Source organism: Pelodiscus sinensis, unplaced genomic scaffold (genome assembly GCF_049634645.1).
Source record: "Pelodiscus sinensis isolate JC-2024 unplaced genomic scaffold, ASM4963464v1 ctg34, whole genome shotgun sequence".
In the NCBI taxonomy this organism is placed as follows: domain Eukaryota; kingdom Metazoa; phylum Chordata; order Testudines; family Trionychidae; genus Pelodiscus; species Pelodiscus sinensis.
Window position 1 is genome coordinate 6067186 of NW_027465849.1, and position 65513 is coordinate 6132698.

The 65513-nt window shown below is 52.8% G+C and overlaps 1 long non-coding RNA gene across 1 annotated transcript; it reads right to left on the minus strand.

Annotated features, from left to right (window-relative positions):
* Positions 1-28095: 28095 nt before the first annotated feature.
* On the minus strand, positions 28096-43021 carry LOC106732325 (uncharacterized). The gene is made up of 5 exons (XR_001368608.3): positions 42045-43021; positions 33404-34608; positions 32762-32887; positions 29984-30897; positions 28096-29858 (listed from the first exon to the last, which is right to left on the minus strand). It is a non-coding gene; the product is annotated as an uncharacterized LOC106732325 (long non-coding RNA).
* Positions 43022-65513: the final 22492 nt, after the last annotated feature.

The following is a 65513-nucleotide window of genomic DNA, read 5'->3' on the forward strand; positions in this document are numbered from 1 at the left end:
AGAGATTTGCAATGTAAACGCTACCTCAGGCCATTTACTGAAATAGTTTATTAAAGTGATGGCATAACAACAGTCACTTGGAGCAGTATCAAAGGGTCCTACGATGTCAATCACAACTTTTTCCCATGCAGAATTAGGAAGAGGAACAGGCTGTAATGGTGGGGTACATGTCACTGCTGTCTTATCATGCATTTCGCAAGTGACACAGGATTTTATGATTGCTTCAGTTTGGGAGTCCATCCCTGGCCACTAATACAGATCTCGTAGTTGTTGTTTGGTTCTGACAATACCTTGATGCGTATCGTGTGCCAGGTGTATGAGTTTGGGCTATAATTCTTCTGGCACAAGTAGCCGGTGTGTACTTCGTAGCACACAGCCATCAAGCAAAGAAAGTTCATCCTGAATTCTAAAATAAGGCAGAAAAACTGGGTCAAGGTTTTTAGGGTTCCTGGGCCGTCTCTTTGTCAGAAATTCCCGTAGCTTTTGTTGAATTGGACATGTTGAACAAGCAGCTTGGAATTGCTCTCTTGTTACTGCAGTAAGAGCACTTGTAATAAGCGCTACTACTTCATCTTCATCCTCCAGTGGACCACCTGGTGAAGACAAAGGCAGGCAAGAAAGGCAATCAGCTATCACATTTTGGTTTCCAGGCTTATATTCCAGGTCATAATTGAAAGAGAGTAGTCTTGCAGCCCATCTAGCAATACGATTCCCTGCTCTTCCCAGTCCTTTTGTGGTTTGCAGTGTTGTCAAAGGGCTGTGGTCTGTGCACAACTTGCAGCCCCACAAGTAAGTGCTCCACTTTTCAGTAGCCCACACACAATCTAGTGCTTCTTTTTCAACTGTAGAATATTTTCTCTCAGCATCACTCAGTGTCCTGGAAGCAAATGCAACCTTCCTCCCTACATTGTCCTCATGAAGTTGTGTGAGGACAGCCCCAAGTCCATAATTAGAAGATCAGTAGTCACAATTGTGGGCAATGCAGGACTGAATAGTGCAAGTACTGGACTATGTACAATCAAGTCTTTCACAGTTTCCAAACTAGCTTGTGCATCCGTTGTCCCCACCAAGGTTGAACTTCTCTGTAGTAATTCTCGTAACGGTTCAATAACAGAAGCATAACTGGGAATGAATTTTGCATATCAGGAGGTTAGACCCAAGAAGGAAAGTAAGGTTTGCAAATCTGATGGAGGAGGAGAATTGGGTGAAATCTGAAGCGATTAGCTACTACTTTAACTTTTGGCACAAAAAAGTTCTTTAATACAATGAGTGCAGTCTCATATCTATCATCTGCAAGGGGAAAAGTGTCAAATATACGCTGCCCTTCTGCTCCAAGGCAGTGGATTAGCAGAGCGTGCTTTCTTACTTCAGGAGTCTCTGTAGCACTGATTGCAAGCAGATAAGTCTCAAACATATGGATCCAGGCAGTAAAAGCAATAGGAGGCTCACCTGGGCTTTGCAGAAAGGGTGCAGCTGGGTTCAGAGGCAAAAGATTCATCCTCGTCGCCAAAACGTTGTATCATGCAAGCAAGGTACTAACAAACTTCAACAGGACTTTATTTACCAAAAGTGAAACCTCTTTACAAAGCTGCTGCTGCTCCCCTCTGTAGCTCTCACTCAGCCCTGGCTCATCTCCTCCCCCTTCCTTCCTGTTTCCTGGGCTTCCAGATTCCCAACAGCCTGTGCTCCCAGTTCTAATCATTACAAGCAGCATCTAAAACACCACCCAGCCTCGCCCCAACCTACCCCAATCAGTTTTCAGCCACCGTATGCAGAGCTCTTAGACGTGATTCAACCTCAGGCCCATACATGGGGGGGTGCGAAGGGCACAAAAGCAACTCTCCATCGTCCCCCAAGGAAGCGTGCTCCAGCTGGTCAGGGGAAGGCAGAAGCAGCACTGCCCAAGCCTCCTCCGCACCTTGCTCTGGCCGGCTGGGGGAAGGCTGAGGATGATTTCCCAGCTTACCTGGGGGACCATGGGGAGCGCATTCACACCCTTGCGGTCCACATCTGCCAAAAAAGCACGCACATACACACACACACACAGAAATCCCTGCATACAGGCCTGAACCTTTCCCCTTGCTTTTAGAATTCTCAATCCACATTTCTCAGAGGTCTCAAGTATGCACCGGACACAGCCGGAACCCTTTCCCCATCATCAAACATAACATGGGACTGAAATATCAGTGCCGAGGGGTACAGCTTGCTCAGGAAGGACAAGCAGGGACAAAAGGGAGGAAGCGTTGCTTCGTGCATTAAACATGTATACACTTGGTCTGTGGTTGAGATGGAAATAGGAGACAGACTTGGTGAAAGTCTCTGGATAAGGATAAACGGGGTAAAAAACCAGGGGGATAACATAATAGGAATTTACAACAAAAGCATCTAAACAGGAAGAAGAGGAGGCGGAGGCTTTCTTTGAACAGCTGCCAATTTTTTAGTTCAGAAAGTAGAGAGAAAGCTACAAGGGGTGTGGTGTTTCTAGATCTGATTTTGACAAATCAGGAGGAGCTAGCTGAGCATTTGAAAGTGAAAGGCAGCTTGGGTGAAAGTGATCATGAAATGATACAGAGTTTTCCTCTTACACTTGTTTCCCATAATGTCTAGCCAACCAACTCCTTGAGTTTGCCAGTCTGCCTTCCTGAACTCCAGCATCTTTGTTTTTCCTCCTACCATTTCTTAGAACCACAAACTCTATCATTTTATGAGGAGGAAGACCAAGGACAAGATAGGCCCATTACTCAATGGAGAGGGAGAAACAATAACTGAAAGTGGAAATAGTGGAGGTGCTTAATGATCTCTTTGTTTTGGTTTTCACCTAGGACGTTGATGGTGCTTGGACGCCCAGCGAATACCAGTGAAAATGAGGTAGGTTCAGAAGCTGAATTAGGAAAAGAACAAATTAAAAATTACTTAGATAAGTTATAGGTCTTCTTTGGGGATAGCTCAGTGGTTTGAGCATTGGCCTGCTAAACCCAGAGTTGTGAGTTCAATCCTGCAGGGGGACATTTAGGGATCTGGGGTAAATCTGTCAAGGGTGGTGCTTGCTCCTGCTGTGAGGGGAGGCAGCTGGACTTGATGACCTCTGAAGGTCCCTTCTAGCTCCATGAGATAGGTATATCTCTGTATTATAAATCACCAGGGCCTGATGAAATGTATCTTATACCACTCAAGGAGCTGGTAGCGGAGGTATCTGAGCCTTTAGCTCTCAACTTTGAAAAGTCACAGAAGACAGGAGAGATTCCAGAAGACTGGAAAAGGGCAAATCTAGTACCTGTCTATAAACAGGGAAATAAAGGCACCCCAGGGAATTACAGACCAGTTATCTTAACTTCTGTTCCAGGAAAGATAAGGGAGCAAATAATTAAGGAATCCATTTGCAAACATCTGGAAGATAGTAAGGTGATCAATAACAATCCATATGGATTTGTCAAGAACAAATCTTGTCAAACCAACCTGATAGACAGAGCTAGAAGAGTATCCAGACATGAACTACTTCAAGACAGGCCAAGAAGAGAAAACAACAGAATTCCACTTGTTATCATCTATAGCCCACAACTTCAACCCTTCAACCCATTATCAACAATCTACAACCTATCCTGGAAAATGACCCCTCGCTCTCCAGGCCTTGGGGGAAAGGCCAATCCTCGCCTACAGACAGCCCCCTAACCTCTAACAAATTCTTTCCAGTAACTAAGCAACACACCTAGAACATAATCATCCAGGAACTTACCCCTGCGATCAGCCCCGGTGCCAACTCTGTCCACACACCTACGCAAGCGATTTCCTCAGTGGACCCAACCACATCAGCCACTACATCAGCGGCTCATTTAACTGCACATCCACTAATGTGATCTATGCCATCAAATGCCAGCAGTGCCCCTCTGCCATGGATATTGGCCAAACTGGACAGTCTCTACCGGAAAGAATTACTGGACACAAATCAGATCTCTGAAAAGGCAACACACAGAAAACTGTTGGAGACACTTTAACCTGCCTGGACACTCATTAATGGATCGCCAAGTCACCCTGTTGTTTCAAGCCAATTCCACAAGCCAAATCCACAGGGAAGGGTTGGAACTTAACTACATTTACAAGTTTGATTCTTATCAGAGAATAATGAATGAAGATATTGGTTGGCGAGCACACTACCTTCCCCATCCTAATGACTTAACCAACCAACCAATGGGTGCTTATAGAGGTGCAAATTATTCTCATCAGCCTCTTTTAATGTGAACAATCCAATTCACTATTTTTTTCTTTTTTTTCTCCCCTCTCCCATTCCCTCGCCCTCCCTCCCCCCGCCTTCCCTTATTTATTCTTAGATCTAGACTTCTAATACTCCAGTCATCTGAAGAAGTGGGTTGTACCCTCGAAAGCTCATGATACCATCTACATGTTTTGTTAGTCTTTAAGGTGCTGCTAGACTATTCCTTGTTTTTTAAGTTTTTCCAATATTGTCATCAATGATTTAGCTATTGCCATAGAGAGTATGCTTATAAAATTTGCAGATGATACCTAGCTGGGAGGGGTTGCAAGTGCTTTGGAGGGCAGGATTACAATTCAAAATGAACTGAACAAACTGGAAAATGGTCTGAGGTAAAGAGGATGAAATTCAATAAGGACAAATGCTAAGTACTCCACTTAGGAAGAAACAATCCATTACAAACATACAGAATGGGAAGTGACTGTCTAGGAAGGAGTACTGCAGAAAGGAATCAATGGTCATAGTTGACCACAACTATGACACAAAATATGAGTCAGAAGCCTGACACTTGCAAAAAAAAGCAAACATCCATCTGGGATGCATTAACAGGAGTGTTGTGAGTAACACATCAGGGATATGTCTAGGCTACATGGCTCTATCGATGGAGCCATGTAAAATAGTTTATTCAGAATAGGCAAAGAAGTGGGGATTTAAGTAATCCCCGCTTCATTAAAATAAAAATAGCCACCGTGCTGTGCCGACGGCAGTCTAGACGTGCTGCAGTCAACAAGGGAAGCCTTTGTCGACCGCTCCGGTATGCCTCATGAAACGGAGCCATGTAGTCTAGACACAGCCGAGAAGTCGTTCTTCTGCTCTATTCTGTGCTGATTAGGCCGCAGTTGGATTATTGTGTCACATTCTCGGTGCCACATTTCAGGAAAGATGTGGAAAAATTGGAGAAGATCCGAAGAAAAGCAACAAAAATGATTAAAGGTCTAGAAAACATGAGCTATGAGGGAAGAATGAAAGAACTGGGTTTGTATAGTCTGAAAAAGAGAAGACTGAGAAAAGGTATAACTGCTTTCAAGTATCTAAAAGGGTGTGATGAGAAGGGGAAAATATTTTCCTTAACCCCTGACAATAGGACAAGAAGCAATGGGTTTACATTGCAGTGGTGGGGAGCAGGGGGTTAGGTTGGATAATAGGAAAAACTTCTTACCTGTCAGAGTGGTGAAGCACTGAAATAAATTGCAGCAAGGGAGGTTTAGGCTGGACATTGGAACAAACTCCCTACCTGTCAGGGTGGTTAAACACTGGAATACATTGCCTAGGGAAGTTGTGGAATCTTCATCATTGGAGATATTTAAAAGCAGGTTGGACAGACGCCTGTCAGGGATGATCTAGATGGTGCTTGGTCCTGTCATGAGGGCAGGATGCTGGACTTGATGTCTTTTCAAGGTCTCTTCCAGTTCTATGATTCTATCTCTGTGACTGTCTTCGGTTAAAGATCTGCTCAGCATCAATGAAAAAAGATATCCAAATATTTCCCAGGTTCTGGCAGAGTTTTATAGCAATGCAAAATGTTGCTAATTACTGCTTCCAGCTTGTGTGTTCTGAAGGCCTTATCAACGCTGGAGGCCTCTGGGGGGCAGTGAAGGACGGCGTGTTGCTAAGAATCTCAAGCTTTGTTTCTTTGTTCCTTCTGTTTGTAACTTTGTTGCTGTTGGCCTTCGGCTTCTGCTCTTCCCTTGCACTGGTTTACTTTTGACACCATGTCATGTGCTGTTTGTACTCAGTAGGCTGCAGGGCTGCGGCTAGCTGATCAGGCTTCTGTACCCAATATGGACTGGCTACTCCAGAGCTTCCTTCCCAGAGAGATACACTAGATGTGTGTTCCCTATCACACCCTTTAATTCACTGCCCAGATATGGCTGATCTGCTTACCACCCATGAGCGGCAGGTGTAATAGACTAAGGAAGGACTTGCCAAACACCACCCCCACACACCACTCCCACATCCCACCCACACACCACCCCCACATCCCACCCTTGCTCCCACACTCCCTCTAAGCTGGTGGGGGCTCGGCTCAGGCTAGCAGCTAGTAGCTTGGGCTCGCTGGTGGCCAGGGGCAGCTCAGCTAGTTGCCAGCCAGGTGTGGCTGGAATTTAGGAGTAGCTCAGGCTAGCCAGCCTTCAGGGGCAGCGGGTGGCCTGCCTCTCTGAAAAGAAGGTTCATGCACTACCCATGTTACTACAGGTGGCTGAACAGTAGTGTACAGCTAAGCATTTCTTACACTTATCTAGGAGTTAAATTTTAGTTCCTGGGGCTTCCATTACAATGTGTCACTTCCAACCCAGACAGAGCCAGCCGCTCTATCTCTGGAACACCTGATTGTTCACCTCCCAGGGAGGAAATCAATTCTTCCCCTCCCCTGAGGGACAGAGATGCCTAGGGATTAGGTACAGTCAGCCAGATCATTCATAAAAAACATTCCCCTTTGTGGCAGGCTGCTGTCTCATTAGCCTGGCCCCAGCCTGTCTCCCAGCTTTGATACAAGAGCTCTCACATGCTGATCTCAGGGCCCTGCTGCGGTGAGTCTTGTGTGTAACAGACGCGTGTGGTGGGATGGGTTGACCGGACCCTGCTGCCAGGGGTCCAGGTGCTCTCCCCAGTGGGAGAAGTTAGTCCAACCTGAGCTCTCAGGGAGATCACACCCATAATGAGAGACAATCCCTGTGTCCAAAGGGTTTCCAGTCTCAACAGTGTGAGGGGAAACTGAGGCACATAGGGGTCATGATCACTCAACAGAGCTGGGAATAGACCCGCTGTCTCCCAAATTTCAGTCCAGCCACCTGCCTTCTAGCCATCTCAGAAGTGAACCAGTGCCATATTGAGGGCTCAACGAAGGCACCCTAGAACCGAATGCTGGCCTCTCTCCAGCTTGTAAACGCCCTAGCTACGTCTGTAATAGACTCCTATGTAGTAATGGAATGCTAAATTTTATACTGCAGGAGCCCTGCTAAAATGCTCTCAAGTGTATCATTATGTCATGTGAGATAATCTCCAGCATCCCTCTTGTGTGTGACCTCACCAGCAGATAAAGCACCCACGTTCGAAACCTAGTAAACATCTTGCCCATCAGTTGTATCTAACGGAGATATTGTGCAACAGCAGTGAGGCGGCATCATACAGTTTTAACAAACACTTCTTGTATCCATGGCATCATAACAATATTTGCCCCTTGGGCATGTATCGATTTCAAAATGTATTCTCATCAAGTTTTCAATTTTACTCGTTATCAGTGGGAAGGAAGCGGGGATTTTGATTTACAGACTCTTTTAAACTAGAGCCATTGTCTTAAAGTGAAAGGTCTCAGAGGGTATCCAGGTTAGCCTGTATATGCAGAAACAATGAAGAGCCCTGTGGCACCTTAAAAGATTAAGGGTATTTCTACACTAGCCACCCTAGTTCGAACTAGGGAGGCTAATATAAGCATTCGAACTTGCAAAGGAAGCCCGGGATTAAAATATCCCGGGCTTTATTTGCATGTTCCCAGGCGCTGCCATTTTTAAATGCCCGATAGTTCGGACTCCGTGCCCGTGGCTACATGCGGCATGGGCTAGGTAGTTTGAACTAAAGCCCCTAATTCGGACTACCGTTACTCCTCATTGCGGCGCCTGGGAACATGCAAATAAAGTTCGAATGCCTACATTAGCTATCCTAATAGATTTAATTGGGCATAAGCTTTTGTGGGTCAATAACACTTAGTCATATGTCCCGACAAAGTATTTTTTACCCATGAACGCTTATCCCCAATTAAATTTGTTAGTCTTCAAGGTGCCACAGGACTCCGCGTTGTTTTTTAAAGTGAAATATTATCCTAGCCATTCAATGAAACTATTTTGCCATCCATTATTTATTTACAGTGACACAGTGGTCTCCATTAAAGAGTAAATATTTGCCAACAGAAATCAGACATGTAGTATCTGAAATAGAGATCATATCGAATTATCAAAGCACTTTCAAAATACTCTTTGTAGCTCGGAATAGTGAATTGTTCAGAATAGTGACTTCTTCATGGACTAGGGAATAAATGTGATACTTAAACGGTCTTGAATGATGAATATTAGAGAGTATTGATTTTTTTAAATGGAATCCATTGTACATGTATTCAATAGCTTGATGACAATAATATCAATAGAATCAGTCGACAAAACTTCTGTCAACAAAAGCCTGTAGTCTAGATGTACCCAGGAGGTTTACCGCCATCGACAAAACTGCCGCGTTCTGTTGACTTACTGTCCACAAAACATGGCAGTAGTGTAGACACAGGTACAGTTTTGTCAACAAATGTCCACTCTTGGGCTGTGTCTAGACTACATGGCTCCATCGATGGAGCCATGTAGATGAGGGTTGTAGGCAAAGGGAAATGAAGCTGCGATTTAAATAATCGCGGCTTCATTTAAATTTACATGGCTGCTGCGCTGAGCCGACAAACAGCTGATCAGCTGTTTGCCGGCTCAGCGCGCTAGTCTGGACGCTCCTGCGCCGACCTGAAAGCCCTTTATCGACATCCCCGTTATGTCTCGTAGGATGAGGTTTACCGGGGATGTCGATAAAAGGCTTTTATTTCGACAGGGGAGCGTCCAGACTAGCGCGCTGAGCCAGCAACAGCTGATCAGCTGTTTGTCGGCTCAGCGCGGCAGCCATGTAAATTTAAATGAAGCCACGATTATTTAAAACACGGCTTCATTTCCCTTTGCCAAAAAAACAAATCTACATGGCTCCGTCGACGGAGCCATGTAGTTTAGACGTACCCTTGTTGACAAAACCCTGTAGTTTAGACACACCCCCAGTGCTTCACCCCTCTTGTAGGGAAATAGTTTTTTCCCCCTAATATCTAGCTTAGACTCCAACTTTTTCCTCCAGATGTGTTTGCAGGTATTGAGTTAGGGCAAGTCTACACTAGCCCCTAGTTCAAACTAGGGAGGCTAATGTAGGAATTCAAAATTGCAAATGAAGCCCGGGATTTAAATATCCCGGGCTTTATTTGCATGTTCCCGTCCGGTCGCCATTTTGAAATTCCACTAGCCCGAAGTAACAGCCCGCGGTTGCATGTGACAGTGAAACTGTAGTTCGAACTAACTTCTTAGTTTGAATTAACTGTTACTCCTCCAGGAATGAGGAATTCCTTTTCTTTGGTCTCAAGATGAGCTCTGTACCGTGGGACAGTCTACAATTCCCGGGGAAAGGAATTCTCCTGGTGGGAACTTATAATGACCTGCTACGGGCTGGAGAGGTCTGCTCTTCTCCACTTCCATCTTGAACTCTTCTTCAGTGCCGCTAGCATCAGCACAGCAGCAGCTTTTGGAGGACAATGTGAAACCCCTGCCCCGTACCAGGCTCCCCACGCCTGGGGGGCTGGGTACAGGCTACAGCTCGCTGGGAGTAGCCGCCTTTCACCAGCTTCTTGTTGGTGAATCAGCAAGGCAGTCACTTAAATCTAAGGAATAAACTGTTCATTCCCATGCTGAAAGGATCGTTGGCTGTCGAAAATAGACCTGGTAACATTACTGAAGCATTGTTTGGAACTGCAGCTGCTGCAAGGTCAGACCACAAACCGGAGAACCTGGGGGACTCTGATGTAGCTAGTAAGAAGGTTAAACAAGCACAGTAACATCTCTGTTGGGATTTCCGAATAAAAACACTGACTGCCGTTCACTTTGGGCCTTCCCAGCCATCTCTATATTATGGAGGAATGTGGCTGTAAAAAAGTTTGGTGGTCTGTAATTTTTTTTCTGTACTGGCCATAAGAATCATTTTCTGCTGCTGGCAACTCTGGTCTGCCCCCAGGGTGCATATGCCTCCTCTGAGAAGTCTCTTGGATAGTGGGGGGGGGGGGGTTTCTGGATAGGTGTTGAGGAACTGCCTGGCCACTCCGCTGTTGTACCAGAAAGGTCGGTTGATTCCAACCTCACAATGTGTTTCGGTAACACGTACCGCAATACAAATACATATATCAAGACACATTGGAGGACAGGGCCAAAATAAATCTGATGAGGTTCAGCAAGAACCTAGGGAGGGGGTGGAATCTCCATCCCTGGAAGTTTTTAAGTCCTGGCTTGACAAAGCCCTGGCTGGGTTGATTGAGTTGGGGTTGGTCCCTGCTTTCAGCAAGGAGTTGAACTCAACGACCTCCCGAGGTCTCTTCCAACCCTATGGCTGTGTCTAGACTACATGGCTCCATCGACGTAGCCATGTAGATTAGGGCTATAGGCAAAGGGAAACGAAGCGGCGATTTAAATAATCGCCGCTTCATTTAAATTTAAATGGCTGCCTCGCTGAGCCGACAAACAGCTGATCAGCTGTTTGTCGGCTCAGCGCGCTAGTCTGGACGCTCTGCGGTCAACATCAAAGCCCTTTGACAACCACCCCGTTATTCCTCGTGGGATGAGGTTTACTGGGACAGTAGACAAAGTGCTTTGATGTCGACCGCGGAGCATCCGGACTAGCGCGCTGAGCCAACAAACAGCTGATCAGCTGTTTGTCGGCTCAGCGTGGCAGCCATTTACATTTAAATGAAGCGGCGATTATTTAAATCACCTTTTCATTTCCCTTTGCCCAATAAACAAATCTACATGGCTCTGTCGACGGAGCCATGGAGTGTAGACATACCCTATGATTCTATGAAGGACAAGTGCAGAGTCCAGCCCTTGGGACAGAAGAATCCCAAACATTGTTACAGGCTGGGGGCCAACTGACTAAGCAGCAGTTCTGCAGAAAAGGGCCTGGGGATTCCAGTGGATGAGAAGCTGGAGATGAGTCAACAGAACGCCCTTGTAGCCAAGAAGGCTAATGGCATATTAGGGTGCATTAGGAGGAGCGTTGCCAGCAGATCCAGAGAAGTGTTTATTCCCCTTTATTCGGCTCTGGAGGCCACATCTGGAGTATTGTGTCCAGTTCTGGGCACCCCAACTACAAAAAGGATATAAACAAATTGGAGAAGATCCAGCGGAGGGCAACCAAAATGATTCAGGGGCTGGAGCACATGACTTATGAGGAGAGGCTGAGGGATTTGGACTTGTTTAGTCTGCAGAAGAGCAGAGTGAGAGGGGATTTCATAGAAGCCTTTAACTACCTCGCATGATATTCTTATTGATAAACTAGGCAAATACAACTTAGATAGGGCCACGATAAGGTGGGTGCATAATTGGCTGGATAACCGTAGTCAAAGAGTGGTTGTTAACGGTGCTAAATCCTGCTGGAAAAGGGATAACAAGTGGAGTTCCGCAAGGGTCTGTTTTGGGACCCGTACTGTTCAATATCTTCATCAATGATGTAGATATTGGGATAGAGAGTACGCTTATTAAGTTTGCAGATGATACCAAACTGGGTGGGGTTGCAACTTCTTTGGAGGATAGAGACATAATTCAAAATGACTTTAGCAAGTTAGAGAAATGGTCAGAGGTAAACAGGATGAGGTTTAATAAAGAGAAATGCAAAGTGCTCCACTTAGGAAGGAACAATCAGTTCCATACATACAAGATGGGAAGCGACTGTCTAGGAAGGAGCATGGCGGAAAGGGATCTAGGGGTCATAGTGGACCACAAGTTAAATATGAGTCAGCAGTGTGATGCTGTTGCAAAAAAAGCAAATATGATTCTAGGTTGTATCAACAGGTGTGTTGTAAGCAAAACTCGTGAAGTCATTCTGCCGCTCTACTCTGCACTAGTTAGGCCTCAGCTGGAGTACTGTGTCCAGTTCTGGGCGCCACATTTCAAGAAAGATGTGGAGAAATTGGAAAGGGTACAGAGAAGAGTGACAAGAATGATTAAAGGTTTAGAGAACATGACCTATGAAGCCAGGCTTCATGAACTGGGCTTGTTTAGTTTGGAAAAAAGAAGTTTAAGGGGGGACATGATAGCGGTTTTCAAATATCTAAAAGGGTGTCACAAGGAGGAAGGAGAAAATTTGTTCCTCTTGGTTACTGAGGACAGGACAAGGAGTAATGGGCTTAAAGTGCAGCAAGGGAGGTTTAGATTGGACATTAGGAAAAAATTCCTGTCAGGGTGGTCAAATATTGGAATAAATTGCCAAGGGAGGTGGTGGAATCTCCCTCTCTGGAGATATTTAAGAACAGGTTAGATAGACATCTGTCAGGGATGGTGTAGACGGAGCTTGGTCCTGCCTTGAGGGCGGGGGGCTGGACTTGATGACCTCTCGAGGTCCCTTCCAGTCCTATTAATCTATGATTCTATGATATGATTCTATGATACCTGAGTGGGCTTTCAAAGGGGCTGGAGAGAGGCTGTTCTCAGTGGTGACAGATGCAGAACGAGGAGCAATGGTCTCAAGTTACAGTAGGGGAGGTCTAGGTTGAATATTAGGAAAAACTATTTCCCTAGGAGGGTGGGGAAGCACCAGGATAGGTTCCCTAGGGAGGTGGGGGACTCTCTAAAGGTTTTTAAGTCCCAGCTTGACGAAGCCATGGCTGGGGTCCTGCTCTGGGCAGGGGGCTGGACTCGATGACCTCCTGAGGTCTCTTAGGTTATGTCTAAACTACATGCCTCTGGTGACAGAGGCATGTAGATTAGACTACCCGGCGTAGGGAAATGAAACGGCGATTTAAATGATCGCCGCTTCATTTGAATTTAAATGGCTGCCGCACTCTGCTGATCAGCTGTTGAACAGCTGTTGGTCGGCACATCGAGGCAGTCTAAACACGCCGCGGTCGACAAGGAAGCCTTTGTCAACCTGCGCAGGTAAACCTGGTTTCACAAGGCATACCTGTGCCGGTTGACAAAGGCTTCCTTGTCAACCGCGGCGTGTTTAGACTGCCCCAGTGTGCCAACAAACAGCTGTTCAAAAGCTGATCGGCAGAGCGAAGCAGCCATTTAAATTTAAATGAAGCGGCGATCATTTAAATCGCCGCTTCATTTCCCTATGCCGAGTAGCCTAATCTACATGCCTCTGTAGCCAGACACATGTAGTTTAGACATAACCTTACAGCCCCAGGAGTCTATGAATACTTCATAACCTCACATATAATGCTAGCACCCACCGGATATCCCCCACAAGCAGTGGGGCTGACAGACTCGCCGGACCCCTGGACAAGTGTCATGAACACGGGGAGTGCTGACCAGCACCCGGTGACTTAGGGGTTAACTCAGGCACCTAAAAAAGGTGTGGGCCAGGAAAGCCAGTCAAGATACAAGGTTGACATTTGAATTGGATATACGTTCCCGGCTTGCTTTCTTTGTGTGGGAGAGAGAAAGCAGGAATTGCGAGACACAGAATGATTTAAACCCAGACAGGACTGCCATGCCTTCATGGAATTCAGGGCATGGGAGTGGTCTAAACAAAGAGAAAATTGGAAGTAAAGAAAAGTGAATTCAGTCGCGTTCAGGGTAATTTTTATTTTGTGGTTTGGTTTGAACAGCTGTGTGTGAAGCTATGCCTCTTATTTCCATTTACTATCATCTAAGCTTTGTGCCAAGCCTTTTCTGTTTTTTAATTTGTTTTCCTTGGTTGCTCTGTGACATCTAGCAACCAAATCTGCTTTACCATGTTTATCTTTTGTTTTGCAATAAAAATCACTTTTGTTCAGGTGACAATTTGATTCTCGTGTCCTGGAAGATCTGTCTGTAGCTACATCTAGACTGTAAGCCTCTTTCAAAAGAGGCTTTTTCGAAAGATACTTTTGAAAAAGCCTCTTTCGAAAAAGAGCATCTAGACTACAACCAGTACTTTCGATAAAGCAAGCTGCTTTTTCGAAAGAGAGCACCCAGGCAGTCTGGATGCTCCCTTTGGAAAAAGCACAGTTTGCATTACATAGCGCCTTTTTTTTCGAAAGAGCGCTTTCAAAAAAAGGCGTTATTCCATGTAAAACGAGGTTTTCCGCAGTCGAAAAAACTGCCGCATTCTTTCAATTTACTGTCAAAAGAACGCAGCAGCAGTCTAGATGCAGGGGAAGTTTTTTAGAAAAAAACCCTGTAGTCTAGACACACTCTGTGGCTATGTCTAGACTGGCATGATTTTCCGCAATTGCTTTTAACGGAAAAGTTTTTCCGTTAAAAGCATTTTCGGAACAGAGCGTCTAGATTGGCACGGACACTTTTCCACAAAAGTGGAAAAGCGGAAAAGCGTCCGTGCCAATCTAGACGTGGTTTTGCACAAGAAAGCCCCCATCGCCATTTTCGCCATCGGGGCTTTTTTGCGCAAAACAATACCGCGTTGTCTACACTGGCCCTCTGCGCAAAAGCATTTGCGCAAGAGGGCTTTTGCCCGAACGGGAGCAGTATAGCATTTCCTCAAGAACACTGACAATCTTACATGACAGCGTCAGTGTTCTTGCGGAAATTCAAGCGGCCAGTGTAGACAGCTGGCAAGTTTTTCCGCAAAAACAGCTGCTTTTGCGGAAAAACTTGCCAGTGTAGACGCAGCCTGTGTGTATCTGCATGCCTCTGTATGTCTACGTTGTGACGGACCGGGCCGGGTCTGGGCACAGCTGAGGGTGTCCACTCAGAGCAAATTGCTCAAACTCAGAGTTCCTTATAGCACCAGACTGGAGACCTTTCCAAATAGACCACAAACTAGTCACACCTAGAAAATCCCTCAGACACCACAGCTCTCCCTCTGCCACTATCAGCCCCGGGCCTGCACACAGATGGGGGGTTTTAGAACCCAATCTCACCTACCTCAAATGGGTTCTTCCAGTCCCAAGAAACCAGCCATTGTTCCCCAGTCAATTTACACTCTATATCTTACCCACAAGACCACACTGGACCAGTCCTTTAGAATCTAAAATCGAAAGCTTTATTAATAAAGGAAAGAAAAGCATGAGAGTAAGATTGTTAAGGAGAATACATGACATGCATTGAATCACCCAGTTCTCGATGCAGGCTCTTAGCAGAGATGTTATAAAATGCTATTTTAAAAGTCTCTGGTGTACATCCTATGTCAGGATGGGTCCACAGTTCTTTCCGGCTCGCTGTTCTTCGCAAGGCTGCACCTGGAATCAGTAGCTGAACTGACGACAAAATGGAGATTGCCGCATTGCATTTTATATCCATTCCTGGTCTCTTCCAAGCTGGAGCAAGTCACATGACCCGGTGACCTATCCTTGGATAGGTCTAGACTACATGCCTCTGCCGGCAGAGGCATGTAAATTAGACTACCCGACATAGTCAATGAAGTGGGGATTTAAATATCCCTCGCTTCATTAAAATAAAAATGGCCGCCACCTTGTGCCGGCTCAGCTGATTGTCGGCACAACGTGGCAGTCAAGACACGGATCGGTCGACAAGGAAAGCCTTTGCCAACCAATCCCTTATTCCTCGTGAAACAAGGTTTACAGGATCAGTCAGCGAAGGCTTTTCTTGCCGACCTATCCGCGTCTTGACTGTCGTGTTGTGCCGACGATCAGCTAAGCCGGCACAGCGTGGCGGCCATTTTTATTTTAATGAAGCGAGGGATGTTTAAATTCCTGCTTCATTGACTATGTCGGGTAGTCTAATTTACATGCCTCTGCCAGCAAAGGCATGTAGTCTAGACATATCCCTTGTGTCCCAAACCAGCAATCATTCTGGCTGGTCTGCATGTATCCAGATTCTCAGATGCATTCCTTAGGTGTGTCTTTGGCACTTAGAGAGCTATTGTCCCTGGAGCCTTACTAATTAACGTAGACATTGAACAAACAGTCTTTGCTCATTGCTCTGTCTCAGACAGAGAATTTTCCAGCATCAGCACAGAGTACATATTTATAATTCCACATACCAACATCACACCAGTACATGAGTAGCATATGCAGAATCAGTAGAACTTAAGCTTTCATGTGACACCTCGCATGGCCCCGTTTGTACAGACTTCGGGGCAAATACCACCCCCGCCAAGGGTGCAACAGTGATCTTTAAAATCCAATAACGTGACACGCACTACAGAGTTTTGTCGAGAAAACGGCCATTTTGCTGACGAACCTTGAGGAACGGCCACACTGCAATGGCATTCTTCTGCAAGAAAGTCAAAAGAACAGAGGGGTTTTTCCAACATTGGTAATCCTCATTCTGTGAGAGGAGCCTTTTTGCAAAAAAAGCTCTTTTGGAAAAAGGCGTGTGTGGTCAGGGAAGAGTTCTTTTGGAAGAAGAGGGAAGAGAAAAAAGCACACGCTCTTTCGGAAGCCCTGTGCTTTTTCTAATAGGCTCTTTTTGTACAAGAACCCCCTGTTGTCCTTCCACACCTGCCTTTTTGCTCAACAGCTATAGCACAAAAAGGCCTCCTCCAAAAGAGGAGGCTTTTCCGAAATTTGGCCCAATGAAGATGGGCCAAATTTTGGAAGTCTCTTCCGACAAAACTATCAGAAAAGGTATGCAAATGGCAGTGCGCCATTTGTGTTCCTTTTTCTGATCAAACCCCGTAATCTAGACAGAGCTGAAGAAGTGAGAAACTTGGAAACGTCCAGGCAACAGCCATTGTGTCTGATGTTAAATGAATGAGCAGAATTGACAAACCTTGGATACACGAGGACACCCCCAAGGGTGAAATAAATCTTAGTCTAGAAAGTACCACAGGATTCCTCATCCCAATCATTGTTACAGGCTGGGGACCAACCAGCTAAGTAGTAGTTCTACAGAAAAGGACCTGGGGATTCCAGTGGATGAGAAGCTGGAGATGAGTCAACAATGTGCCCTTTTAGTCAAGAAGGCTAATGGCATATTAGGTTGCACTAGGAGGAGCATTGCCAGCAGATCCAGAGAAGTGATTATTCCCCTTTATTCGGCTCTGGTGAGGCACATCTGGAGTATTATGTCCAGTTCTGGGCCCCCCGCTACAAAAAGGATGCGGACGCATTGGAGAGGGTCCAGCGGAGGGCAACCAAAATGACTTGGGGGCTGGAGCATATGACCTATGAGGAGAGGCTGAGGGATCTGGGTTTGTTTAGTCTTCAGAAGCGAAGAGTAAGGGGGGATTTGATAGCAGCCTTCAACTTCCTGAAGGGAGGTTCCAGAGAGGATGGAGAGAGGCTGTTCTCAGTAGTGACAGATGGCAGAACAAGGAGCAATGGTCTCAAGTTGCGGTGGGAGAGGTCCAGGTTGGGTATTAGGAAAAACTATTTCACTAGGAAGTTGGTGAAGCACTGGAATGGAAGTAGTGGAGTCTCCATCCTTAGAGGTGTTTAAGTCTCGGCTTGACAGAGCCCTGGCTGGGTTGATTTAGTTGGAATTGGTCCTGCCTAGGGCAGGGGGCTGGACTAGATGCCCTTCTGAGGTCTCTTCCAGCTCTATGGTTCTATGATTGCTTTTGAGGATTCAGATTAACATGGCTACCCCTCTGATACCCAACGGTGAGATACACATAAGAAACGAGAAGCCTGACGAAAGCCATCAAAGGATAACTGCGGAAAACGTCAAGCGGGACACCGTTTAAGGATTAGTGACTGCAGCATGACATGGCAAAATCCACAGACTCAAATGGGAATGTACGAGTATCAAAACGGAGAGGTTTGTCGTGGCTCCCTGGGTTTAGTCCGGCAGAGCATCAGATCATGACCGACAGAGTCCAGATCTTCATTCATATTTAATCTAACTGGCCACTGGACTGACTTCAGCTGTGGTGAAGACGAGGACTTTAACAGGGTGCAAAAAAGAGCAAGATAGATTCATGGAGGTTAGGTCCATCCAGGGCTGTTAGCCAGGCTGGGTAGGGATGGGGTCCCGAAGTTCTGTTTGTCTGGGAATAGATGACAAGAGAGGGATCGTGTGATGATTCTTTGTTCTGTTCCCTCCCTCTGGAGCATCTGCCACTGACCACTGTCAGCAGACAGGATATTGGGCTGGATGGACCTTTGGTCTGACCCAGTGTGGCCGTTCTGATGTTCTTATGTTCACAGACAATCCATCTGCTGGGCCCACATGTGGGCGTGAATGCTTTTCATGTTGGGTCTTCAAACCCAGTTTCAACAAACGCCAGTCGCTGCCAACTTCCAAAGCCTTGGGGTGGTTCCAACCTTTCCCCCCGCCTGCCTCTCGTCGGTGGGCCTGCCCACTGGACGAAACATGCCGTAATTATGCAATCAGTGGTGACTACAGCGGAACAAGGGTGCATCTCGGAGGGACAGAAGGCCACAGTGAGGTTTCCTTTCAGTCAAATGGAAAGCTCTAGGGATGGCCCATCCAATTTTCAAAGGCTTTGGCTTGTTGAGAAATGTTGAAATGAGCCACTAGACCATTAAAAAAACCTGGATAACCCACCCACACCGAGAGAGCAGACGGATGTTTGCCGGAAGGGATGTCTGTGATCTTAGCTGAGGGCTGCAGAGGGCTTAATTAAGATGCAAGGGACATAATAATACTGAAAATGATCAAAGTGTTCCATTTCATTAGCAGTATTGGCAAGTAAGAGCAGGGCCCCATGAAACACAAGGGGGCTGTGCTATTTGACTTTCATCCCCGTCCAAATACAAACTGCCTAGCTCTATAACCTCTTCCTGCACAGAGGAGCCCTGGTTTAAACAGAGACCTTGCTTCTCTTGCTTGCGGAAAGTCGCAGGCCCGGAGGCTGAAATTCATTATCCATGCAGCAAATCAGCCAAGCAGACACTAACCCTTCATCATCCCACTGCTTCTGGGATATGTTTTAGAAATGGCCCTAAAAGACGACTCCTCATCTTGTTTCTATCTTGTATCTGTTTCTTTTAGAGTTGCCAGATGGTTTCAACAAAAGTACCGGACACACTTGACATGACATCACAATCCACATTCCATCTTATTGAGAAAATACATTTCTATTTTCTCATTTCTATTTTCTCAATTTGTTTCCCGAACAGAGAGCTCAAATACTGGACTGTCTGGTTCAAAACTGGACACCTGGCAACCCTAGTTTCTTTTGCTTGGCCTGTCTGGTTTTGTTGGTTTGTTTTCAATGCTTGAAAAGTGCCACAGCTAATTAAGGAAGAGACAGTAAAATATGGCAAAATCGACCATGTGCTATAAGACGTTTCACCCTCCGTTATGTTTATTCATGTTGTATTTGGCTTGTAATGACAAGCACCGCAGGGTTACCTGGGAAAGGCTCCCTGTTTATAATGGAGACTGTTGTTTTAGGCGCCAAAAAATAACAAGAAATCCGTGTTGGTGGCTTTTCTTACTGGCCTTTCATACTCTACCTCCCCCGAGGTAGAAAAGTCTAGAAGGGCCTGGAACATTCCTGCCCAAGAGACTATATAAGGGCGTGGTGCCCAGTAAGCACCGTGTCCTAGGGAAGGTGGGAGGGTGTCTCTGGGCCCACAGGAGTGGTGGGGGCTTGGGTAGAAGGGTAGAAGCCCTTCATGGCCACTTCTACCGTGGCGGCTTAACCCCGAGAGAGAGTGGATCCCCTGACCGGGGCTGTCGCACTGAAGGGGGCTCCCCCCGGCCCCACACGGGCCAAGTATGGGCAGGACCCGTGAGTTTGTTGCACTGCTGCTCTGAGGGAGTCTACCAAAGCTGTGTTACTCAGGCTAGACGACAGCGCCTACTCTTTCCTGCGGTGTTCCTTCGAGGGAGCGCACCTTGCAGTTACGCAGCGGCAGTATTTTGGACATCAGTGGAGGATTTATTACGAGACTCGGTCTGATAATGAGCGGGTACGTGAAGGCGTGGGTTCGTTAGCATCTGGAGAGGAGATTTCCCATCATGCTTTCCTGCTCCCAGAGTTCAAGGCAGGTTTTGCCTTGGAATCTCCGTTCTCCATTCTGTATGCTAACGAAGGGGCTTCCCTGTCCCATCCTTGATGCTAATGAGGCGAGGGGTGTTTTCTTAACCCAGTCACCCCTGGGGGAGGGGTTTAGGGATGACTTTCCCCTGCCTTTTCATTGCTGTTGGTAAGGGAGTATCTACACTGCCGAGTTACTGCGCCGTAACGTTCTCTCTCAGGGGTGTGAAAAAACACACCCCGGGCATGACAGGTTACAGGTTGTTAAGCACCAGTGTAAACAGGCCAATGGAGGATATTTACCTACCGTGATGGGAGTAGGGTTGCCAGATGGCTTAACCAAAAATACAGAACACCCTCCCTCCCCCCACAAAAAAACACTGGCCCCGACAGTTATTAAACAAAACAAACAAAAAACCAGCATGGCCCCTTTAAGGCCTTTGGGACTTATTTTTTGCTGGTGGCCATCTTGTTTTTTTACTCTGTGCGGGAAGAGAGCTCCCCTGCAGAACCAGGTAAGTGGGGAGGAAGGTGGGCTAAGAGGGGGATCCGGGAGGGGTCTGGGGACTGGGGCGGGGCAGGGGGGCTGGGCCCAGTTGCTGAGTGTGTGTAGGGTTGCCAGGCAGAAGCACACAGCTTACTGGGAATGTTGGTCTCCACCATTTCCTGGATAAACTTCTTATCAAGGATGGTCAAGTTGCTGGCTACTTTCCGGAGCTGTTTTGTCAGTCCAGACTAGGAGATTTGTGGCCGGATATTCCAGTCTGTCTGCAACTGCTGCATGAACAAAGATTGTATCTCTGATAAAACATCTTCCTCAGCCAAGTCCAGATTTTCAGTTGAAAAGTCCCGAGTTCCTCTTTTAGGTCTTGCATATATTCCCCTGTGGCCAACAGTGATTTCTGAGAGCACGGCTGTTATTGGTGTCATCTTAGCGCAATAGAAACACCAACTCACAATTTCTGCCCTTGATCACAGAATGCCTGTGTTTCTGCTTTTTGATGGCAGTGACTAGGCATAATTCATGTTGTTTCCACTAAGTGGAGAAATTGATGATGGAGTAAATGGTTTCTTCAGAGAAATCCCGTTTCTCCAAACACAGGAGAAAACAAACAACAAGAGAGAATTTATTGAGTCAGAGCCCCACGCTTCTTTTCAGCCAGAACTTTGCCCTATGAGCGGTCTCTGGCTACGTCTACACTACAAGTTTTCTCGGCAAAAAATATGCTAATGATGGATTAATTTGAGGGACGTGTGCGAGCAAGGAAATGTTCTCCTTGACCCCTAATGATAGGACAAGAAGCAATGGGCTTCAACTGCAGCAAGGAAAGTTTAGGTTGGACATCAGAAAAAGTTTCCTACCTGTCAGGGTGGTGAAACACTGGAATAAGTTGCCTCGGGAGGTAGTGGAATCTCCATCTCTGGAGATATTTAAGAGCAGGTTAGCTAGACATCTATCAGGCATGGTCTAGGCAGTACTGGGTCCTGCCATGAGGGCAGGGGATTGGACTCAACATCTCGAGGTCCCTTCCAGTCCTAGTGCTCTATGATTCTATGAAAAGATGCAGCAGCAGAAGTCCCATTAAATAAAGTCTGTAGTACAACGTTTCATTTCTGCTATTAATCATTATGTCAATTACCAATGCAACTAAGTTGTATATTTTCAGTCATGCAAATGGGCTTTTTATGTCTTTGTCGACCACTTGTTCCAAATTTGGATGTAATTCGTCTCTTTGTTTTGAAAAGGTTGCCAATCCCTGCTCATCAGCTAAATCGTCGATGAAGATTTTGAACAGAACCGGTCCCAAAACAGACCCCTGCAGAACCCCACTTGTTATGCCTTTCCAGCAGGATTGTGAACCGTTAATAACTACTCTCTGAGAACAGTCGTCCAGTCAGTTATGCACCCCCGTACAGTAGCCATCTTCACAAAGCAGTGTGGGTGAGTGTGACGGGTCGTCCTCAGCCCGCACTCCGGATGGCCGGGGGAGGCGGGGAGCGAGCGGAGCCGCGGGGGAAGCGCCCCAGCGGCAAGGCGCCGACACGGCAGTGCAGCGAGGCCGGAATCTGCCTCCGCACCTGTGCGGCTGGGGAAACACCACCCCTGCCCTGGCCGTGCCACCAAGAGGAGCGGAGAGTGACTGCCCGGACGCGGCAGGGGAGCGCCCCACGTCACCGGATGGGCAGGCCCTCTGGATGACGTCACGGCCGGTGAGCCATTTTAAAATGGCTCGCCATCGGCATGGGGGTGGGGGAGCCACCACAGCGCCGGATGGTGGACCAGGGTCTAGAGGCCACCAGGAACGACCCCCCACAACCGACAGATGGCGAGCCCTCGCCGAAAGCGGCCCCTCGCCGGAGGCAAGCGGCGCGTCCCGGACTCCAAGCAGCCCAGGATAGCCTCCGCGGAACGCAACGGGAGTGACGGACAACCAAGAGGTCCCCCAGACACCAACCATCAGAACCACGGTAGGCGCAGGGGCACTAGGGGGCGGGCCCAGGGCGCCCCTAGAGGGGAGGAAGCAGCCCGGGGCAGGGCCTTGGTGGCGCCCGTGGGCAGACGTGTTGAGGGCATAAAAAACCCCTCCTGGGACCCGGTGGAGAGGGTGGGCCCGGGTCCCCCTCCCCCTTCTTACCCACAGCCACACGCCTTGCTATACGACAGTGCGCGTTGTTGCTGGCAAGCCAGACAGGCAAGGTCGGAGGGACTAGCCCCGAGGAGGGGTCTAAGACTAACTCTGGGTCCTGGGCCCACTGGCCGCGGAAGTAGGATGGACAGCGGGTTCGCTGAATCCCCCTGGCTCGTCAGAGAGGGGGTGATCACACCCAACCCACTGGCCCCCTGGCCCGGGGAATCCGGCCCCGGGGGGGTCGACTAGCTGGATTGAGGGGGTCCACTGAACCCCACTGCCCTGCTGGCAGGGGATGATCTCACCCCAAAGCCTGCACACATTGAGCATCCCACAGTGCAGTGTTATGGGAAGGCAGAGCTGATCCCTGCATTCTTGGGATTCTCTTGTAGCTCTGAGATTTCCATGCAGTACAACAGTCTCCCTCCCTCCCTCCCTCCTGCTGTAGTCACAGCTGCTGTATTTCTAGTGCAGGGAAGGACAGAAGCACTCCAATGATTTGTTCTTTGTTCCCCAAAGGGAGTCGCTCACTCAGCTGCCAGATACTGCATGGAGCTGTGAAAGGCGAGAGGCCAATGCCTGCAGGGCAGCAGAGATCACAGAACACTGAGCACAGCCATCAGGCATAGTGGGATACTGGAGGAAACCATTTCTCTGGACAAAACGAAGTCCCCACTGGCTCTTTGTCGACAATAAAGGGAAGGGAAAAAGACAAAAGCCTCTTGCAGAGGGGGAAGTTTTTTGTCACCAAAGCTGGCTGTTTTTCCCAACAAAAGTCACATTGTGTGTAGGGGCTCTCTCTATTGTTGACAAAAGGCAGGTTTTGGCGACAGGGGATCACAAAGTTATGTTAGCAGGGTCCCGGTATTGCTGCCCTTACTTCTGCCGTCAGAACTGGGCGGATGGAGAGCGGTGGCTGGAATGTGTGTCGGGCGCCCAGCTCTGAAAGCAACGCCTGCCAGCAGCCGGGCAGAAATAAGGGTGGTAACACCGTGCCTGGCCGTCCTTCCTTCTGCACAGCTGCTGCTGCCATGTCCACTCTCCTTTGACGAGCTAATTAACGAGCTGGCATTGTCCGAGGCTTGAGTAGTGCAAGACGGTACATCCCTGGGGTGCAAAGCTTGGGGGGGGGGGTTGGCCGGAGTCTCTCTGTATAATCCACAAATGGTTTAGAGAGCTCATGCAACTCAGCTGGGTGTGTGTTGGTGGGAGGGGGACATGTTGATCGCCAAGCAACCGCGGCACCTGGAGGGGTTTGCGGCTTGTCGCTAGCATAGAATTGTGAGGCTGAAGAGTTTAAGGCAGTGGTCCCCAACGCAGCACCCGCCGGGCCATTTCTGTGCTCCCGCCGAGTGATCAGGGCCAGCCTCGCTCCCAGGCACACAGTTCATGAGCTGTGCCAGCCCCAGGCACGTGGCGTATGGGTGTCCCCACCCCTGGGCACGCAGCGCAGGAGCGGCGCCGTCCCCAGGCGCGCAGCGCATGGGTGATGCTGGCTCCTGGGCATGCGGCACAGGAGCGGCGCTGACCCCGGGAGTGCAGTGCATGGGTGGCACCGGCACTGGGCACGCAGTGTATGGGTGGCCCTGGCCCTGCCCCTGGGTGCCTGGCAGCCCCAAAACGTTGGGGACCACTGGTTTAAGGGAACCCAGCGGTCACAGAGTCCAGAACATAAGAACGGCCAAACTGGGTCAGACCAAAGGTCCATCTAGCCCAGTAGCCTGTCTGCCGACAGTGGCCAGCACCAAGTGCCCCGGAGGGGATGGACTGAAGACAACGATCAAGCGATTTGTCTCCTGCCATCCATCTCCAGCCTCTGACAAACAGAGGCCAGGGACACCATTTTTTCCCCTGGTTAATAGCCTTTTTTGGACCTAATCTCCATGAATGTATCTAGCTTCTCTTTAAACTGTGTTATAGTTCTAGCCTTCACAGCCTCCTCTGGCAAGGAGTTCCACAGGTTGACTATACCCTGAGGGGTGTCACCCTGGCCTTACATTCCTCTCCCCTCCCATCACATTGTACCTGTTACACGCCAGTTTTTCTACTGCGGATGCGGAGAGATCTGAAAGGCAAAGGTCGTCATTCCAGAGAGTAATGTAATTAAAAGGAACCAGCTTAAAATTATGCCAGGATTAAGAACTCTTTAAGGTTCAGACAACGTGAGAACAAAGTGGAAGTTTGTTTAAAACAAAGTTAGCATCTGATCACCAGCCAATGGGAGTTGCCTGTTTGCAGGCCAGGGGTGCACGAAGTATCCCTACCCCTCCGGGCCCGCAGCGTTCAGAGCAGCACATGGCCCCCACCGTGGCTTTGAGCGGTGTGCAGGGGGGTGGAAGGCAGGGAGCCTGGCCAAGAATCCTGCTGGGAGATGTTCAGGTAAACGCCTCCCAGACAGACCCTGCTTCTGGCACCCCAGCCCCGCTCTTCCCCCAACCCTCTGTCCCCCTCCTGCACCCTTACCCAGGTCTCTTGCACCCAGACCCTGCACCCCAATCCCCTCCTGCACTCCTGCTGCAGGCCATGACTCCCCTCCCGGGCCCTGCACCCACTCCTATACCCCTCCTCCAGGCCACACGCTCCTCCCAGACCCCGCACCCTAATCGCCGGAACCCCCTTCTGCATCCCTCCCCTAGGTCACAATCCCCTCCCAGACCTTGCTCCCCAATCCCATGCAGAACCCAGATCCCTGCACTCCCTTCTGTACCTCTGCCCCAGGTCACAACCTCCTCCTGCACCCATACCCCCTCCCAGACCCTGCACTCCCTTCTGTACCTCTGCCCCAGGTCACAACCTCCTCCTGCACCCATACCCCCTCCCAGACCCTGCACTCCCTTCTGTACCTCTGCCCCAGGTCACAACCTCCTCCTGTACCCATACCCCCTCCCAGACCCTGCACTCCCTTCTGCACCCCTGCCCCAGGTCACAACCTCCTCCTGTACCCATACCCCCTCCCGGACCCTGCACTGCCCTTCTGCACCCCTGCCCCAAGTCACAACCCCCTCCTGCACCCATACCCCCTCCCAGACCCTGCACTCCCTTCTGCACCCCTGCCCCAGGTCACAACCTCCTCCTGCACCCATACCCCCTCCCAGACCCTGCACTCCCTTCTGCACCCCTGCCCCAGGTCACAACCCCCTCCTGCACCCATACCCCCTCCTGGACCCTGCACTGCCCTTCTGCACCCCTGCCCCAGGTCACAGCTCCCTCCTGCACCCATACCCCCTCCCAGACCCTGCACTGCCCTTCTGCACCCCTGCCCCAGGTCACAGCTCCCTCCTGCACCCATACCCCCTCCCAGACCCTGCACTGCCCTTCTGCACCCCTGCCCCAGGTCACAACCTCCTCCTGCACCCATACCCCCTCCCGGACCCTGCACTGCCCTTCTGCACCCCTGCCCCAGGTCACAACCTCCTCCTGCACCCATACCCCCTCCCAGACCCTGCACTCCCTTCTGCACCCCTGCCCCAGGTCACAACCTCCTCCTGCACCCATACCCCCTCCCAGACCCTGCACTCTCTTCTGCACCAGTCTCCTGCCCGGGTCACAACCCCCTCCTGCACCCAAACCCCCTCCAGATCCCACAATCTCTCCTGCACCCCAATCCCTGACCCCAAGCTCCCTTCTGTATCCAACCTCCATTAATATCAGGGAAAAGTGCAGCCCTTGACCACTTACTGAATTCTGGAGGTGGCCCCTCCCCATTAAAATTCTCTCCCCCCCCAGGCTAAACCATCCTGTTCTACTGGGGCGATGGTAGCTCCCTAGAAGTGGGAGCTTCTTGCTGCCTCTTCCCTCAAGTTCCTGCCTTCAAACTGCCCCTTCCCCCCACGTCCATTCTACCCCGGAGGTCCCACCTGTGCACCTCCCCTTCCCCCAGAAACTCTACCCCTGCATCCCCCGATCCCAGAAGCCCCATCCCCGGCCTCCTCTGTTCCAGCATCCCTGCTGCCCCAGCATCCTGCGATTTGATCCCCAACCTGGCTGTGGGCCCATGTGCATCCAGCCCCCTGCATCCAGCTGGCGCCTGCCCTGTCCCGTACACAGCTGGCTCGAGGTCCCATCTCTGGACCGTGCCCCAGCCGCCTGCCGGCTCAGAGCGGTTCCCTCACTGCTGGAGCCTCGCCAGTGTCCCACGCTTCACGCTGCTTCTTCCCAGAGCTTCCGCCCGAGGACGGGCTAGCGGCCTCAGCAGAGACGTGCTCCGTGTGGGTGGAGAGAAGTTTCCGTACACAGCCTCCGGCTCGACGGTGTGAAAACGGGCTGCACAGGCAGCGACAGGTAAGGATCACGTCATGCTGCAGCAAGCGGGGGGGAGGTGGAGGAACACGAAAGTCAGCGAGCGAGATGGGACAGCGGTGAAGCCCAGCGGGCAATTCCCGGGGTGCATGCACGACGGAAGGAAAAGCAGAAATGCAGGGGAAAGGCAGCACAACGCCGGGCACAGGCTGCAGAAAAACTGACCCTCTAGGCTGCTGCTGCTTCCAGTCTCATAGAAACTGGAGTGAGAACACGTTCGCTACCCCACAGCAGTGCTCCCTGTAAGCTGAGGACTTAGGCGGCCACCCAGGAGACAGTCCAATGCTGATTAGTAAAGTGCCCACCGCTTCCCACAGCCGGCAGCATGCGTTGCTACTGGTGGTGCACATCCGCACATGCCTCTGTGCACAGAACAAAATTTATTCCACACACCGGTGGGGGGAAAAATGACACCCGCTGTTGCACAGACCCTGGTACAACACAAAATGAACTTGTCAGAAGCACTGGCTTACGTGAGGAGCAATGCAACCTGTAGGACCCTGCAAGGGCGTTGTGGTTCGGAACATGGACGTGGCCTTTTAAAGGGGCTACATCAGGGGTGGGCAATCATTTTTGGAAGGGGGCCACTTCACACATTTCTGAAGTGGCCCTGGAAGGGGCGGGGCCTCGTGCAGAAGGGGCGGGGCCAGGAGACTGCTCCTGATTGGCCTGGGGGTGAAGGAGCACATAAAGTCTTTCCCTCCCCGCCCCGGTGCCTAGAGAGAATCACCAGCTGTTTTAAAATAGCCAGTGGGTCCCTCTAGACACCGCAGCGGGAGGAGACCTTGTACACGCTCCCTTCCCCCAGGCCAATCAGGGCCGGCGGGAAGGGGAATACGCAAAGTATATCGCCTCCTGCTGGTAGTTCCCCTCTGATGCTGTGCACCCGATCAGGGGGCGGAGACTTCAGCAACTTCCCCGTCCCGAAGTCTCGATTGGCCTGGGGGCGGGGCCGCTGCAGGGCAGCCGTGGGCCGGATCTACCGGCTTGGTGGGTCGAATTCGGCCCATGGAGGCTCCTTTGCCCACGCCAGGCTACATGCTTTATGGCCGAGCCAATTGCTTTGGGCAGATTGCATTTTTACCCAAGCAGGAGCAACCCCGCTTGTTCAGAGATGACTTCAGTTTGAATCCTAAGCGATGTTACCAACAGACGTATCATAGAATACTAGGACTGGAAGGGACCTCGAGAGGTCGAGTCCAGTCCCCTGGCCTCATGGCAGGACCAAATACTGTCCAGACCATCCCTGATAGACATTTATCCAACCTACTCTTAAATATCTCCAGAGATGGGGATTCCACCACCTCCCTGGGCAATTTATTCCAGTGTTTGACCACCCTGACAGGTAGGAACTTTTTCCTAATGTCCAACCTAAACCTCCCTTGCTGCAGTTTAAGCCCCTTGCTTCTTGTTCTATCCTCAGAGGCCAAGAGGAACAAGTTTTCTCCCTCCTCCTTGTGACACCCTTTTAGATACCTGAAAACCGCTCTCATGTCCCCCCTCAATCTTCTCTTTCCTAAGCTAAACAAACCCAATTCTTTCAGCCTTCCTTCATAGCTCATGTTCTCTAGACCTTTCATCGTTCTTGTCGCTCGTCTCTGGACCCTCTCCAATTTCTCCACATCCTTCTTGAAATGCGGTGCCCAGAACTGGACACAATACTCCAACTGAGGCCTGACCAGTGCAGAGTGGAGCGGAAGAATGACTCCTCGTGTCTTGCTCACAACACACCTGTTCATGCAGCCCAGAATCATGTTTGCTTTTTTTGCCACAGCATCACACTGCTGCCTCATATTCAGCTTGTGGTCCACTATAACCCCTAGATCCCTTTTTGCCAGACTCCTTCCTAGACAGTCGCTTCCCATTCTGTATGTGTGAAACGGATTGTTCCTCCCTAAGTGGAGCACTTTGCATTTGTCCTTATTAAATGTCATCCTGTTTCCCTCCGACCATTTCTCCAATTTGTCCAGATCATTTTGCCGGGAGAGGCATAAGGATCTTGAGCAAAAAGAAAACCCACACGGCTTGTTTTTGCACAAAACCGGCTCGAATAGATTATGCAAATTAAGCATGACAAAATGCTAATCACCACTTCATTTGCATACTCCCTGCTGGCAAAAGCCGGCAATGTAGCCAACGGCAGGTTTTGGAAAAGCACCAGCAAACATTTGCCAAGACTTAGCCAGCTCATCCATGGTCTTTTGGCAGCCTGGGACAATTCAGTTGACACTGGGCCCGGTTTCTCCAGACTTGGACAGTGCTCACCCTACAATTTTACTGTGTGTCACTGAAAAGTGTGAGGAAGCCTGGCCAAATGAGTTGTCATGTGCCCTAAGGGTGCGTGCGTGTCAGGCCCACCCACAGGGATGAGAGGCGAGGGATAGCTCAGTGGTGTAGTTTGAGCATTGGCCTGCCAAACCCAGGGTTGTGAGTTCAATTCCTGTGGAGGCTATTTAGGGCAAAAATTTGTCAGGGACGGTACTTGGTTCTGCTGTAAAAGCAGTGGACTGGACTTGATGACCTTTCAAGGTCCCTTCCAGTTCTAGGTGATACACAATCTCCATTAATTTAGGGGGAAGCAGGGCAAATTTGCCCTGGAGCACTGCTCCACAGAACTCTGAGGACTTGGAAGGAAGGGCCCAGAGTCACACTCTGGGTGGCCCCTAAGGGCTGACTGCCCTTGGCCCATCCCCTGAGGCTCTGCCCCTTCTAGGAGCATGCAGCTGGCTCTCCCAGGCCTGCGGTGGCTGCCAGCCCTGCTGGTTGGTGTATATCTGTATGCTGATATAGGTGGTATACAGATATTTGCAGTAAAACAATAGTTTGCTTTAAGCAGAAACGTAATGACTCCAAATTTCCCTGGGCTAGTAGATTATTGCCTAAAATAACCCCAACTTTTACGTTAATTGCATGATCTTGCCTCACAAGGAGTTTGTTTTGTGTTTACAGTGATGAAGAGGATCCCTTTGGACATGTGTTCTCTTGTAAACTGAACAATTTCGGCTGTCAATCATTTTTTAAAACAAAGAACAGGACTATGTAGCACTTTAAAGACTAACAAGATGGTTTATTAGGCAAGGAGCTTTCGTCACCTAATAAACCATCTCGTTAGTCTTTAAAGTGCTACATAGTCCTGTTCTTTGTTTCAGCTAGACCAGACTAACACGGCTACGTTTCTATCAGTAATCATTTTTTAAAAGTGTCTGTCAGTATCGTCATGTAGGGACCAGCACTTCCGTGCTGTACCAGGTTACACTGTGCTCGGGTTTCTCAGCGTGGATTTTCTGTATTAATACAATGCCCATGCGAAATTTCCAAAACATACCATTTGAAAAGCCAAAGTGACTTTGCTTTCACTGGTGGAAATCACCAGCTTAGCAGCCATGCGAATGCACAACACGGTTGTATTACTTTCGATGGACTATATGGGCCAAGGGAATTGACACAACCAGTGACTATCCAGCATTAAACAGTTTGCAACAAGGTGCAGAGCTGAGTAGATATCCGTTTGCACCTGCTTCGCCTCATGCCGTTCAAAAGCCTTGTAACCGTGTATTGAAGATAAAGAAAAAGAGGAAAACAAGCTGCAGCATTTGCCACGTCAAGTATGGACTTCGGTTTCGTTTGAACGCCGTCCCTAGTTCCCGTCAGTGGGAGAGAGCTTTAGAAGGAAATATTCCCTCATTTGAAATCCTCTTCCAGTGTTCGCAGCCGTGTTGTGACTTGCTCGTGCCAGGATTCGAGAGAAAAACGTGGATGAGCTCACAGTTTCTGTCGGTCCAATAAAAGACTTTATTTAACCTGTCTTGTCAGTCTCTTGGATGATACTCAAGATAACTCTCATGTGGGAAAAGAGAAGTTAGTGGAAATGAGCCAGAGCTACTGTTTCATTCCATGTCATCTCAAGTCGCGTGTAGGCTTCATCCGGGGCCAACAGGGGTCACAGTGTCATCTGGATCCTTCTCTCTGGCCTGGTCTGTTTCGAATATGTTGGAACTCAGGGTGACAAAAGTCCGGGGTCCCAGGAACCATGGTGGGGGCAGCTTCTGGTCTGGTCTTCGACTGCTCCAAAGGCTGTTGTAAATAAAAGTTGGCAAAAAGTTGTTTTCTCTCGTGGCAGAGGGCAGGACAAGAGGCAGGGGGTTCAAACTCCAGCAGTGCGAATTTAAATTAAATCTCAGGCCAAACTTCCTAACCGTAAGAAGAGCAGCGGAAGGGAACAGATGCCTCAGGAGACTCTGGAAGCTCCTTCGCTGGAGGTTTCCAAACAGATGCAGGAGCCGTCTGTTTTGGCTGGTTTAGACCCAACAAATGCGACACCTTGACAGGGGGGTAGACTGGGACCCTTCTTGCTCATTCCAGCAGCTTCCAATTGTGCTTTCTTAGGATCTGGCTACGCTACCAAGTTTTGTCAACAAAAAGCTGCCTTCTGGTGACAAAACAGCCAGAGCGCACACACTGACCTGCGACTTTTGTGGGGAAAACCACGGGTTTCGGCAACAAACAAACTTCCACCCCTACCAGAGACTTTTTCTTTTCTTTTCCCCGCTCTGTACTGTCGACAAAGAGCCAGTGTAGACCCTGTTGTCTGTTTTGTTGACAGAACCGGCTTCCACTCAGTGTTCTGTGATCTCTGCTGCCCTGCAAGCATGTGCCCCTCCCCTTTCAAACTTCCAAGAAGTGTCTGGCAGCTAAGTGAGCTGCTCCCTTTGGGGAACAAACAAAACAGAGCAAATCACTGGCATGCTCCTGATCTGGCCTGCCCTAGGAACACAGCAGCAGGCAGATGGCTGTCGCAGGGGGAGGGGGACAGATGCTGCGCTGCTCTGGAAAGTTCACCGAGCCACTAAGACCTCTCCCAGCAGCGGGGGAAGAACTCAGAGGGAAACCCAAGATGCGTAGGGATCCGCTCTGCCTCCCCACAACACTGCACAGTGGGATACATACTCACAATGCCTTGCTCACACTGTCAATGATGGCACTCTCCCTCCCCCACAACTTGGATGTGACCTGTTCACAGAAGGAACAAGTGTGAACGCCCTCCGGCGACTTTTGTTTTGTCGACTTCTGTGCATCGACATAAGTTTTGTCGACAAAATTTGGTCGCGTAGACATGCCCCCAAAGTCTCTTAAGGATCCCAAAGTCCCACCAGGGACTCACAGTGGGGCAGAATTTCTGACTCACTGAATTAGGTCCATTGGTTTCCGGGACTTACATGTTCTTGTTCATCAGGAACAAACTTAACCCAGTCCCGGAGTTCTAACAGGAGCTGGTTTGTGTCGGTCAGTTCTGGCTTTCTGTCTCCTTGGCACAGCTCTTCCCACTGGCTTTTCATCATAAGTTACTAGGACTTCTCCTGCTTTCGACAACTGTGCTCCGTTATAACAATGCCCCATTGCCCGTGGGCTACCGTAATACACCGAAAAGCTCTCCAAATGCACTGGGCCTAGCACAGTGGCTTGCTGGGCCATGACCTGGGTCCCCGGGCACTACCGTAATAGACCTAATAATAAGCAATGTTCACGGCAGGGGACAAGGAATGTCATTTTGTTGCTGCCGGCTGTCTCTCTGCCATGGATGAAGGCAGGCTGGCCTCAGAGCGCTATTTTTTGGGTGAACTGAACCATGAGCAAAAGTGTCAAACCCAAGTAATTTTGTCTGCCGTTCCCAGAGGCGTTTTCCTCCCCTCGCAGCCCCTCCAGGACTCTTGCGAGCACACCCTTGCCCCTGCCTGCCTTAGCCAGATGCCCTCCTGGATACCCCCAGGCTCCTAGCCCCACAGCCTCAGTTCGGAGAGAGCGGAGAGGTCCGGGGAGGGGCTGAGATCATCTCCCCTTAAAGGGCCACTCAGCCTGTGATATAGTCTCCTCCTTTGCAAGTGCCTTCCCCCCCCCTCCCACCCCCCGCACTCCCTGCCCAGGATGCTCTCTCACTCACGCAGTAGCCCAGGGTCTCCTGCTCCTCCTTTCCAGCCCTGCTGGGGGATTTCAGTCCCAAACGCAGCCAGCTCTCCGCTGCACTCAGTGCTCCGTGTGCTCCCCCTCCAGTCTGCCTGCTCCAGACCTGCACGGGGAGAAGAGGCGACCGACGGGGGCTCATGTAGCGGGTGGAGCTGCTGACGCGTGGGGAGGTATCCAAGGCCACTCGTCCCCACCCTCCTGGCTGGGGCTACCCGCTCCCCCCTCCACCCCAGCCAGGGCAGGCCTCCCACCCACCTCCCAGAACTCCAGGAGATCCCCGCAGACTGTCCTGCCTGTGCCGGGGACGGCAGGCCGTGCCGTCCGTCGCAGCGCTGCTGCCGGGAGGGAGAGCTGGCACGGCAGCCAGAGATGCTGGGGCGGGCGAGGTGCTGGGGTGGATTGGGGGGCAGGGCTTGGGGCCTGCTACCCTGCCCTGGGAGGGCAGTACAGCCGAGCTGTCCCTCATGGAGAACACCCGGCCAGCCGCTTTCACCCCACGGGGCTCCGGCATGGGAGGGGGCCTGGAGGAAGAGTCTGTCAGCCAGGGAGCTCCGAAGCCACTTGGGTCTTTGCAGCCCCAACCCAGCAGAGAGCCGCTAGCCCAGAGGCATCTATTTACCCAGGGAGCAGGTACGGCACAGGCCGGGCACGTCGCAGGCGGCACCCCCGTGGGAAGGCTGCAGCACATCTCTCAGCAGCGCCGTCCGGTCGCTGCCTGTCAGGGGCTGCGGGTCTCCAGGCTCCTGCGGGGGCAGCGGCGCTGTCTGGTTTCACACGTGGAGCTGTCTCCGTGAGCTCAAGCCTCCGCAGGAATGTCCTGGAGCCCAGCCAGCAACCGCAGGGCCGCACAGAGCGAGCCGGGCGTGGGGCCGTTGGCTTCCAGTGTTATGGGAGGAGGCAGAGGATTCGTCTGAGACCAGGGCCCCGACATGCCAGGCGCTGTCCTGACCCCGACCGAGACCAGGGCCCCGACATGCCAGGCGCTGCCCTGACCCCGACCGAGACCAGGGCCCCGACATGCCAGGCGCTGCCCTGACCCCGACCGAGACCAGGGCCCCGACATGCCAGGCGCTACCCTGACCCCGACCGAGACCAGGGCCCCGACATGCCAGGCGCTGCCCTGACCCCGACCGAGACCAGGGCCCCGACATGCCAGGCGCTGCCCTGACCCCGACCGAGACCAGGGCCCCGACATGCCAGGCGCTGCCCTGACCCCGACCGAGACCAGGGCCCCGACATGCCAGGCGCTGTCCTGACCCCGACCGAGACCAGGGCCCCAACATGCCAGGCGCTGTCCTGACCCCGAGTAGGAGACAGTCCCTGCCCCAAAGTGCTCCCGGTGACACAGATCTCCCCCAGAGGGTGGGGACTGATGGGGTCCTCTCCCCACTCCCGTGGTTGCCATGGAAACAAACCAGGAGAGGAATGAGCTGTTCCCCTTCTGGCTGTTTTCCTGCCTTTCCCCTTCATGCCAGGGGTGGGCCCAGATGTGCGGGATAGGGGTGCTCCCAGATGTACAGGATAGGGGTTGGCCCAGATGTGCAGGAAAGGGAGGGGAGCCCGACTCCCTGCCTAGTCCCTCTGGGGAGCTGCCAGCCTCTCTTCCGGGGCCGATACTGTGAGCTCATCTCCTGGCTGGGACCTCTCCCCCCCCCCCCCCCCCGCCCCAGGGGCACGTTTTGTTTCCCACCTTGCAATGGGGCGTGGCCTCGTCCCACTCTGCCGCCTCCTGTTGGCCCAGCTGGGGATCAGCTCACCGGCAGGTCTGATGCTCATCCCCTCGTGCAGTCTGGGTGCAGCTGTAACCCACACACCTAGTGGGCACTGAGGGCACAGCAACAGCTAAGAGCAAGGGAACTTACAGCAGGGGCTAGGCACCAGCTAGCTTATAGCTCAGCAGGTAGAGGCTCCTATACTGAGCTCCAGAGGGCCCAGGTTCAAATCCACCTCAGGGTAGTTACATAGCCTCTAGCCTGGCTTAACTGTTGCAGAGTGGGGTGTGTGTATGAGTGGGGTGGGTGTGTGTGTGTGTGTGTGTGTGTGTGTGTGTGAATGCACTAATTCCCAGCCCCAACATGACTGCCTCACATCACCCAGGAGGGGTGTAGAAGAGGAATCCTTGTCCTCACAGGTGGAGGAAGAGGTTGGCTTCTGTCCAGGGCAGTGAGTGAGTGAATTGGACAGCAAGTAGCCAGGGAGATGTCATCACAGAGGCTCCTTCAAAGCTAGCAGCAGAACTGGTGTCTCTCAGGACAGGTAGAGCCTCCCCAGTCTTTGCTTGTCAGTGGTGATGCTTCTCTAGGAGTTTGCAAGATGACCTAATACTTTAGGGAAATGGTTAGCTAAGGAAGAGCTAAGCAGGACTCAGGTTTCACTACAGAAATTGGGGTGCAAGAAGGGATGTAAAATCCAGTTTAATCAGTTAAATGTTATGTTTAACCAGTTAAACACTTAAGCAGGGGCAGGTGGGATGGAACAGCCCCCTAACCATGGCATACGGGGGGCTGCTCCAGCCCCCATCAGTTAACCATAGCTGGTACCCAGTAAGGGTGATGCTTACTGGTTAACCTAACCATTCACTTCCCTAATGACTTCATGTGAGAAAAAAATAAATGAAGACAATTGATAAGGGAAGCTAAAAGCATACATGGCCAGAAAGGTTAAGGCTAATAATCTACTACATATTTGAAAGAGTTTGTCTGTGAGGCTGTCTGTCTGTTCGAAAACTCCTCCTAATCAAGGAGACTGGCTAGGAAAGAAAGGAAAAGGAGAAGAAAGCTCACCTCTAAGACGCAGCCCGATATCAGAGTTGGGTATGGACACTTCTGTGACCCTCTCCGGGTACCTCACCTTTGCCCTTCTGTGGATTCAAGGCACAACCTGTTTAATTTAGATGCCTCCATCCTTACCCAGTTCCTAGAGCTCTGGGAGGAACCTGGTTAATTCCAGGTGGCTTTGTCAGGCCTTTTCCCAAGGAAAGAGCCTTACTCAGTGACATCGCTAACATCTGTTAGGTAGCAATCCCCGAGCAGAACACACGCGCTAAGCGCACACTGCTATGCTCACGCATCCTGGCCATGCAGGCAGACTGCTCTGGGTGGCCAGGCAAGGTGGGTCTCCTTCGGGCTCTGGCCACTGCACTTCTGGAAGAGTGTTCTAGCAGCTCTGAGTTTGGGCTGTGTCTTACTCTGAGTTCTCCTCCTCCTCCTCTTGTCCTTTCTTTCCCAGCTGGTCTCCTTCCTGGCCCCCAGTTTATATAGTGAAACTGGAAGACTCACCCAGTGTTGCCCAGATCCGGCCTAGGGGTGAAAAGGGGGTCACAAAGCAGGGGGACTGATGGGCTGTGTCTAGACTGGCAAGTTTTTCCGCAAAATCAGCTGCTTTTGCGGAAAAACTTGCCAGCTGTCCACACTGGCCGCTTGAATTTCCGCAAAAGCACTGACTTCCTACTGTCTGAAATCAGTGCTTCTTGCGGAAATACTATGCTGCTCCTGTTCGGGCAAAAGTCCCTTTTGCGCAAAGCTTTTGCGCAAAAGGGCCAGTGTAGACAGCTCAGATTTGTTTTGTGCAAAAAAGCCCCGATTGTGAAAATGGCGATTGGGGCTTTTGTGTGGAAAAGCGTGTCTAGATTGGCCACGGACGCTTTTCCGCAAAAAGTGCTTTTGCGGAAAAACATACGTGCCGATGTAGACGCGCTTTTCCGCAAATGCTTTTAACGGAAAACTTTTCCGTTAAAAGCATTTGCGGAAAATTATGCCAGTGTAGACGTAGCCAGGGTGCTTCCTGGGCCCAGCCCGGGGCTGGGGAGGGGACCAGTCCAGAGAGAGGGCTGGTGCAGGGGAGGAGGCTGTTGCGCAAACTTCCCACTGGCAGGGTGTGTGTGTGTGTGCAGACCAGCCCTGACCCAGAGGGTAGTGGTGAGGGCCACACAGGTTGGCACTGCTGGCACTCCCTGGCCTGGCCGAGGAAGGGAAGGTTAGGGTCCACACAGACCCCTGCAGGAGTGCTTAGGAGGTGGGGTATGGCACCTGCAGGAGGGGGATAAATGGGGATGTCAGGACATGGTAGTGCTTGGAGGAGCGGGGGAGTGGTCCAGCCCTGGGGCTGAGGGCTGGAGGAGGCAGGGTTTCGGGCAGATGGGCTAGTGGTGTTGGTGAGCCCCGTCCTCAGCTGTCCACGGCCTTTCTGGTGGGGCTGGCCCCTGTCATCACTCTGCAGTATCGCATCCTTCCAAACAGGCCCCTCCCTTTCCACGTTATGGAACACAGTCGAATTCCAGGCACATCCCATTGTCCTGGCACAACCAAACGCCGACCTGGCTTTAAGTTAGGAGAAGAGGAAGCTGCAGAGCAAAGTTGGTGGTCCTAGCTCTCACCATTTAGGAAGAGTTCTTGAACAAATGGACTTGCAGGCAGACAGACGGACTCACAGACACACAAATCTCTAAGGGTATGTCTACACTACCCCGCTAGTTCGAACTAGCGGGGTAATGTATGCATACCGCACTTGCTAATGAAGCCCGGGATTTGAATTTCCCGGGCTTCATTAGCATAAGCGGGGAGCCGCCATTTTTAAATCCCCGCTGCTTCGAACCCCGTGTAGCGCGGCTACACGGGGCTCGAACTAGGTAGTTCGGACTAGGGTCCTATTCCGAACTACCGGTACTCCTCGTGAAACGAGGTGTACCGGTAGTTCGGAATAGGCACCCTAGTCCGAACTACCTAGTTCGAGCCCCGTGTAGCCGCGCTACACGGGGTTCGAAGCAGCGGGGATTTAAAAATGGCGGCTCCCCGCTTATGCTAATGAAGCCCGGGAAATTCAAATCCCGGGCTTCATTAGCAAGTGCGGTATGCATACATTACCCCGCTAGTTCGAACTAGCGGGGTAGTGTAGACATACCCTAAGAGATAGATAGACAGATAGACAGACAGATTAGCTAGATAGTGGGGTATGTCTACACTACAGCACTAATTCGAACTAACTTAATTCGAATTAGTTAATTGAACTAAGCTAATTTGAATTAGCTCATCTAGACCTAAAAACTAATTCAAATTAGCATTTTGCTAATTCGAACTAGCGTGTCCACACTGATTGGACGCTGGGTCGCATTTAAGGGCAGCTGAAACCAGGTCCGGCAGGGCATCAGGTCAGTAGTTAATTTGTGTGGCTGCTGTCTGAGGCTATCTGAGGCTCGTGCTTAAAGGGACTCCCCTGGACAGCCGGTTCTCAGCTTTTCCGCTTGCTTGCCTACCTCGCCGAGGGACAGCAAAGCGTTTTTCTCTCCGCCTGCCTGTGTCAGTAGTTCCCATTGGAGACACCGCCACATTTGGCACTATGGAGCCAGAGCTCGCATGCTGCTCCAGTTTTTGGACGTGCTGCTGCAAGCCTGCCAGGAATGGCTGGAGGCTGCCTTGCACCATCTGGTGCACATCAGCCCCCTGCCTCTCCCCCTGGCCTCCCTGGGGGTTGTGGAGGAGTGGCAGCAGCGCCCAGACGCCAGCATGCCTCGCCACATCTGGCGTCTGGACACCAGCAGCGACTGGTGGGACCGCATCATCCTGGAGCGCTGAGGAGACAGACAGTGGACCCAGAACTTCAGGATGAAGAAAGACACCTTCCTGGAGCAATGCGAGTGGCTCGCCCCTGCTCCACGGTGACAGGACACTCGCATGAGGCCCACCATCCCCCTCCAGAAGCGGGTGGCCATCGCCCTCTGGAAGCTCTCCACGCCGGACAGCTACCGATCTGTCGGGAACCAGTTCGGCGTGGGGAGATTCACCATCGGAGCATTGCTCATGCAGGTACAGCACCCACCGGCCACTGGGCCGGGGGGGGAGAGGGGCTGCAAGGAGGGGATGGGCCGCCCCAGTGAAAACGGGGGGTAGGGGAAGACGCAAAAGTGCCCCGCACGGGAGGGTCTGGTCTGTCCCAGCCGTACTACACGCCGCCCGCGGGGGTTGCTTCTGGGAGTGGGGCGCGGGGCACTGCCAGGGCACGAACACTCCCAGCCACCCTGGTGCTCCAGTGATTTGCAGTTTGCTGTGTCTCTCTGCAGGTGGTCAAGGCCATCAATCAGGTGCTGCTCCGCAGGGTGGTCCGCCTCGCCAACCTGGACGCCATCATCCGGGGGTTCGGCGCCCTCGGCTTCCCCAATTGTGGGGGGCCCATCAACAGGACACACATCACCATCCGTGCCCCGGAACACCAGGCCTCCCAGTACGTCAACAGGAAGGGGTACATCTCTGTGCTCCTGCAGGCCATGTGTGACCACCGGGGCCAGTTCACGGACATTAATGTGGGCTGGTCCGGCAAGGCACACGACACCAGGGTGTTCCAGAACTCCTCCATGTGCCAGAGGCTGCAGGCCGGGACCTTCTTCCCCGACCGCCACATCAGGGTCGGGGACGTGGACATGTCCATCTGCCTGGTGGGGGATGTGGCCTACCCCTACAGCCCTGGCTAATGAAGCCCTACATGGGACACCTCAACCCCTCCTGCCAGGCCTTCAATGCCAGGCTCACCAGGGCCCGCATCGTGATCGAGGGGGCCTTCGGCCGACTGAAAGCCCAATTTAGATGCCTCCTCACCTGCCTCGACCACGCCGAGCACAATATCCCTCCCGTGGTGGTAGCATGTTGCGTGCTGCACAATTTGTGTGAGCGGGGGGGGGAGGCTTTCCTGCCAGCTTGGATGGCTGAGGCTGACCACATGGCTGGCCAGTACGTGCAGCCCAGCACCGCCGCCATCTGGGAGGCCCAGCGGGGGGCCATCCAGATCCGGGAAGCCCTGTGGGAGAGCTTCCAGGTGGAGGAGGAGGACTGAACTCTCCCTGCATGCCCCACTGGAGCCTTCTTGCACCCTCCCCTCCTTCCCCTTTCCCCTCCCTAACCCCTGTTCCTAATGTCAAATAAACACACCTGTTTTGCCAACAAAAATCTCTCTTTATTGTACATAACTGGGATGGGGGAGGGAGGAGTGAGGGTGGGAGAGGGGAGGGGAAACCTGGGAGGAGGGAGCTGGAAAAGGGTGGAAGGGGAGGAAGGAAAGGGAAAGCTCAGGCCTGGGGGTCCTGCTGGCTCTCCCGTCTCACAGCACTGCGGGTGTGGTGGGCATCGGGGGGGGAGTGGGTATGGAGGGTGGGGCAGGAGGGACGGGGGGGTGCGGAGAAAGCGGGAGGGGGAGCAGGGGTGGGAGGAGGAGTGAGAGCTGGGGCGGCCGCAGGGGCTGGAGCAAGAGGAGGCAGGAACCTGTCCACCAGGGTCTGGAGGTGACCTCTGAGGGCACGGCCCTGCTCCTCCAGCACCTCCAAGCTCTGCTACCACAGCCGCAGATCCTCCCAGATCCAGTGCTCCTAGATGCGGTGCTGGTGCTCCAGTAGCCGCAGGTGCCGCCAGTGGTAGTCCTCCAGGTTGCGAGTGCACCTGCTGGCCTGGGTGCGGGTGGCTGTTGCAGGCAGGGTGGTGCGCCCTGCAGTCCCAGGTGCTGTGGCTGTTCTCCCTGGGGACACGGGTCAGCATGTGGGGAACGGTCCAGGGCCCCTGAATGACACCCAGCTGCTGCTCCATGGTGGGCAAGGCCCAGGCGCACGGTCCCTGGGCTCCCTCTCCCCTCATGCCCCCCATACACATAAGGGGAGCATGATGGCACTCACATGTGGAGCTCTCCCCGGCCTCGGACAACACAGCCGATGTGCTCTGTGGGGTGCCTCGGGGGTCCTGGGTCCTGGGCAGGCTCCTTGCAGGCTCCTGGCTCTTGGCATCCTCCTCCTCCTCCTCCGTGTCAGGGACGGCACCCTCTGCCCCAGAGTCGATCACCACCCGGGGGGCATGGACGGCGTGAGCCCCCAGGATGCAGTCCAGGGCCTCAAAGTGGGGGCAGGCCTCCGGGTCGGCCCCTGGCTGGGAGACCCTGGAGTAGGGCTGCCTCAGGTCCTTTATCTTGCAGCAGACCTGCTCCCAGGTCTGCATGTGGCCTCTGGTGGCCAAGCTGGCAGCCATGTTCCTGTTGTTAGTGCGGAGATCGTGGACGTTGGAGGTCTTCCCCAAACCTCGATGAAGTCCACGATCTCCGCACTAGACCAGGCGGGCGCCCGCCTCTTGCGGCCCCGGGCAGGCTCCTGGGAGCTGCTAGCCTGGTCCTGGGAAGAGGGGGAGGGCTGGGTGGCAGTGGGTGGCTGGCTTATCTTGTGCCAGGTGCAGGGGCTGCTGGCTGGGTGCTGGCAGGCTTACAACTGGCACAAGCACTGTAGCCAGACCGTGGCCCTTTAAGGGCTCCGGGGCTGGGAGGGGGGCAGAAGAGTTTCCCTGGTTTGGCCCAGAGTGGCCCCCAGGGCAAGCTGGGAAGGGCTAGCCTCCAGCTAGTTCGAATTAAGTGGCTACACAGCCCTTAATTCGAACTACTTAATTTGAACTAGGCGTTAGTCCTCATAGAATGAGGTTTACCTAGTTCGAATTAAGCGCTCCGCTAGTTTGAATTAAATTCAAACTAGCAGTTTGCATGTATAGCCACTATTAAAGTTAATTTGACTGTTAGTTCAAATTAACTTTGTAGTGTAGACATACCCCTAGATAGATAAGGGTGTGTATGGGAATATATAGCTAGACATGGGGATCTATAGGGGATCTATAGCTGGATAGATTGACGGATATATAGCTAGACATGGGGATCTATAGGGGATCTATAGCTAGATAGATTGACGGATATATAGCTAGACATGGGGATATATAGGGGATCTATAGCTAGATAGATTGACGGATATATAGCTAGACATGGGGATATATAGGAGATCTATAGCTAGATAGATTGACGGATATATAGCTAGACATGGGGATCTATAGCTGGATAGATTGACGGATATATAGCTAGACATGGGGATATATAGGAGATCTATAGCTAGATAGATTGACGGATATATAGCTAGACATGGGGATCTATAGGGGATCTATAGCTAGATAGATTGACGGATATATAGCTAGACATGGGGATCTATAGGGGATCTATAGCTAGATAGATTGACGGATATATAGCTAGACATAGGGATACTGTATATAGAGGATATATGCTAGATAGATTGATGATTTGAGTCCTGCTTAGCTCCACCTTAACCAATCATTTCCCTAAAATGTTACAGACTCATTCTGGGACCAACCCTAACATCTTGTGAAACAATTCTTGAGCCAATCCTATCCGGCTATCCCCCTTGTGTTGATTTAAATCTCACCAAATTATTTGTGCCACAGACCAACAACAAACGTGCTCACCAGAAACCAGCCCCATCCATTCCTGAGAAGCGGGGTCCAAACCAGTCCAGCATTAGAGGTTTCACAGTCACACCCGCTGATCCGCAACTCCTTGCCAGCCCCGATTCCATCCAAGAACGTTTTCTTGAACTATCTGAAGCCCCGTTTCCTCCGGCTTCCGTCTGATTCTTGCTGCGGCGGCGTTGTGTGCTGATAAGGCAAAAGCCTTCTCACCAGCCGGGTGCTACATCGGTTTGATGTAACTGAGGATGAATGTGAGGATGTGACTTTTTGCTTTTCGCCCATGGCTGCTGCTGTCCTCATGCGGCTGCAAAAAAAATTCTCTTCGCCTCACACGTGAGACTGTTTTGTCTCTTGGGGACCATCTCAGAGGGACAGAGATCCAGCCAGCACCTGTTCGTGTCTGGGACACCCAGCTGAAGACACCTGATTCTCCAGACGCAGAAAGGACCCACCATGGTGAGAATCAGGCTTTTTTCACACAGGTCAAGTGGGGGAATCTTCCCAGACGGGAAACACCCAACTTCACAAGCTGCCTATTAAGAATCTTGGCTGCTCTTAACAGAACAAAGTCCTGGGAAACAGCCGTGGAAAAGTCCATCGTCTGGTCTGGAATTGCTCTAGACTTTGCAGGATGTTTGTTCCAAGGCTTCCCTTGGGAAGGCTGCTCCCGGTGAAAACAGCCACTAATGAAGTGGGGAACTTTCCTCCGGCACTCAACTAAAATTCTTGCCATACTACAGTGCATTCCTCTGCACCCACTTGCATCTGACCTACACATGAGTGTTCCTTCAAAGCTTCCAGGAATTTGCAGATGTCACATTATTTTTAGAACCTTTCCTCCGCAAAATACCCTCCACATTCTGCTTCTGCCCCAGCATGGAGGGGTGTGTGTGTGTGCGTGTGCGTGCGCGTGCACCTCTTGGCATTGATATAATCTGCAAACACTTGGAAGATAATAAGGTGATAGGGAACAGCCAGCATGGATTTGGAAAGAACAAATCATGTCAAACCACTCCGATAACTTTCTTTGATAGGATAATGAGTCTTGTGGATAGAGGAGAGGCGGTGGACGTGGTATACCTAGACTTTAGTAAGGCATTTGATATGGTCTCGCATGATCTTCTTATCAATAAACTAGGCAAATACAACTTAAATGGGGTTATTATAAGGCAGGTGCATAACTGGCTGGATAACAGTTCTCAGAAAGCAGTTACTAACGGTTTACAATCCTGTTGGACAGGTATAACAAGTGCGGTTTCACAGGGGTCTGTTTTGGGATTGGTTCTGTTCAATATCTTCGTCAACGATTTAGATGTCGGCATACAGAGTACGCTTATTAAGTCTGCAGATGATACCAAGCTGCAAGGGGCTGCAACTGCTTTGGAGGATAGAGACATAATTCAAAATGATCTGGCCAAATTGGAGAAATAGTCTGAGGTAACCAGGATGAAGCTTAATAAGGACAAATGCAAAGTGCTCCACTTAGGAAGGAACAATCAGTTTCACACATACAGAATGGGAAGCGACTGTCGAGGAAGCAGAAAGGGATCTAGGGGTTATAGTGGACCACAAGCTGAATATGAGTCAACAGTGTGATGCCGTTGCCAAAAAAGCAAACATGATTCTACGATGCGTTAACAGGTGTGTTGTGAGAAAGACGCGAGAAGTCATTCTGCCGCTCTACTCTGCACTGATTAGGCCTCAGCTGGAGTATTGTGTCCGGTTCTGGGCACCACATTTCAAGAAAGATGTGGAGAAATTGGAGAGGGTCCAGAGAAGAGAACATAAGAACATAAGAACATAGGAACGGCCGTACTGGGTCAGACCAAAGGTCCATCTAGCCCAGTATCCTGTCTACCGACAGTGGCCAGCACCAGGTACCCCAGAGAGGGTTGACCGAAGACAGTGATCAAGCAATTTGTCTCCTGCCATCCCTCTCCAGCCTCTGACAAACAGAGGCCAAGGACACCATTTTATCCCCTGGCTAATAGCCTTTTATGGACCTAACCTCCAGGAAATTATCTAGCTTCTCTTTAAATTCTGTTATAGTCTTAGCCCTCACAGCCTTCTCTGGCAAGGAGTTCCACAGGTTGACAACACGCGATGTGAAGAAGAACTTTCTTTTATTAGTTTTAAACCTGCTCCCCATTAATTTCATTTGGTGTCCTCTAGTTCTTCTATCATGGGAACTAATAAATAACTTTTCTTTATCCGCCCTCTCTACACCACTCATGATTTTATAGACCTCTATCCTATCCCCCCTCAGTCTCCTCTTTTCTAAACTGAAAAGTCCTAGTCTCTTTAGCCTCTCCTCATATGGGACCCGTTCCAAACCCCTAAAAGAGCAACAAGAATGATGAAAGATCTAGAGAACATGACCTAAGAAAGAATACTGAAAGAACTGGGCTTGTTCAGCTTGGAAAAGAGAAGATTGAGAGAGGACATGATAGTGGTTTTCAGGTATCTAAAAGGGTGTCACATGGAGGAGGGAGAAAAATTGTTCTTCCTGGTGTCTGAGGGTAGAACAAGAAGCAAAGGGCTTAAACTGCAGCCAGGGAGGTTTAGGTTGGACATTAGGAAAAAGTTCCTAACTGTCAGGGTGGTCAAACACTGGAATAAATTGCCCAGGGAGGTTGTGGAATCCCCATCTCTGGAGATATTGAAGAGTAGGTTGGATAAATGTCTGTAAGAGATGGTCTAAACAATATTTGGTCCTGCCATAAGGGCAGGGGACTAGACTTGACCTCTTGCGGTTCCTTCCAGTCCTAGTATTCTGTGATTCTATGATTCTAACCCTCCCCAAACCAGAATGGTTGTGCTATTTTCTCTGTACCGTGTGACAGCTTTCGAGTAGAGAGCAAACCTTAGCCAAGCTAGCTGGGCATCTTTTGTCTGATCGCTTCTAATCTTCTAAACTACGGGCAGCTTTGAAAGAATTCTAGATCCCTAGAACTGGAAGGGCCCAGTCCCCAGTCCCGTCAGCAGGACCAAGAACTGTCTGGATCAGAACAAGAGCCAAAAACAGTGCTGAACAACATCCGTCATGGGGGCAGAAATCTTACACAAAAAGCCTTGGCCATTGCTTCAGTAGAGGATACTTGATACCCACCATGCCCAAAAGATACATTTGTTTACCCTCCACAGCGTCACACGACTGAGAGAAAGCTCATTCAGGTAATAAAAGTTCAGGCTGTAAAGGGAAATGAAAGATACAATTCAGAAAAGTTTCACGATCCAGGGTGTAATGTAGGGAAAAGAGAAGTTAATAGCAATGACCAGGGCTTGACAAACTCACCTGTGGCAAGTAGATTACAACCCGGAAGAGCCGAGTTTGGGCGATCTGAGCATGTGCAGATCGCCGGCCAGCGCAGCCAGCGAGCGAGGCTCTCTGCGGTTCGGCGAGCCCTGACACTGACTATTAGGGATGTAAAATCCTGTTTAACCAGTTAAATGTTATGTTAAATACTTAAGTGGGGCAGGTGGGTTGGAGCACCCTCCTTCCCATTGCTGTCCCTGCTGGGCTGGAACAGCCCTCTGACCATGGCACACAAGAGCTGTGCCAGTCCCCACCAGTTAACAGTGACTGGTAACCAGTAAAGATGATGCTTACTGGTTAACCTAACCATTCACTTTCCCAATGGCTACATGTTAGAAAAAATTAAATGCAGACAATTGATAAGGGAGGCTAAACACATACATGAAAACCCTATGGCCAGTAAGGTTAAGGATAATAATCTACTACATATTTGAGAGTTTGTCTGTCGGTGTGTCTGTCTGTCTGTCTGTCTGTCTGTTTGAGAACTCCTAAACAGTAAGGCTACGTCTACACTGGCATGATTTTGCGCAAATACTTTTAACGCAAGAGTTTTTGCATTAAAAGTATTTGCGCAAGAGAGCATCTACACGGGCATGTGCTTTTGAGCAAAAGCATCCATGCCAGTGTAGATGCTCTCTTGCGCAAGAAAGCTCCAATGGCCATTTTAGCCATCGGGCTTTCTTGAGCAAGAAATGTATGTTGCCTGTCTCCACTGGCCTCTTGCGCAAGAGGGCTTATGCCTGAACAAGAGCATCACAGTTCTTGCGCAAGAAGCCCTGATTTCACACATTAGAACGTCAGCGTTCTTGCACAAGAACTCCCCGCCAGTGTAGACAGGTAGCATGTTTTTGCGCAAAATCATGCCAATGTAGACACAGCCGAAGAGCTCGGACGACCAAGTTCAGTATACAGTTTCATAGAATCATACAATCCTAGGGTTGGAAGAGCCCTCACGAGGTCATCAAGTCCAACTCCTTGCCCAAAGCAGGATCAAACCCAGCCAGGGCTTTGTCAATGATCTTGGTAACTAATTGACCATTCATTATCAGTGGGAAATAGGTCAATGGAGGGATGATAGGAGTTACTATAGAGAACTTTCTGGGTGTCTGGCTGGTGAGTCTTGCCCACATGCTCAGGGTTTAGCTGATTGCCATATTTGGGGTCGGGAAGGAATTTTCCTCCAGGGTAGATTGGCAGAGGCCCTGGAGGTTTTTCGCCTTCCTCTGTAGCATGGGGTACAGATCACAGCTGGAGGACTCTCTGCATCTTGGGGTCTTCAAAGTATTTGAAGGCTTCAATATCTGAGATATAGGTGAGAGGATTATTCTAGGAGGGGTGGGTGAGATTTTGTGGCCTGCACTGTGCAGGGGGTCAGACTAGATGATCATAATGGTCCCTTCTGACCTTAAAGTCTATGAGTCTATGAGTCTATGAGTCAAGCCGGGACTTAAAAACCTCTAGGGATGGAGATTCCACCCTCTCCCTAGGGAATCCATCCCAGTGCTTCCCCACCCTCCTAGGGAAAGAGTTTTTCCTAATGTTCAACCTAAACCTTCCCTACTGCATCTTGAGTCCATCGCTCCTCATTCTGCCATCACTGAGAACAGCCTCTCTCTATCCTTTTTGGAAACCCCCTGTAGGATGTCGAAGGCTGCTCTCAACCTCCCCTCCTCACTCTTCTCTTCTGCAGACTAAACAAGCCCAAATCCCTCAGCCTCTCCTCGTAGGCCATGTGCTCCAGCCCCCGAATCATTCTGGTCATCTCAGCTGGACCCTCTCCAATGTGTCCACATCCTGTCTATAGTGCGGGGCCCAGAACTGGATACGATGCTCCAGATGTGGCCTCCCCAGCACCGAATGAAGAGGAATAATCACTTCCTAGTGCTGCTAGCAATGCTTCTCCTAACACAGCCCAATATGCCTTTGGGCCTTCTTGGCTGCAAGGGTGCACTTCTAGATTCTCACCCACTGCAATCCCAGGGCCTTTCCTGGCAAACAGCTGCTTAGCCAGTCGGTCCCCAGCCTGTAACAATACTCAGGATTCTTCCGCCCCAAGGGCAGGACTCTGCACTTGTCCTTGTTAAACCTCATCCGATTGCTTTTGGCCCAATCCTCTAATCTGTCTAGGTCACGCTGGACCCTATCCCAGCAAAGTGGTTCACTGAATCATGAATGTGGGTCTCTGACAAATTTTGGAACACCGGAGAGATTTTGGAAAGTGGTCGAGGGCCACACTCTTCCAGGATATTCATGGAGGAGGTGTGGAGCCTGGCAGGGAGGTTGGGAGCAGAAGGGAGCTTGGGGTAAAGGATTGGGGTGCAGGGGGGTGCGGTCTGGGAGGGAGTCGAAAAAGGTAATGGAATATCCTAAGCAGTTTTAGGCCATTTAGGTTCACATTGAGCTCTGGCAAAGTCATGGAAAGGCTGACACCGAACGCCGCCAGGAACGCGTGATGGCGTAGTGAATGCCAATCAGCTTGGTTAATAGCAAATCGAGCCTGTCAAAGCAATTGCATGTTGATTTCGGCTGTGAGCGCAAGTTGGGTGGATCAAGGCCACTGCCTGGATAGAATGTACTGCGAGCGCTGTAACAGGAGAGGCTCCGTCCTGTGTGAGATTTAAATGAGAAAAAAAAATTGTGCAAAATCAGAGTAACCCATGTGACGTGGCTTGCAAATGGGTTAAATACAGATTTCAGAAAGGAATCCTAATGGGAGGAGGACTGTCAGCTAACGGGGTGTTTCCAGCAGTGTTCCTTCTCATTGTCTCCAGCCACGTGCAGAATACATTTTGTTCAGTGCGCCAAAGCCGGTGCGGATGTGCACCACCAGTAAAAACACATAGGGGTGCTCTGCTAATCAGCAGGGTGGCATTTGACTCTCTCCAGGTGCTCAGCTTACAGGGAACACTGATTTCTTTCCGGCTTGCCAAAGCCAGTCCGTAGCTGGGTGAGGCACACGATTCCTGCAAACATACCCACCACCTGGGAACATAGCGCAGGTCAGACCTTGGCTGCCCATGAGGGTCTTGTGTACCTCTCTGGCCTGCCCCCTTTTCCGGGCCTGCCACACCTCCCTGCCTTCTGCCACGCAGTAACCGCAAGCTTCCAGACACACACACACACACACACACACACACACACGCACGCACGCATGCTCTGTTGTCACACACACACACACACACACACACACACACACGCATGCTCTGTTGTCAAATTCCTGGCTTATACAAGCCCTTCCAGTTAGTTTCTGGCTGTCTCCGTCGCCAGGCGCAGCCCTGACTGTTAATTGGCTGGCCTGGCTGTCTTAGCCCCTCGTGGGTCTGTGTGGGGCGGACATCCCATCGCAGCCTCCCCCTCCGTAAGATAGGGAGCACCATGACTCGGGGCAGAGAATCATGCAGCAAATGCCGGACAAATGCATGGGGGGCTGCCCAGGAGAAATGAAAATCATGAGCAGAAGACTTCTGAAGAGCCGGCCGGCCGGGGGGTTCCCAGAAGAGAACGCCGGCAGACAAAAGAGCTTGGCTAGGACAGGAGCTGCTGTGTCTCTGGGTAGTCTGAGAGGCCAATTCCCAGCATGGACTGGCAAGACAGATGGGGCGGAGGAACCTCCGTGACCCTGTGAAGCAGAAAGCGTTCCAGGAAGGAGAGGCTGATGTTCGGGCACTCACTAATGGGCCAGGGCATCGTCAGGAGCCAGACGCATACCGAGGCTGCCGGCTGGCCCAGATCTAGGCTGTGGGTTACCGGGAAAAGGCCTGGGCTGGGTGAGGAGGCAACCCAAGGAGTGGGCCACATACTGGGAGGGGGAAAGGAGGAGGGGGTTAACTTCTCACAGGCAGGACTGAAAAGACAACACAGCCAAGCTGCTTCCAACTAAAGGGAAGAGGCAAGAGCGAGTCTCTGGGGGAAACTCCCTTATCCAGCTGGCCAAGCCAGGGATGGCTTGCAAGCATCTTGAGAGAAGGCTGCAGCGCTAACCACTAGGCAACTGCAACAAAGGCCATGTTTCTGTGAGCTCTCCATGCACCTGTGGCTTCAGTCCCCTTTGGAGAAGGAATGGATTTAGTCCCAGGCATGGGAGATCCAGACAAGGTGTCTGGGATATGTAGTTCCTGAGAATACGTCTCCCCTGGCTGGCACAGACCAGCTGATTCTAGTTGAAGGATAACCACCATGAGGCAGATTTGAACCTGTACTCTCTGGAGCTCAGGGTAGGCGCCTCTGCTGCATGAGCTATAAAGCCAGCTGGCTTGCCACTTACACTGTAGAGTTCTCTTGTTCTTAGCGCTCGCTGTACATGGTCTAAGTGCCACTGCATGGGACAGTGACCACGCTAGGTGTGTGGGTTACATAAGAACATAAGAACGGCCGTGCTGGGTCAGACCAAAGGTCCATCTAGCCCAGTATCCTGTCTGCCGACAGTGGCCAGCACCAGGTGCCCCAGAGAGGGTGGACCGAAGACAATGATCAAGCAATTTGTCTCCTGCCATCCCTCTCCAGCCTCTGACAGACAGAGGCCAGGGACACGATTCCTTACCCCCTGGCTAATAGCCTTTTATGGACCTAACCTCCATGAATTTATCTAGCTCTTTTTTAAACTCTATTATAGTCCTAGCCTTCACAGTCTCCTCTGGCAAGGAGTTCCACAGGTTGACTGTGCGCTGTGTGAAGAAGAACTTTCTTTTATTCGTTTTAAGCCTGCTACCCGCACGGGATCTTTTCCGCCTTTATTGAAAGTACAGAATGGAAAGCGGCATGTGCATTCGCACACACGGGTCCTGCAAATGGGGCGTAGCTCCCAGGCCGCCCCAGACGTGGCTCAAGTCTGTCCTACTGGCTGGGTGAGGCGTCGGGGTCTTTCGATCGCAATTCGAGGCTCCTCTGAGACTTGGTTTGCAGGACCGAGCTACAGGTCCTGTTGGCAAGAACCCACCCCCCCATACGCGTAAGTTCCCATTGGAGTCTGGGGGGGTGCAGTGTCGGGCTGCAGTCCTTCCTCCTCAAACGGGGTTAATCTCAGCCCTGTGACGGCTGTTGTAAGGTTGCCCAGCGTTGTCTGTTTGTGTCTCTCTCTTGGGGGGGCTCTGCCTGTCTCTAGGCCCCTCTGGCTCCTAGGTGGGGGAAGGGAGGTGGAGTCTCCACATGTAGCCACCTCTGCAGCTCCCGTTGGCTGCAGTTCCCGGCCAATGGAAGCTGAGGAGTTGGTGCTTGGGCAGGGAGGGGGGTGCGATGTGCAGACACCTCCCCCGGGAGCCTCAGAGGGGTCTGCCATCGTTTTGGGTAAGCAATGCCCCCTCCCCCTCCCCCTCTCCCTCTCTCTACTTCCCTCCCTCCCTCCCTCCGAGTCCCTGCCTCAGCCCAGAGCGTACACCCGGCACTCCCACACTCCAACCCCCTGGCCCAGCCCAGAACTTGCACCCAAACTCCCTCCCAGAGCCCAACCCAGCACCTGTTGCTGCACCCCACCCTCTGCCCCGGCCAAGGAATTTTCATTGGCTTCCTTTGTATCTCTAGATAGCGCGAGAGCGAGAGAGATTTTGAGAGAGTTTGTGCATCTGTCTGTCTGTCCATCTTTCTGCCGCACCCCTCGCCCCAGGAGCTGATGGCCAGGCAGCTGCGGTGCCATCGTCACTGCCACAGGAGGCCCCAGTGAACCCCCCAGATCTGCCAGCCCCCGGCCCTGACTCCTGCACCTCGCTCCCTGCCCTGGGCCCCCCCACACCCAACCCCCTGCCTTGAGCCTCCCCACTCATTCCTCTCCCCTGATTCCTGCACCCCCCCACACACTGCCAGCTCCCTGCCCTGACTCCTGCACCCCGCTCCCTGCCCTGGGCCCCCCCACACCCAACCCCCTGCCTTGAGCCTCCCCACTCATTCCTCTCCCCTGATTCCTGCACCCCCGCCACACTGCCAGCTCCCTGCCCTGACTCCTGCACCCCGCTCCCTACCCTGGGCCCCCCCACACCCAACCCCCTGCCTTGAGCCTCCCCACTCATTCCTCTCCCCTGATTCCTGCACCCCCACACACACTGCCAGCTCCCTGCCCTGACTCCTGCACCCCGCTCCCTACCCTGGGCCCCCCCACACCCAACCCCCTGCCTTGAGCCTCCCCACTCATTCCTCTCCCCTGATTCCTGCACCCCCACACACACTGCCAGCCCCCTGCCCTCAAGGGCCCAAGCAACGCCGGGTAAGGAAGAGCACAAAGAAAAAAGCATGAAAAATTGGGAGTGGCGGCGAGAGGAGAATGTGCGTTCTCAGGGCTGGGTCCCGGGGGTGGGGTGGGCCAAAATTGAAGCTGGGCCCAGGGCTCCATTTACCCTAAACCTCCACCCACTGTTCCTGGCAATGTGTGTGAGAGAGGTGCGAGTGCCTGTGCATGAGCGTGTGGGTCTGTGTGTGTGTGTGTGTGAATGTGTCTGTGTCTCTGTGTGTGAATGTGTCTGTCTGTCTGTGTGTGTGTGTGTGTGTGTGTGTGTGTGTGTGTGTGTGTGTGTGTGTGTGTGTGTTGGGCTGTGTGTGTGTCTGTGTCTCTGTGTGTGAGTGTGTCTGTGTATGCGTGTGCTTGTCTCTGTGTGAATGTGTCTGTGTCTGTCTGTCTGTGTCTCTATGTGTGTGTGTGTGTTTGTGTGGTTGTGTGTCAGGCTGTGTGTGTGTCTGTGTCTCAGTGTGTCTGTGTATGCGTGTGCTTGTGTCTGTGTCTCTGTGTGAATGTGTCTGTGTCTGTCTGTGTGTGTCTCTGTGTGTGTGTTTGTGTCTGTGTGAGAGTGTGTGTGTCTCTATGGGTGTGTCTAGACTATAGGATTTTGTCGACAAAAGTGGACTTTTGTCGACAAAACTAACCTGTGTCCACACTGCCTTTGAGTTATGTCGACATAACGTCGACAAAACTCAGCAGTTTTTTCGATGTATGTAAACCTCATTCTACAAGGAATAACGCCTTTTGTTGACAGAGTTCTGTCGATAGAAGGCATATTGCATCTACACTGTCCTTTGCGTCCACACTGTTATGTCTACAAAGCGGCTTGCTTTGTCGACAGAACTGGATGTCGTCTAGACCCTCTTTGTCGACAGAAGCTTTGTCGACAGTATCTGTCGACAAAACTTCTATCGACAAAACCCTGTAGTCTAGACATACCCCATGTGTCTGTGTCTCTGTGTGGGTCTCTGTCTCTGTGTACGAATGTGTCTCTGTGTGTGTCTGTGAGTATGTGTGTGTGTGTCTCTGTGTGCATGTCTGTGTGTATCTGTGTGTATCTGTGTGTTTGAGAGTGTGTGTGTGTCTGTGTGCATGGTTGTTTGAATGTGTGTCTGTGTGAGAGTGTGTGTATCAGTCTATCTGTGTGTATCTGCGTGTGTGTGTGTGTGTCTGTGTGTGAGTGTGTGTATCAGTCTATCTGTGTGAAGACATGTGTGTGTGTGTGTGTGTGTGTGTGTGTGTGCGTGTGCATGTGCGTGCGCGCGCACCTGCAGCATGTGGGTGTGAACCACATGTGCCGGGTAGCCTGGCCATATGGTGCTGGACTTCCAGTAAACGGTCATCAGTCACCTCTCCCCCCGCTTGCGCAAGCCGCTCCCTCCGCAGCAGAGCCAGACGTGATGCAGAGCGAGGACACGTGACTAGGGGCATTTGGGGGGCTCAGGGACTAACCCCCCCTTTGCATCTTAGGGGTAGGGAAAACCATGGAGCGGCCGAGCCCTGGAAACTAGCCAGCTATGGGAGAGAGAGGGTAGGCCAGCGGCTTGCTGGACCAGGAGAGCCAAGGGCGTGAGCATCAGGACTCCTGGGTTTTTTGCCCAGCTCCAGAAAGGGAGTGGGGGCTAGTGGTTAGAGCATTGGCCAGCGCATCCATCATGCAAATGTGTTTGTGGGATCTGCCTGCAACCGCTGGGCTGGGATTCAAACGAACGTCATCATGACGCACCACTAGTGGCTTGCGACATGCCTGGCGGGCAGCCACGAGGCATGGCCTCCGCACATTAACCCTAACAGTCGGGATCCTGTTTATCTCGCCCGTATCGTCGCTGGACCGCCTGAGGGCTCCCAAAGGCTGTCGGGAACGCCATGTCTTTGTCACAGACGTGGACACTGAGGCACGGAGCCAGGCTGTGTTTGGCCCAGGCCCTCCAGAGCCAGTAATGGAAACCAGCTGCTAATCGGCCAGTCCTAAGGGGCTGTGGGTTTGTTCTGCGTTTGTGCAGCGCCGGGTACCGTGGGGCTTTGGCCATGACTGGAGAGCCTCCCTAAATTAAATTAATGGAGGTTGGTTATCTCCTAGAACTGGAAGGGACCTTGAATAGTCATCAAATCCAGTCCCCTGCCTTCACAGCAGGACCAAGTACCATCCCTGACAATTTTTGCCCCAAATCCCTAAATGGCCTCTACAAGGATTGAACTCACAACCCTGGGTTTAGCAGGCCAACGCTCAAACCACTGAACTATCCCTCCCTGCTACCATAATGTACCTAATAGCAATAAAAAATGTACAGCATCTGGCACGCTAGAGGCCTGGGCCACAACTGGGGTGCCAGGGTGCTACCGTAGTTCACTTAATAGCAATAAAAACACCCAGCTCCCCCAATACAGTTGCTGCCTGGACCATGACTGGGGCTCAATGGCAGTACTGTAATTCACTTAATAGCTCCCCCCCCCCCCCCCACACACACCTGGTATAGTAGTGACCTAGGCCACTACTGGGGCTCCAGGTTACTACCGTAATCCAACTAATAGACCCCCAACACAATAGCAGCCTGGGCCACAACTAGAACGCCATGGTACTATCATAATCCACCTAATAGCTACTCCAGCACAATAGAAGACTGGGCTATGGTGCGCCATCGCTGCTCCCGTGTGAACCATTCACAGCCATGGTCGCTGAATCTTGGCTGCAGTGTGGGCAGGTGCGGCAAAGGGAGCCGATGGCTCCGGAGGCCCTGCTTGGCTACCGGGGAGGGCTGCTTGCCCGAGGCACCGGCAGGACCCAGGCTTGTCCAACAGAAAAGCTTGAGGGCAAAAGGAAAAAGCAGCTGCTCTGCCTAGCACAGGCTGCGACCCCCAGAAGCACCCTCATCTCCAGAGATCATCTGCTAGCTACCACCCCACACACACACCCAGCACACAGCGGGGATTGTCCCCCTCCACACGTGGATACACACACACAGCAGGCAGCTATGAGTGTCTCTCACCAGCAGGGACACACACACACACACATACAAGCAGAGTAGAGTTTGCTCCTTCCAGCCGGACGAGGACACACACAGCCGGATGAACACGTGAACACACACACACACACACATACACACACAGAGCTGGGCTTGTCTCCTACAGCCAGCCAGGGACACACTCACACGCACCTTCACACGTGGCGCGTACATAGCATGGGGTTCGGGCCCTCCAGCCAGACAAGGACACACACAGCCGGATGAACGCGTGAACACACACACACACACACACACACACACACACACACAGAGCTGGGCTTGTCCCCTCCAGCCAACCAGGGACACACTCACACGCACCTGCTCACGCACATTCACACGTGGAGCGTACATAGCATGGGGTGTGGGCCCTCCAGCCAGACAAGGACACACACAGCCGGATGAACACGTGAACACACACACACACACACACACACAGAGCTGGGCTTGTCCCCTCCAGCCAGCCAGGGACACACTCACACGCACCTGCTCACGCACATTCACACGTGGAGCGTACATAGCATGGGGCGCGGGCCCTCCAGCCAGACAAGGACACACGCCGGCAGGTTTCTTTCAAAAAGGCCTGTCAACATTTTTCTGTTTAATTTTTTGGAGTAATTGTTTTTAAACGGGACTCCCCTCCAGTGTATTTTTTCCTTCGTCCCTACAAACTTTATATCATTCGCTGTGGTTTAACAGGGAAGGGCGACAGTCACCGTGGTTTCCAATCACATTGCCTCCTAGTTTTCCAACCCCAAGCATTGCCGTAGCGGTGCCAAAACAGAGCACTGCTCCACATGTCTCCCGTTGACTCTCTTTTCTGGACCGTCGATGGAGAAGCAATCCTGCTGCAGCTTCAGCCTATTTTGCTGGCTCCTCTTGATTGAGTCTCTTTCAATGTTCGCTCAGGTACGTCAGATCTGAGGCCTCAATGGGACCTGGTGTTTCTCTTGACGCTGTTTTGTTTGATGAGAAGCAGTCCCATTCCTGGCACGTCTCATTGCCCTGGCACAGCCAAGCCCTGTCCTGGCTTTAAGTTATGCTGAGAGGAAGCTGCCTGCCAAATTTGGTAGTTCTAGCTGTTTAGGAGGAGTTCTTGAACAAACAAACAGACAGACTCTCTCAACTGCATAGAAGAAGAAGAAGAAGAAGAAAGAGGAGGAGGAGAAGGAGGAGGATGAAGAAGAATAAGGAGAAGGAGGAGAAGAAGGAGGAAGAGGAGAAGGATATCAGGAGTGGAAGAAGAAGAAGGAGGATGAAGAAGGAGGAGAAGAAGAAGGATGAAGAAGGAGGAGGAGGAGGAGTATGAAGAAGAAGGAGGAGGAGGAGGAGGATGAAGAAGGAGAAGAAGGAGGATGAAGAAGAGGAAGAAGGAGAAGGAGGAGGATGGAGGAGGAGGAGGATGAAGAAGAAGGAGGAGAAGGAGGATGATGGAGGAGGATGAAGAAGGAGAAGAAGGAGGATGAAGAAGGAGAAGAAGAAAAAGAAGAAGGAGAAGAAGGAGGAGGAGGAGGATGGAGGAGGAGGAAGAAGGAGGAGAAGGAGGATGATGGAGGAGAAGGAGGAAGAAGGAGGAGGAGAAGGGTATGGTTAGGTCCCCTTTGCAACAAGATTTTCCAGCTGAAAACCAGGCACCTAGTGAGACTTTGCTGCAGATGGTTCAGGGCTCAGCCCAGGCTCTGGGCTTCCGGCTTGCTCCCTGCTGCAGCGCCCAGGGCCACGTGGCTCGTTTGTTCCTCCCGGAAGAGCCGAGACGCCGTGTCCCGGCAGAGGATTCTTTCCCAGACGTCTGGCCGATGGGTCTCACCCACATGCTGAGGATGTAGCCACTGTTTGGGACATGGAAGGAATTTTCCATCCGCTAAATTGGCAGAGATCCTGGGATGGGAGGAATGTTGCCTTCCTACGGAGCATGGGGCCATGTGCAGGGCTCAACCCAGGGGTGGGCAATAATTTTGGATGGGGAGGGGGACACGCCAAGAATTTGGAAAGTGGTTGAGGGCCACACTCTGCCAGGATATTAATGGAGGAGGTGCGGGGCTTGGGAGGGAGGTTGGGTGCAGAAGGGAGCTTGGGGTAAGGGATTGGGGTGCAGGAGGGTACGTGGGTGACCCCTGGCCAGCAGCCCAGCACGTTTCTCAGGAAGCCGGCCTGCCCCGCCCCTGCAGAGGCTGCAGGGGCCAATGTGCGTTGGCAAACAAGAGCCGGAGGGGCGGGGGGAATGGTGCGGCACGCACTGCCTGGTCTTCAAACCGGCAGCTCCCATTGGCCAAAAATGGGCCAATGGGATTGTCCTGGGGGCGGGAGTAGCGCATGAAGCGCCACTCCTCCCTCCCCCGGCTCACAGACGAGAGAGAGAAACGGCCGCGGCGGTGGGAGGGGGGCCAGGCAGGGAGTCACATATTTTGCCCAACCACGGTTTGGGGGTTGGGTAGCTCAGCCAGCGCTGGGGGTGGGTCTGTCACGGGCGTGGCTGCTGAGGCTCCGTGGCCTGCGATGGGCAGGAGGCCAGGCGAGATCAGGGTTAAGTGAGAGAGTGAAGCCCCCACTTTGTCCTGGTGGCTGCTCTGGCAAGTCTCCAAGCCCGAGTCCCGCCGCCCTGGGAGGAACAGAGCCGGGGCCCAGGCCTGAAACTTTACACCTGCCCCGGAGCCTCGTGGCCCGAGTCAGGTGGGGGAGCTGGAACCCAGAGCCCCTCCAGACCCAAGAAGGTGGGTCGGGAACTCACCGGCTGCCTGCAGAGTGTGGAAGGTTCCTCCCCCACCCAACACACGGTGACCCCTTGTGTCTACCAAGACCCTGCCCGGAGGCTGCACAGTGCAAGCTCCGGTCCCCAGGTGGGACTTTGCCCCCCTCTTGCCCCGATTGCTACCCGGGGTGAGCTGCCCTGCACCTGCCTAAATCTTAGCTGCTCCTAGGGGGAGGCCGCTGCTCTGGGGGGCCCCAGGATCAGCTGGGTCGGCTGTTGTTGGGGGTCCCGCTATGTCACGGAACCATGACAATCCTGGTGCAACTTTAAAAAGCCCCGGGGCACGGCCGTAGCCCCACAACAGACATAGGCACGACCTCCCACCTGCTCGGACCAGGGCCGGGTCCTGTGACGTAGGGGAGGGTGCTGTCTGCTTTGCAACCGGCTGGGTTGCTAGTGTGTGTGATTCCCAGTGACTAACGCCACGTGGATTGGCCCAGACGCCTAAGTCTCAGCCTGAGCCGACAACAAGGCTGTTACAAGAGGGGGAGATCAAAGAAGAGAGACTCTGATTCCGGCCAAGGGGATTAGCAAGGAAAGACTCCAGGCAGGTGGTTTCTCGCGCTGCCGTTCCCCCAGCTGGGAACCGGGAAGCGTGTTTTGTTCTGTTTCAGGGGCTCCTCGTAGCCCTAGTGCTGTCCTTAGTGTGTGCCTTAATCCAGCCTTGCCCAGCTGGTGAAATCCTCGCCCTGGGAGCCAGAGGAGAATTTGGAAGCCGTCTGAACAGCAGGGCGTCTCTCAGCTTCCTGATTTCCTGGCATCCTCCGCTGGCTTGACTCATGACTTCTGACTCCCTGTGTCCAGTTTGCCTCCTGTGCCTGCCGTGCCAGTGTCCTGCCTTGTGGTCTCCAGGGAGAGGGGGAGGGCGCCCCCCCCCCCCCATGGTGCGTGCGAAGGCTCAGAGCAGAACGGTTCTCTTGACAGTTGACCGTCAGATGCATTTTCCCCCCTCGGTCAGTTTCCTGCAAGGTCCCAGCAAGGGTGGAAGGACCCAGGCAGGCAAACAGACCCGGAGGCCTGCAAAGCATCTCCCGACCGACAGTCTTTCTAAATACAGACGCGTGCGTAGGCCTCTTGTTCTCGGAAATGCCTTCTCTCCGATGTTCAGCCGGGGAGCCCACGCAAGGCTGCAGGCAGCTTGGGCTGCCGAGTGCACCCAGCCAGATGGCAGCCGTCCGGTCAGACCTCCTGACACGCTGGCAGAGACGGGGTTTCACTGGGAAATCCCCACGGGAAACAGGGGCCAATCCCTAGCCCCGGGATGAGTGTTTAGCAGAGGAGAAAGTAAACAGGTGCGCAGGGACCCGGCGTGCACCAGGAAACGTCACGCTGCTTTCACTGCCGGCTTTCGGCCGCTGTGTTGCCGGGGGCTTGTCTGCATGCCAGGAGCCGGCGTGTGAGCACGTGCAGCGCTCATAAAAGCAACGTAACACCCAGCGCGACCCTAATCCCTCCTCTGCTGCCGGGGAGAGGGGGTCTCATTTGGCGGCTGCCAGCCAAGAGAGAGGGCTTGGTGCCATCGTGGGGAGGTCTCCGGAAACGTCTGCCCTGCCCCATGCAAAGGCGTTCCCATGTTTTTACCATGTCATGCTCTGAATCGCTGCCCTCCTCCAGCCCCGCCCCTTCTGATGAGGCCCCGCCCCCTCCCCGCCTCTCCCTTAGGGAGTGTCTGGGCACATGCCCACCCCAGCCTCCGTGGCCCGGCTGGTAGAGCTTGTCTGCCAGGGAAGCTCTTCTGGCCTGAGGGAGGGAGCGAATTCATTGGGATAAGGGTGTTGGGGGGGGGGGTGCCTATTCCAGAATGCTTTTTACAAGGGCTCAGAGCCAGGGATCCCCCCGGGAGACAGCCAAATGCTGCCCAGCTGATTAGCTCAGTGCCCACAAGAAGGGTGGTGCACATCCGCACATGCCTTGGTGCACATAAAATTTATTCTGCACATGGATGGAAAAGGTTAGCGGGAACCTTCCTCAGCGCCCTCCTCTGGGGGCATGCAAAGAGGCTAAATTGATCCTTGTCCTCAAAACGCCTTGTAAGAGCCAAGGATGATAAATATCGGTTCATTGGCTAGTCGATTAACCTCATGAATTCTGAGCGGTTACCCGACTAGTCTATAGTCCCTGGGGGCAGGGGTGGGAGCCAGTGTGCTCCAGCCCCACTCCCGAGGAGCCCCCTGCCAGTGTATCAGAGGCAGCAGTGCGGGGGGCCAGGCGGGAGCTGGTCCGTGGGGGGAGCCAGTTTAAAAACCAGGACCAGCTGCCTGTCAACCTCGTGCTGCTGCGGATACAGAGGTAGCAGCAGCCCCCGTCCGGGAGGGGTCTGAGTTCCCAGACCCGGTGGAAACCAGAACTGAACCGGGCTGCCTGCCCACCTGGCTCCCAATACACTGTAAATGCAGAGCCGCAGCAGGGGTAGGTCCCGGACCCGGCGTGAGCCAGGACTGAGCCGGGCTGCTGGCCAGCCAGCTAACAATGTACTGATGGAGGGTAGAGAGGATAAAGCGACTGGGACTTTTCAGTTTAGAAAAGAGGAGACTGAGGGGGGATATGATAGAGGTCTATAAAATCATGAGTGGTGTGGAGAGGGCGGATAAAGAAAAGTTATTTATTAGTTCCCATAATAGAAGAACTAGAGGACGCCAAATGAAATTAATGGGGAGCAGGTTTAAAACTAATAAAAGAAAGTTCTTCTTCACACAGCGTGTTGTCAACCTGTGGAACTCCTTGCCAGAGGAGGCTGTGAGGGCTAAGACTATAACAGAATTTAAAGAGAAGCTAGATAATTTCCTGGAGGTTAGGTCCATAAAAGGCTATTAGCCAGGGGATAAAATGGTGTCCTTGGCCTCTGTTTGTCAGAGGCTGGAGAGGGATGGCAGGAGACAAATTGCTTGATCATTGTCTTCGGTCCACCCTCTCTGGGGCACCTGGTGCTGGCCACTGTCGGCAGACAGGATACTGGGCTAGATGGACCTTTGGTCTGACCCAGTACGGCCGTTCCTATGTTCTTATGGTAGAAAAAAACCAATGTGTGTCTTGAAAACTGTAGGTCCTGGGGGGATTCATCTTTTTTTTTAAGGGTACTTTCTAAAAAAAGGGTGAGAAACCCTGGCCTACAGCATTAACCTTGTAGCTTTTGCTTGTCGGTTAATTGACTCCGCTGTTACATCCCCAGTAAGAACATCAGAACGGGCAGACTGGGTCGGACCAAAGCTCCCTTTATCCCAGTGTCCTGGCGGCCAAGGCCAGGTGCCCCAGAGGGAAGGAACAAAACAGGGAATCACCCAGGGGTCCCGCCCCCGTCGCCCATTCCCAGCCCCCGACAAACAGGCTCGGGACACCATCCATGCCCAGCAGGGCCGGCTCGAGCCATCCCCGCACCCCGGGCAGCAAGCGTGCGATGCATGCGTGGCTCCGCCCCCGGCTGCATGGCGCATGCGTGGCTCCGCCCCCGGCTGCATGGCGCATGCGTGGCTCCGCCCCCGGGTGCATGGCGCATGCGTGGCCCCGCCCCCGGGTGCATGGCGCATGCGTGGCCCCGCCCCCGGGTGCATGGCGCATGCGTGGCCCCGCCCCCGGCTGCATGGCGCATGCGTGGCTCCGCCCCCGGCTGCATGGCGCATGCGTGGCCCCGCCCCCCGGTGCCCTGCGCACCTTACAGCTGCAACTGGGTGAACGGCATCTGATGGCAGCTCTAAGGGGCACCGCACGGCCCCCGGTCCTGGGCACATGGCACCTGATGGCAGCTCTAAGGGGCACCGCACGGCCCCCGGCCCTGGGCACATGGCACCTGATGGCAGCTCTAAGGGGCACCGCACGGCCCCCGGTCCTGGGCACATGGCACCTGATGGCAGCTCTAAGGGGCTCCGCACGGCCCCCGGTCCTGGGCACATGGCACCTGATGGCAGCTCTAAGGGGCACCACACGGCCCCCGGTCCTGGGCACATGGCACCTGATGGCAGCTCTAAGGGGCTCCGCACGGCCCCCGGTCCTGGGCACATGGCACCTGATGGCAGCTCTAAGGGGCACCGCACGGCCCCCGGCCCTGGGCACATGGCACCTGATGGCGGCTCTAAGGGGCTCCGCACGGCCCCCGGCCCTGGGCACATGGCACCTGATGGCAGCTCTAAGGGGCACCGCACGGCCCCCGGCCCTGGGCACATGGCACCTGATGGCAGCTCTAAGGGGCTCCGCACGGCCCCCGGTCCTGGGCACATGGCACCTGATGGCAGCTCTAAGGGGCTCCGCACGGCCCCCGGCCCTGGGCACATGGCACCTGATGGCGGCTCTAAGGGGCTCCGCACGGCCCCCGGCCCTGGGCACACGGCACCTGATGGCGGCTCTAAGGGGCACCGCACGGCCCCCGGCCCTGGGCACATGGCACCTGATGGCAGCTCTAAGGGGCACCGCACGGCCCCCGGCCCTGGGCACATGGCACCTGATGGCAGCTCTAAGGGGCACCGCACGGCCCCCGGTCCTGGGCACATGGCACCTGATGGCAGCTCTAAGGGGCACCGCACGGCCCCCGGTCCTGGGCACATGGCACCTGATGGCGGCTCTAAGGGGCACCGCACGGCCCCCGGCCCTGGGCACATGGCACCTGATGGCAGCTCTAAGGGGCACCGCACGGCCCCCGGCCCTGGGCACATGGCACCTGATGGCGGCTCTAAGGGGCACCGCACGGCCCCCGGCCCTGGGCACACGGCACCTGATGGCAGCTCTAAGGGGCACCGCACGGCCCCCGGTCCTGGGCACACGGCACCTGATGGCAGCTCTAAGGGGCACCGCACAGCCCCCGGCCCTGGGCACATGGCACCTGATGGCGGCTCTAAGGGGCACCGCACGGCCCCCGGCCCTGGGCACAGGGCACCTGATGGTGGCTCTAAGGGGCGCTACACGGTTCCCGGCCCCGGGCGCGTGGTGCTCCCTACAGCTGCCATCAGGCGCCCCTCGTAGGTTGGCATCCTGGGCAGCTGCCCGGGTAGCCCCCCCCTTAATCCGGCCCTGCTGCCCAGCCTGGCTAATAGCTCTTGATGGACCTCACCCCCAGGAATGTATTGTCACCGAGGGGGGGTCCCCAGGCCCTGCACCCCCATCCACTGTCGGCCGGCAGGCAGCACAGAAGGTTTATTCGTTGACGGGACACAGCGTAGTTCAGCCCGTTTGTTACAGGAGCCGGGAGCCGTCAGTACAATCCAGGTTCAGGCTTGTCAGGCGAGGGGATTTGGCTGGAAGGGGACAATCGCTCAGTGAGCAGGGACACAGGACACACAGGGAAGAGAGGAGGGAGACGGGGGAAGGGGGTGGAGTTTGGGCTGGGAAGGGGCGGGGCCTAGGCTGGGAAGCTATTGCCTCCCCAAGGGGACGCTTTACCAACCACCCATGTCCCCCCCAAGCCAGCTACATGACAGCTACAATTGCCCGAACCCCTGCCCCATGGCACCTTCCCACTGACCTGATCGTTTCTGCCTCTCCCCATCCCCCAGCGGCGCCTCCTCCCAAACTCCTTGCACATCCTGAACTAATTCAAGGGCAGCCTTTTAAGCCAGTACTAGCCAGTTCTTAACTGGCTCCTGATGGCCTAATTAGCCTGTCTGAATTGATTCTGGCAAATTCCTAATTGACTCCAGATGTCTTCATTGGCTTGCTTGCCTTAATTGATTCTAGGAAGTTCCTGATCGCCCCTGTTGGCTTACCCGGAGAAATAGGACATGCTGCCTCTAGGGCTAATGGACCTGTCTTTGATCACTCTCTTGTAGCCATTCGGTCTGGCCCTGTCTCAGTGCCTCTGTCACGCAAGCCCCTGAATAGCGGGACGGTCCCCAGGAAATCGGGGCATCTGGTCACCCTGCCTGTTACAGTCCTGGCCTTCACAACATCCCCTGGCAAGGAGTTCCACAGGTTGGCTATATTCTTAGATAAACATCTGGTCTAGCTGGAGCTTGGTCCTGCCATTAGTGTAGGGGCCTGGATTGGATGACCTCTCGACAGCTCTTCCCGTCCTATGACGCTAGGATTCCTTTTGCGTATTTTAAACCTGCTTCCTGTCAGTAGCCTCCGGTGACCCTTCATTTTTGTGTGCTGAGGAAGAAATCCCTGATTTACTTGCTCCACACCAGTCATGACCTCTTCTCATTTGTGTGGCCAAGTTCACCCATCTGCATATTTAGCTGTTTAGCGTCTGTCTCTACGCCCTTCCAAAACGGTCACTTCTTAGCTGCCGGCGCTTTTCGGGATGTAGCTCAATGCGACGCTTTCGTTTGACCTTCTCCTCAGCTCCTTTGGATAGTTTATCGTCTTCCAGCCTCTCCTTGTGAGGACAGAGAATCCGCAGAGATGCTCCCACTGGGGTGTCTCTGTCCGAACCTCTGTACCTGTCGGTTCCCCCCCCGAGCTTAGTTTACAAACTGCTCTAGGACTTTTTTAATTCTAAGCACCTGGTTCCATGGTGGTTTAGGTGCGGCCCAACCTCCCTGAACAGACCCCTGTCTCCTAGTGAATCCAACCCCCTCCCCACCACGCTTTCGTCTCATCCATGCAATGAACCCCTGCCGTTTGGCCTGTGGACCTGGGAGCATGTCAGAGAACGCCCCCATGCTCATTCCCCCATGCTCATCCTGGGCTATAACTAAATTAAATTTATGGAGATTGACTATCTCCTAGAACTGAAAGGTCATGGAGTTTGGTCCCCTGTCTTCACTGCAAGACCAAGTAGCATCTCTGACAAATGTTTGCCCCCAAAACCCCAACTGGCCTTTGCAAGGATTGAACTCACGACCGTGGGTTTAACAGGCCAATGCTCAAACCACTAAGCTACCCCTGCCCACAACATAGCGTCTTATATTGGCCATGGGCAGGGCTCCGTCACCTGGGGGCTCCACCCCTGCAGCTCCCATTGGCCAGAAGTTGTGGGCGTGGCAAGATCCACACCCCGCCCCTCCATGCACCCTGCCACGGGGAGACAAACTCGCCCGCCCACGGGGGGATGGGAGGGAAGGAGTGTGGGCACCCCCGAAGGAGGGTGGGGTGGAAGAAGACTTATCAGACCGGCGGCAGCAGCGGGTGCGGGGCCTCGGGGAAGCGGCAGAGCAGGGAGGGGGAAGGGACGAGGCCCGTCTGGCGGCTGCCCCTTCCCAAGCCCCGTACACCCGCCGCCCCCGATTTCTCACCCTGAAGATCTCAGAGCATTGTCATGGCAGCGGGCCCGGCTGGTGCCCGGATTGATGGGGCGCGCTTAGCGCCCCCTGCCCCTCCCATAGCTAGAGGATAACAGCCTACTCCTGCCACCGCCCAAGGGAGCCCCTCCGATAGCCTCGACGGGGCCGGAATCCCGCCCAGGCGAGAGAGAGGCAGCCCGGGGAAGTAGAGGCCTGATGGGGAGAGCGGTTTCTGGCCCAGACACTGACCGGCCGGTGACCCGTCCTAGCCAATTCCCGTCATGTCCCCTGCCAGGACCCCTCCCTCCAGCAGCTTGTGGCGTGAGAAGCTTCTCAGGGTGAAGAGACCCTAGTAATCGCTGCTGACTTCTTGTGGGATGAGCTGCGGAAAGGCCGGCTGGGGGTGCATGCCAGGGGGTGTACGCTGGGGGATGAATGCCGGGGGGTATGTCACTGGGGGAGGGGGTATATGCTGGGGGATGAATGCAGGGGGGTGTATCTCACTGGGGGGAGTGTATGCTGGGGGATGAATGCTGGAGGGGGGTATGTCTGTGGGGAGGGGTGAATGCTGGGGGGGTGAATGCCAGGGGGGATGTATGCTGGGGGATAAATGCCGGAGGAGGTAAGGTCTCTGGGGGAGTTTATGCTGGGGGGGAATGCCAAGGAGGGTATGTCACTGGGGGGGTGTATGCTGGGGGGGGTGAATGCCGGGGGGGGGTATGTGACGCGGGAGGTGTATGCTGGGGGATGACTGCCGAGGGGGTATGTCTCTGGGGGAGGGTGTATGCTGGGGTGGTGAATGCCAGGGAGGTATGTGACTGGGGAGGTGTATGCTGGGGGGGTATGTGATTGGGGGGGTGTATGCTGGGGGGGTATGTGACTGGGGAGGTGTATGCTGGGGGGGTATGTGACGGGGTGTGTATGCTGGAGGGGTGAATGCCGGGAGGGGTATGTGACGGGGGAGGTGTATGCTGGGGGGGCTGAATGCCGGGGGGGGGTATGTGACTGGGGGGGTGTATGCTGGGGTGGTGAATGCCAGGGAGGTATGT